Raw genomic sequence first — 72,089 nt, 5'->3', positions numbered from 1 at the left:
GATTATAGTTGATGAGTAGTTGGGCATGGATATTACTCCTCTACAAACCCAATATATGATCCCTCCTCTTAATGTCCCTCCAGATAAAATGCCTGAAAAGTGTCAAATGAACAAATGTCCTACCATTGATGAATATGATGTTGACAACTAAGAGGATGAACTTGATGTGGATAATCAATCACTCAATGACCTTGATGAGGATGATGAGACTAGTGAGTTACTGATTAGAGCTTTTAGTCCTCATTCGGACAAAGGTCTTGCAGATGATATTCAACAGGTGATTAATAATCCAGGATTATCTCCCATAGGAATATATCATGATAGATTCCAATTCAAAGTCCAAGACATCAACACTATCACTGCTGGCAGACCAAACACTAGGTTGTTTACTTCTGGATCAGCACAATGATTAGTACAATCATTTGGAATGTGAGGGGGATCAACACCCAATGTGTCCTTGAAAGACTCAAAATGCTCAAAGAGATGCACCAACTCTCTATCATTGCTATCCTTGAACCTTTCTCAGACACTACTCATATTCAAAGTTGTATGAACCAATTAGCTATGGAGTATGCTGTGAGTAAATGAAATGGTAAAATTTGGATTTTTTGGAACAATGACATTGATTTTGTAGTACTAGAGGCGGATGAGCAACAAATTACTTGTGACATTGGCCATAATGAACTTCAGACTCATTTTACCATCACCTTTGTGTATGCCAAGTGTAATGATCACCTCAGGAGACCACTATGGGATAGACTGTTGCATCATACTGCTAGCAACACCAATCCTTGGTGCTCAGTAAGTGACTACAATATCATTACTTCCATTGTGGAAAAGCTGGGAGGGCTACCTTATAACATAAGGACGAGTTTAGAATTCACTGATGTGATAGAAGCTTGTGGACTCCTAGACCTAGGCTTCAGTGGACAGAACTTTACTTGGTCCAGTAAAAGGGGTATAAGTCATAGAATCTAGAAAAGACTGGACAGGGCCTTTGTTAATGATACTTGGCTGGAAAAAATGCCAAAGACTACCATCACTCACTGACCTTCTGTAGGAACTGATCACTATCCCTTACTGATGGAAATGACTACTAGAGAAGAGGATCACATTAGGTATTTTAAATTTCTCAACTGTTGGACTAATCGACCTAATTTTATTAATACTGTTAAAACTTGTTGGGAAAGACCTATAGAGGGTAACAACATGTGGAGATTTCATCAGAAATTGAAAAGATTGTCCAACACTCTTAGTTCTTGGTCTATGGGGGGATTCGGTGATATTTTCATTAAACTCAAGGAGTATGAGGAAAGGGTCAGAGCTACTGAGGAGAATCTCATTCATGATCACAATGAGATTAACAGGACAACCATTCATGAACTTAATGCAGAGTACATCAGATTTCTGAAACTGGAGGACTCCATTTTAAAGCAGAAAACTCAATTGCACTAGTTTAAAGAGGGGATGCAAACACAAAATATTTCCATTCACTAATAAGAGGAAGGAGAAGAAGACTGCTTATCCATAAACTTATCAGGGAGGATGGGGAATAGATACAGGGGGATGATAACATTACAGAGGCTGCTTGTGCCTATTTCCAAAGTATTTTTACAGGAGTGGACAAGTTTATGAAAGAAAATGCTATCAGTTGTATTCCCAATATGGTCAACCAGGAACAAAATAATAACCTTACTGCCATGCCTGATCTGGAAGAGTTGAAAGAAGTGGTTTTCTCTATGAATTGTAATTCTGCAATTCGTCCGGATGAGATGAATGGCTATTTTATTCAGAAATGTTGGCATATTATCAGGCATGATCTTCTTGGTGTCATTCAAGCATTCTTTTGTGGCCAAATGATTCCTAAATATTTTTCTCATTCTTGCATTATTCTCCTGCCTAAAGTGAGCAATCCCAACAAACTTACGAATTTCATGCCCAGCCGTTTAAGCAATTTCACTTGTAAGATAATATCTAAATTGGTGAGCTCTAGACTTGGTCCTATTTTACCTAATTTGATTTCTCCCATTCAGTCTGGTTTTGTCAAAGGAAGAAGTATATCAGAAAATATTATGCTGGCGCAAGAGATCATTCATCCGATTAAGAAACAAAATATTGGGAGCAATGTCATTATTAAACTAGACATGGCTAAAGCATATGATAGGGTCTCTTGGTCCTATATATTTTTGGTGTTAAGAAGAATGGAGTTTGATGAGGTGTTTATTGATATGGTTTGGAGGATCATGGCTAACATCTCGTACTTTATTACTGTGAATGGCAAAAGACATGGTTTCTTTCACTCCACCAGAGGTCTCAAGCAAGGTTATCCATTATCCCTGGATAAAGCCTCCAAATCAATGGATCAAAATCAACACGGAAGACAGTGCTTTAAGTAACCCAGGCAGAAGGCATCCTAAGGGATCAAGATGGAGAAATGATACTAACTTTTGCTACCCCTTTGGGAGAAGGCACTAACAACCAAGGTGAAATAAGAGCAGCCGTATTTGGCATGACCTGGCTACTTCAACTCGGCTACATGAATGTCATTTTAGAGGTGGACTCACAACTCCTCGTGGATTGGATCATGGTTAAAGCTAAACCTCCATGGACCATTAAAACACAGCTACAACAAATTCAAGAACTCATTAGACAGACAAGCAACTTCAGGTGCAAACACATCCTTAGAGAAGCCAATTTTGTGGCTGATTCATTATCAAAACATAGTCACAAAATCAGAAGTCCCCAAATATATTGCAATACTCAACATTTACCAAAGGAAACAAGAGCATACTACCAACTAGATATGCTTGGAATGACAAGTTTCAGGAGAAGGAAAACTAAAAGGATCAAAGAGCCCCCTTGATTTCGGGTACAACCTTTTCAACCTAGCTATGGTTTAAAATTATAGCTCTTTTGAATAGGTCTAGTTTCTTATGTTTTGTTGTTGTAAAGGGAGAGTCTCCCTTATTTACGATTCCTAGATTCTTTGTATTCAGAGAAGTCCTCTCCTAGGTGCTTATTTTGTTGGTTTATCATTTTTGTAAGGTGATGAGTTGACTAACCCTTAGGTAAGTCGACTACTGAACCATCATAGGATCGGAGGCTAGGTTTATGTCCTACTCCTCGTATATTTTCTTTATTTATGCTAAGCCTGGGGGTGTTGCTAATCCCCTAACCCCTCAAGGGTCGTTAAAAAAAAACTTTAACCCTTAACATAAACCCCAAGCCCTACACCAAAAAACCAAGACACTATACCCTAAACCCTAAGCCCTAAATCATAAACCTTAAACCCTAAACCTTAAAATCTAAACTATAAAACCTAAACCCTAGCCCTAAATTCTAAACCCTAAATGCGAAACCCTAAACCTTCCCAACACCCTCAACCCTAAATCCTAAACACAAAACCTTAAGCCCTAAACCTTAAATCCAAACTGTGAACCCTAGCCTAAACCCTAAATCTTAAAATCTAAACCCTAAACCTTCAATCCTAAACTCTAACCCTAAACTCTAAACCCTAAACTCTAAACCCTAAACCTAAACCATAATTCATAAACCCTAACCCTAAACCTTAAATCCTAAACCCTAAACTCTAAATCCTAAACCCCAAATTCTAAACTCTAAACCCTAAATCCTAACCCTAAAACATAAACCCTAAACCATAGACTCTAAACCCTAGCCCTAAACCTTAAAACCTAAATTCTAAAATCAAAACCCTAACCCAAAACTTACAACTCTAAACCCTAAACCCTAAACCTTAAATCCAAAACCCTAAACCCTAAACCCTATGTGCTAAACCTTAAAACCTAAATCTAAATCAAAACACTAAACCTTATTACTAAACTCTAAACCTTAAACCCTGACCCTAACCCTAAACCATACACCCTAAACCCTAACCCTAACCCAACACCTAAACCTAAACCTAAATCCAAAACCCTACACCTTAAATCCTAAACTCTAATCTGTAAACCCTAAACCTAAACTCTACACCATAAATCCAAACTCTAAACCCTAACCTAAGAACTAAACCCTAAACCATAAACCCTAACCTCTAAACTCTAAACCCTAAACCCTAAACCCCAAATCCTAAACTATAAATCTTAAACCCTAACGTTAAACCCTACACCCTAAACCCTAAGCCCTAAACTATAAACCCTAAATCCTAAACTCCAATCCCTATACCCTAAACCCTAAACCATAAACCCTAAACCTTAATCCCTAAGCCCAAAATTTTAAACTCAAAGCCCTAAACAATAAAACCTAAACCCCAAACCCTAACCCCTAAACTCTAAACCTTCAAACCAAAACCATAAACCCAAAACCCTAAACCCTCAACCCTAAATCCTAAACCCTAAACCCTAAACCTGAAACCCAAAACCCTAAACCTTACATGCTAAACCCTAAACCATAAACCTTAAACCACAAACCCTAAACACTAAACTCTAAATCCTAAACGATAAACCCAAAACCCTAAACATTAAATACTAAACCTTAAATGCTAATATCTAAACCTAAACCCTAAAGCCTAAATCCTAAACTTTAAAGCCTAAACATTAAACCCTAAACCCTAAACACTAAACCATAAGCAATAAATGCTAAACCCTAAACCCTCAACCTAAACGCTAAACGCTAAATCCTAAACTCTATACCTTAAACCCTCAACCCTAAACACTAAACCCTAAACCCTAAATCCTAAACCCTAACCCTATGATCGTAATCCAAAACCCTAAAGCATAAATCCACACTCTAACTCCTAAAACCTAAACCCTAAACCCCAACCCCTAAACTCTAACCCTTAACATAAACCCTTAGCCCTAAACCCAAACACCTAGATCCTAAACCCTAAACCCTAAACCCTGAGCTATAAATCATAAATGCTAAACCCTACAACTTAAACTCTAAACCCTAAACCCTAAACCCTAAACCCTAAACCCTAAACCCTAGCCCTAAACTCTAAAACCTAAAACTTCCCTAAACCTAAACCCTAAATCCTAAACTCTATACCTTAAACCCTAAACCCTAAATACAAATTACAAAACACTAGCCTAAACCCTAAATCGTAAATCCCAATCTCTAAATCCTAAACCTTAACCTTAAACCTGAAACCCTAAAACCTAAACCATAATCCATAACCTTAACCCTTAACCCTAAATCCTAAACCCTAAACCCTTAACCCTAAATCCTAAACCCTAAACCCTAAACCCTAAACCCTAAACCCTAAACCCTAAACACTAAATTCTAAATTTTCAACCCTAAACCCTAAATCCAAAACCCTAAACTCTAAACCCCATCACACCTTCATTTCCCTAAATTTTTCTCTCTCTAGTTTCTCACTCAAAAAAGTGCTAAAAAAATAGCCCATAATGGCTATAACTACTGACGGTACGCGCACTACCGAAATGGCACGTGAGCTGCCGGCAGAGCTCCCCTGGCCACCAGATGAATATCAAATAGAGCGCCTGAATGCTAGAAACAAAACCCACCCAACTACTCTCTCTAACTCATCCCACATGTCCACGAATTCGCAAATTATTGAAGCGATCAACACTACAATTTTGGTTAAAGAGCTAGAAGCAACGCGAGAAATTATTTCCCCAGGAGCTATTGTTTTGACTCATGAGAAAGTGATTGGTAATATGGAATCCCCTAGTCTCGATCTACATCATAGAAAAAATCCAGTTGATTTCAACATCCCAATCGACAGGAATCGAGAGGTGACTTTTGCGAGAATTCCAATGAATTGCCAGAACTGCGCCTTCAATTTCTAGCAACTTCTAATCAAGTTCAAGAAGATTCAACCACTGGGGATTACTCCCCTCATGATGAGGTTCATCTCACAAAAATTTCAAACAAAATGGACGATGGAAACGCTGGCAGGGAGAATTCCGGCAGAAATCAAACTCCGATCACTGGAGTATATGGAAAATCTGGGAACGGAAATCATTCCCCCCACTGGATTCCCATCTTTCAGATATCTCAAGCAATTTGGATGGAGGAAACAACAACAACAACCAATTAATCCAACTTGCTGAACCTGTGATGAACTTGAACAGGAGAACAAGTCAAAATATTCAAGGCATTGATAAGAATGGTCCATTCTCAGCTTCATCTGTAGGATACAATAGCCAATTGGATGTAATTCATCCAGAAAGGGCAAGGGCAATGCATGAGGAAGCCAATTTAATGCAGAAAATGATGCTGAATGAACAACAAACCAATGATCAGATCACTAAGAGACAAGCTTCAGAAAACTTATCTGAAGAAGCCCAATCATTGAATTTTTACTTTGGAATTCATGGTAATTCAATGAGCATAACACCAATTCCTATTCCTTGTGTAATGCAGGATAAAAACCAGGACAAGGCAATGGAGAAATATGGGCATGATCAATAGCAAATGGATGAACAAACAAGTCAAAGTCACCAAAATAAAGGCAAAGAGGTGCATACAGGCAAGCCAACTAACAAAAATGTTATTCAAACTGAGGCTACTAACACTGAGGCTCATTTACACAATGTGGTAAATGAGCAAATCAGTAGAAATGCTGAACTTTTAAAATAAGTTAGCAACTAGTGTCACAAAGACAAGGAGGGGTAAAAAGATCAGAACAAGGATACAAACCAACAAGGAGGAACGAGCAGACTGCAACAGGACAACAATCGAGCTAACATGGATTATCAGAACAACTTCCCTAGTATCTCTAACAACTATGCTAGGTATGATCATAATCTTTAGAAGAATAAAAATGTGGAAAACTAGGTTAACTATAAGGTAGCTCAGGGCAATGTAAAACAGCCGATTAGTCAACAGCAGGGTCAAACTCAAAACAATGATAAACAGGACACAGTCCTTGAACTTGCTCCATTCACTATTGTCCAATCCTTTGCTACTCGTTTAAGATATAATCAATCCAAGAATGAAATTCCTATTGTTTTGGATAGTCATATACACACCACAAGACAGGGGCTGCCTACTGTGCTTTTAGAAGAGGATGATTATAATGTTAAATTGGCTGAAAGTTGTAAGCACACCTTAGTAGGAAAATTCAACAACACCATGCCTAAAATGAAGATTATTAGGAAAAGTTTCACTCTGCAAACCCAACTAACTGGAGGGGGGGTGAAAATAACTCATTATAATTCTAGGCATGTGTATATTGATCTTGATAATGAGTTTGATTATGTTACGGTTTGGACTAAACAAAGGATGAGTATTGAAGGTCAATTAATGAGAATTCAAGCATAGACTCCTGAATTTACACCTGAAGAAGAGACCCCTATAGTTCCTATATGGGTAGCGTTACCTGAACTCCCATGGCACTGCTACAATAAGGTCCTCTTGATGACTGTTTTGAGTTCCATTGGCATGGAATTGTACCTTGATTCACCAACCTCCAAAAAAGACTAGAGGCAACATGGCCAGGGTGAAGATCCAAATTGATCTTACCAAAGAAAGACCTCTTCATGTTTGGATGGGATTTAAGAATTTTGATCCCAACAAATGGAGGTGGCAAAAAATTCAATACGAAGGAATCCCTGACTATTGTATATACTGTAAATACCAATGGCATGTGGATAATGTCTATACTATCAAGAGAAGAGATGAAGATGTCAAAAGGAGGAAACAAATGGAATTTGAAAAAAAAAACAAAACTAAGGGTGAACAAGAGAAATAAGGCACTAAAACCATGCAGGTACAGGACAATGGGAAATCTGAGACAATTATAAGTTCACAAACTCAGCAACAACTGACTCTAAGGAGAGATTACAGACTTGACGAGACTAAAAGACAAGTTTAAGAAAAAAACCATCCTACAAGCCAACAACAACCATCAACTTCCCATTTACAAACTCAACAGGAACAAGAGATAGGTAACGAAGAAGAACACCGATAAACTCTCAAAGAAGCAAAATAGAAATCAAGAATAATCCCACCCCAAGACTGCTTGGAGACCTGTTTCACCCCAACACAAAAGCACTAAGGACAACAAACAACTGGAGCCAACAATATCAGGTATATCATCTACAATTTATACTCATAATAATTATACTAACTTAGAAATGTAGGAACAACAAGATACAAACAATGTTGAGGAAGGTAACAACAACACGACATCAGGTCAAGGAAAGCTTTCAATACAAGGGTCAAACAATAACTCATCCTTATTAAATTCTCATAATAAAATAATTCTGCAAAAAGATCATGCTACAGCCACAAAAAATAAAAAACCACAGGTATTGACTCTATAATCACATCCCCTAAACCCCTTGATAATGTTGTTATTAATGTTGTTGAGAAAGCTGTTGGAGGTATGAAAGGGAGGGTACAAGAGATACACAATAATCTGCAGGAAGGGGTGTCCAAAGGGGGGAGGGAATTGACTCATTTTCTGCACGAGGTTGTGGATAAAGACCATAAGATTGACTCTAGAGCCCATGCTACCCCTATATCAAATCAAGAGAAAGCTGGACAATAGGAAATTCAGGAGGAAAATGGTATGAATACTGAAACAGGAAAGCAGAAAGCCAGGCCCAATAATAAATCAGGAGAAAGGGTGAGCAAAAAGAAAATAGAGGCTATAAAAAAGAGGCAGCAAAAAGGTTAAGAGTAGGAACAAGGTCTACCAGATAAGGGCCAACAATCAGAGTAACATATTGTAAACAGGGTCAAGAAGGGTAGGCTAATACAGGATGATTATGGGACTCTAAATTAAGAAGATGAGCTGGATCCGGACAATAAGTCCATTGATGAATATGATGAAGAGGAATAAGAGACTAGTAATAATCTAATTTGAGCTTTTGGATCCACCTTTCATGATGAATGACCCGAAGAGGTTCAGGAACTCACAGAACACCAAGGTCTATCCCGAAGAGGTAGGAAACAAAGCAGACAAACCAAATAGCAGGCTACCATCAGTACTTCTACTACTTATAGCTGGCCCATCACAAGGTCCAAATCTAAAGGTTTTTAATGATTTAGGCCATTTGTTGGAATGCTAGGAGTGTCAACACCCAAAGTTCTTTGGAGAGAATTCAAACACTCAAGAATATGCATCAATTGTCTAGGATTGCTATCCTTGAACCCTTTGCAGACACTTCTCAACTCAATATTGTGAGAATTCAATTTCAAATGGACCATGCTATCAGTAATCCTAATGGGAAGATCTGGCTTTTTTGGTCTAATGAAATCACTGGTAATATTTATGAGAATAGTGAGCAGCATATCACAGAAGAATTCAAGCACTTTGATCTCGCTGAGAGGTTCATGGTGTCCTTTTTCTATGCTAAATATAAAGAACAGAAAGGAGGCCTCTGTGGGATAGGTTACTGCACTATGCTAGCAGGGATATCTCTTGTTGTACCATTGGAGACTTTAATGTTATAATAAATACATAGGAGAACCTTGGGGGAATGCCTTACAGCATCAACACGAGCTTTGAGTTTATAGGTGTGATAGAGGCTTACGGCCTGATTGATCTTCGGTATACAGGGAGTCCATTCACATGGTGTAATCAAAGGGCTGCACATGCTAGAGTATGGAAGAGGTTAGATAGCTCATTGGCTAAAGGTTATGTTTCAAACTAATATTGAACACCTTTCCTCTATTGGCTCTGATCACAGTCCCCTTCTACTGGAAATAGTTAGAAAAAATGAAAGTCATATCAAGTATTTCAAGTTCTTACATTGTTGGGTTGACAATGATAGCATTATGGAGACTGTTCAAAAGTGCTTGGATAGGGAGGTCACTCGTAACCCTATGTGGCAATTGCATCAGAAAATGAAGAGGTTAACCTCCACCCTCAGTAACTGGTCAAAGAGAGAGTATGGAAATATCTATGCTAAAGTGAAGGAGTTTGAAGAGACTATTAGGAAAGCTGGGGAGGAAATTCTTACCAATAACACAAAAGCTCTTAGACATCAGCTATACCTTATTAATGCCAATTATATTAGATATTTCAAGCTGGAGGAATCTATTCTTAAACAGAAGACTCAACTTCAATGGTTTAAGGAAGGGGATGCCAGCACCAAATATTTTCATGCTTTGATGAGGGGAAGAAGAAGAAGATTATTTCTGCATAAAATATGTACAAACAATTATGTCTGTATACAAGGTGATGATTAGATTGCACAAGCAGCTTGTGAATACTTTCAAAGGATGTTTACTGGTCAAAATTGCAGAATAGTTGAAAGAATTCTTCAACACTTGCCTACCTTAGTTACTCCTGAATAGAACCAGAAGCTGCAAGAAATGCCCACATTAAAGGAACTAAGATAGGTGGTGTTTGCTATGAACCCAAACTCAGCACCAGGTCCAGATGGTATAGGGGGCAAGTTCTACCAAGCAAGCTGGAACATCATTAAAGAAGATCTATTAGAAGTTGCACAATCCTTCTTTTGTGGTCACATTATGCCTAAGTTTATGTCACATGAATGCTTAGTTCTACTTCCCAAAACCGAACAGCCAAACAGATTCACTAATCTCTAGCATAGTAGTCTCAACAACTTCTCAAATAAGATCATCTCCAAACTCCTAAGCATGAGACTGGCAGATGTTATTCCACTCCTCATCTCAGATAATCAATCGAGGTTCGTAAAGGGGAGGAGCATTACAGAAAACATCATGCTTGCACAAGAAATCACCCATGGCATTAAGAGACCCAAAGTGGGAGACAATGTTGTGGTCAAACTGGACATGACCAAGGCATATGATAGAGTGTCTTGGTCATTTACTTGTTTGGTGTTGAGGAGATTTGGCTTTGGGGAGTTCTTCATTGACATGGTTTGGAGAATCCTGAGCAACAATTGGTATTTAGTCATTATTAATGGCCACAGACATGGTTTCTTTCATTCAACTAGAGGCCTTAAGCAAGGTGATCCTTTATCTCCGACCTTATTTAATTTAGGTGTGGAGGTTCTTTCAAGAATGCTTAACCTTATTCATCAGCATCCTATGTACAGAGGTTTTAGCATGGAGCCCAAAGGTCCCTAGATTAACCACTTAAGTTTTGCAGATGATGTGATTATTTTTACTTCAACTGATAAACACTCTATGAAGCTCATCATGAACACTTTGGAGGAATATGAACATACATCTGATCAGCTTATTAACAAAGAGAAGAGCCATTTTATGGTTCCAGTTAACACCTCCCAAGACATCATCAACAACATTCAGGAGGTCACTGGTTTTTCACAGAAGGACAGTCCAATCACCTACCTTGGATGTCCTCTCTATATTGGTACACAAAGGATCATATATTACTCAAAACTAGTTGAGAAAGTCTCCAAAATGATTTGTGGATGGCAGGCAAGACTTCTCAACTTTGGAGGCAAAATCACTCTGATAAAGCATGCTTTGCAGTCCATACCTATCCACACAATGGTTGCAGTCTCACCTCCCAGTACTACTATCAAATACATAGAGTCTATCATTGCAGATTTTTTCTGGGGCAGAGAACAGGACAAGAGGAAGAAGTATCATTGGGCATCACTGGAAATCATGAGCTTGCCTTGTGCAGAAGGAGGAGTGGGGATCAGAAGGCTCACAGATATATGCACTTCTCTACAATATAAACAATGGTGGAATTTCAGGGTTAAATTTTAACTATGGGGTCAGTTCCTTAAATCCAAGTATTGCCAGAGAGCCAACCCAATGGCAAAGAAGGTGGATACTGGTCAATCTCTAGTGTGGAGATATATGATAAAGAATAAGAACAAAGTGGAGGATCACATCACCTGGAAAATTAACTCTGGAAGTTGCTCTTATTGGTGGGATGATTGGCTAGGGATGGGTGCTCTAGCTAATTATACCACTAGTATTTCCAGCCTTAATAATGCCACTATTGCTCACTTTCTTATCAATGGAAAATGAAATGAAAGAAAGTTGATACATCAGGTTCCACCACTGCTCATTCCTCACGTTTTGAGCACTAATTTTTAATAGCAACAAGGAGTGAAAGACACAGTCGTTTGGAAGCCTACTACTTCTGGAATTTTCTCATGTGCTTCAGCACGGGAAAGTTCCAGACATAGGAAGAATACTGAAGTGATCAACTCCCAGATTTGGCCAAAGAATATACCCTTCAAGATGTCTTTTCTCTTATCGAGAGCATTAAGAAATAAATTACCAACGAATGAAAATCTTGCAACCTTTAGGGTGGAGCGTGTGAAGTGTTTATGCTGTATTAAACAAGGGTGGGATGATGTGGATCACATCTTCAACAAGGACATTTTGCAGCTCATATCTGGAAATTCTTTTCAAATACTATGGATGTTACTTTCCAACAGACCTCATTGAGCAGCAGGTTATTAAATTGGTGTGATATCAAAGCAAAAAACGAAGCTCACAAGACCCTTATTCAGACACTTCCCATAGTGGTTTGTTGGAACTTGTGGAAGAATAGATGCTCAGCTAAGTATGGGGATAAGAAATCCAGCATCAGCAGAGTAAAGTTCATGGTCCTTAAAGACATCCTTTATCTACTCAACTCTATTTTTCCATACATCCAGTGGCCTCTAAAATGGCCAGATGTGGTCGACATAATTGAAAGTTGTAAGCATGATGTTAAGTCAGTTTAGTAATATAAAAAACACTCCCTCCTAATAGATATAAACTAAATATTGATGGTAGTTCGTTGCACAATCCCGAGAAGATTGGAGAGGGGGGATTCTGAGAGATGAACAAGGAGATATTATTTATGCATTTGCTATACCTCTCGATGAAGAGACCAATAACCAGGCAGAAGTCCAGGTAGCCAGCTATGGTCTAAACCGGTGCATCCAACATGGGTACAACAACATTATTCTCGTAGTGGATTCATACTTCTTAACTAGGTGGTTATTGCAAATTTCTATTACCCCTTGGAGGATTCAAAGGTGTGTACAGTAGCTCCAAATCCTCGTTAATTAATGTGAATTCTTCCAATGTGTTCATACATAGAGAGACCAACAGTACAACAGATTTCCTCTCCAAACAAAGTCACAGACAGGATATCATTCAACATTATTACACTTACAACCAGTTGCCAAATGCAGCAAGAGGTAGTTATATTCTGGAAAAAATGGGAGTTCAAAGTTTCAGAAGGAAAAAGTTGAAAAGGATTAAGAAACCTCCGTGACTTTATTTTCTTCTGTTTTTTGTCAATATCTTTTTTAACTGGACTATGTCTTAGTTAGGTATAGCTGGTTTGAATAGGTTCTAATGTCTTTAAGTCTTTCCTTGTAAGGGGAGAGTCTCCCTTATTTATGTTTTCTAAGTATCTTTGTACTGAGAGGAGTCCTCTATTTAGGTGCTTAGTTCTAGGTTTACCTTCTTAGTATGGGGATGAGTTGACTAACCTTAGTAGGTAATTCAACTCCTGAAGCACCATATGATCGGAGGTTAGGTTTAAGTCCCCCTCCTTGTAATTTTTTGAATTTTATCTATGTTAAGGGTTGGGGGAGTTGCTAAACCCTTGAGCTCTCCAAGGGTCGTTAAAATAATAATAAAAAAAAACTCTAAACACTAAACAGTAAATTCTAAACACTAAATCCTAAACCCTAACCCTAAACCCTAAACCCTAAACCTAAGACTGTAAACCCTAACCCTAAACCTTAAAACCTAAATCCTCAACCCTAAACCCTAACCCCTAAACCTACAACCCTAAGCCTTAAACACAAAAACTAAACCATAAACCCTAAACTCTAAACCCTAATTCTAAATATAAACCCTAAACCATAATCCTAAACTCTAAAATCTAAACCCTAACCCTAAACCATAAACCCTAAACCCTCACCCTAAAACCTAAACCCTAAACCTTAACCTAAATCATAAACCCTAAAACTTAAATCCTAAACTCTTATCCTTAAATCCTAAACCCTAAACCTAAACCTAAACCCTACACCCTAAATCCAAACTCTAAACCCTAGCCTAAACACTAAATCCTAAACCCTAAATTATAAAATCTAAACCCTAAAACCTAAACCCTAAACCCTAAATCCAAAACTCTAAATCCTAAACCCTAATCCTAAACCCTATCCCAATACCCTAAACCCTAAACCCTAAACCATAAACCTGAAACCCTAACGCTAAACCATAAATCTTTAACCCTAAATCCTAAACAAGAATCCATATACCCTAAACCCTAAACCCTAAACACTAAACCCAAAGCCATAAACAATAAAAAATAAACCCTAAACTCTAAACCCTAAAACCTAACCCCTAAACTCTAAACCCAAAACCCAGAACCCTAAACAGTAAACCCGAAACCCTGAACCCAAAACCCCAAACCCTATACCCTAAACCCTAAACCATAAACCACAAACACTAAACTCTAAACTCTAAACCCTAAACCATAAAACCAAAACCCTAACCCTAAATGCTAAACATTAAACCCTTATCCCTAAACCGAAACCCGAAACCCTAAACCCTAAATCCTAAATCCTAAATCCTAAATCCTAAACTCTCAACCCTAAACCCTATACCCTAAACCCTAAACAGTAAATGCTAAACCCTAAATCCTCAACCCTATACCCTACACCAAAACCCTAAACCCTAAATTCTAATAACTAAACCTTAAACCCTAAACTCTAATCCCAAAACCCCAACCCTAAACCATAAACCCGAAACCCTAAATCCTAAACTCTATACTCATACACCCTAAACCGTAAACCTTAAACCTTAACCCTCAACCCTAAACCCTAAACACTAAACATGGAACCATAAATCCTATACCCTAAACCATAAACTTTGAACCCTAAACCTTAAACCTTAAACCCTAACCCTAAATCATTTAACCTAAACCATACACCCTAAACCCTAAATCATAAAGTCTAAAACATAAACCCTAAAACCTAACCCTAAACCATTAATCCTAAACCCTAAACCTAAACCCTAAACCATAAACCCAAACCCTAAACTCTTAACCCTAAATTCTAAACACTAAACCCTAATCACTAAACCTATACCCTAAACCCTAAACCCTAAATTTTAAACTCTAAACTCTAAATGGTAAACCCTAAACCATAAACACTAAACTCTAAACCCTAAAAAATAACCCTAAACCCTAAACTATTACTCTTGAACCCTAAACCCTAAACCCTAAACTCTAAACCCTAAGACCTAAATGCTGAACATGAAACCATAAACCTAAACCGTAAACCATAAACTTTGAAACATAAACCCTAAACCCTAAACCCTAAAGCATTCAACCATAACCCTATACCCTAAATCCTAAAATCTAAACCCTAAACCCTAAACCTTAAGCCCTATACCCTATACCCTAAACCCTAACCATAAACCATTAATCCCAAACCCTACACCTAAACTTAAACCATAAACCCAAACCCTAAACCCTCAATGATAAACCCTAAACCCTAATCCCTAAACCTATACCCTAAAGCCTAAAACCATGGCATCCTCATTTCAAGAATTTTTTCTCTCTCTAAATTCTCTATCTAAAAAAGGTGCTCCAAAATTCTGCCAATGACAACTATATTCTGACCTGATACGCGCACTGCCAAAATGGCGCGTGAGCCACCGGTAGTGTTCTCCTGGTCACCGGACAAAGACCAACCAGAGAACCATGGCAAGAGCAATAAAACCCAACAAACCACGCTCCATAATTCATCCCATAGCTCCTCAAATTCGCAAAATATTGAAGCGATCAACACTACGATTTTGGAGAGAGAGCTGGAAAGAAATCGTAAATTTAGTTCCCTAGAAGTCAATGTTTTTATTCATGGAAAATTGAGCACTGTTATGAAACCTCCTAATAACGATCTATCTTCGACCAAAAATCCAATTGATTCTACCGTCCCAATTGAGAGATCTCGCGAGGCAATTTTGGAGAGAATCGCAAGTAGATTGCCAGAAGTGCGCTCGCAAATTCCGAGCTCTTCTAGCCAAGTTCTTACAGATTCAACTACTGGGTATTACTCCCCACAACTAGAGGTTCATCTCACTGAAATTTCAAGTGAAATGGATGGTGGAATCATCGGCGGGGAGGATTTCAGCGAAACTCGAGGTCAACTCGCCGGAGTTCATGAAAATTAAGCTAAAGGAATTAATTCTCCTCTCATAGACATCCATCTTTCAGACATATCCAATAGTATCAATGAAGGACTCAACAGAAACATAAATTCAAGGCAATCAATGGATATCTTAACTGATGATCCAGTGACTTTGAACAGAAGGAAAGTCCAGGCAACTCAGCACATTGAGGAGGAAGATGCTACAATGGAGACACATAATTTGAGAAAACAACAAGACACAAATCAATCTAATGAGGCACATGCTTCCAACTTTTCCTTTGGTATTGCAGGTAATTCTAGGATTTTAACTTCACCTATTTCATCTGATGCAATGCAGGTTACAGCAACACATGACAATGGGGCTGAAGAACCTGATAAGGATCAACAAAAAAAAGGCTACAGAATCAGGTCAAGGGTAGCAGGAATAAAACATAGAGCTACAGGGCATTCCAGATCAGAACAAAATAGCAGAAAAGAACAATGATAAGCAACAACAAAGGAATGGACAACTCGACCAAGGGCAATAAACTCAAGGATCTATGCAAACAGGGCACACACATAGTGAAACGAATGGACAAATCAGTAGGAAGGGTGAATTGTCAAAACAGATTGATAACCAAGCTCATGAAGGAAAGGATAGTCAAAAATATCAAAGTAAGGCCATCACTAAACATGGTTCGACTGATGCAACTCAAAATATCAAGGAAAGGGCCAACATGCATTATCAACAAAATTTTCCTAGGATTTCCAACAATTATGCAAGGTATGATCCTAATCTTCAGAAAAATAAAAATGTTGCAAGTCAGGATCACTATACTTGTACTCAAGGTAGCGAGGGACAACAAAACAATCAACATCATCCTCAAGCTCATAATAAGACTAAGTTGGACAATACCCCTGAACGTAGTCCTTTTACTATAATTCAATCGTTTACTGCTAAACTTAGATATAATCAATCTAAGGCTGAAACCCCTATTAAATTGAATATTCATATTCACACCAATACACAAGGATTACTGGCTATGTTATTAAAGAATATGATTACAATATCAAGCTGGCTGAGAGCTGCAAGTACACTCTAGTGGGTAAATTTACCAATACCATTCCCAAAATAGAGGTGATTAGGAAAAGCTTCATACTTCAGACTCAGCTACATGGGGTGAAAATATCTCATTATAACTCTACATGTTTATATCCATTTGGATATTGAGTTTGATTATGTTATTGTCTAGACTAAACAAAGAATGAGCATAGATGGCCAACTAATGTGAATACAAACTTGGACTCCTGAATTTACCCCTGAGGAAGAAACACCTATAGTTCCTATATGGGTAGTAGTGCCTGAACTTCCATGGCACTGTTACAACAAAGTCCTCTTGACGACTGTTCTGAGTTCCATTGGTATAGTGTTATACCTTGATTTTCCCACTTGTCAAAAGACTAGAGGCAACATTGCCATAGTGAAGATCCAAATCGATCTCACCAAGCCAAGACCACCTCATGTTTGAGTGGGATTCAACAATTCAGACCCCAATAAAGGAAGATGGCAAAAGGTGCAATATGAGGGGATCCCAAATTACTCCATGTACTGTAAACATGAAGGACATCAGAAAGATGAGAGAAAATGAAGCTTAAAAATAAAACAAGATTAAGGGTGACCTAGAGAAAGGAGATACTACAGTTATACAAATACAAGACAAGGACAAAACAGAGACAAATACTAAGGCACAAGATCAACAACTGTTAGTGACCCATCATACAAGCCAACAACAGACAGTCGTTACCAAATTGCAGACACACCAGAGAAAGAAAAATTAGTTCAAGAAGAGCAATGTCATATTCAGAAAAGGAAGCAAAACAAAAATCAAGATCAGGCTCACCCCAAGACTACATGGAGACCTGTCTCACCTCCACACAAAAGCACCAAGGATATTATGCAAAAGGCACCAGCAACATCAAGTATAACTCCTACTATCTCTATTCATAATAACTATATTAATTTAGAAATGCAGGACCAGCAAGGCATAGGCAATGTTGTAGATTGCACCAATAACAAAATCTTAGACTAAGGGATACAAGCACCACAAGGGTCATAAAAAGACTCACCATCCTTAAACCTTAACAATAAAGCAAGTATGCACAAGGAACATGGTGCAACCAGTAAAGCGCATGTATCGATTCTGTTACCCCTATAACCCAGCACCTCACTTTAAGTTTGATGAACACTGTTATGTATGTTAATGAAGCTGAAGGAGGGATGGATATGGGGGTGTAAGGAGAAACCTATTAACTTGTAGGAATGAGTATCCAAAAGGGGGAATTCGACTCATGTTCTGCATGAGGTTGACTACACTGATAATAGGTTGGACTATAGAGCCCCTGCCACCATTATTTCAACACATAATAATGAGAATAATCAGAAACAGCACAACCCAATGAAAGGAGATGATACTAGGCAGTTACAGGAAGAACCAAGGTTGTTGACTACAGAAAATTTGGAACCTTAGCAAGATGATGATACTGGTCAGTTTCAAGTAGAACCAGGTTCGCATGTTGACAGGGATAATGGTCAGAAACAGCACGGCTCAAGAGGTAATGAGGGTAAGAATACTCTTGGTAACAAACAGAAAGATGAGTGTAATCAGACTAGTTTAGAGAAACAACACCAGCAGCACAACAAGAAATCTCCAAGGAAATTATCCAATAACAAATCCAGGGGTAAATTGAGCAAGAAAAAAAGAAAGGCTATCAAGAGAAAACAACATAAAGAGGTTGAAAACCAAGAAAAAAATAGGCAATAATCAGACTATGATGTGATAAATTCAGAGGATGAATTTCATGAGGACACTTAATCTCTCAATTAAACTGATGATGATGAGGAATGGGATGAAACCAGTGCTCATTTGATCAAGGCTTTTGGGTCCACTTTTCGAAGTGAATTCTAAGCAGAGATTCCAGAGGTGACAGATCTGCAAGGCTTATCTCCAAGGGGTAGAAAACAAGTCAGACAACTCATTAAATCAACATCTATTAGCACATCTGCTAACTCTAGCAGACTTTACACTAGTCCAAAAGCAAAGATTTATAATGATTAGTACAATATGTTGGAATGCTAGGAGCATCAACACCCAAGGTTCTTTGGAAAGACTCCAAAATCTCAAGAAAATGCTGAATCTTTCTATGACAGCTATTCTTGAACCTTTTGCACACAACTCTCGGATCAACTAATACAAACTTTTATTATCTATGGCAAAATTAGGCTTTTTTGGACCAATGACATTGAAGGTGAGGTAATGGAAGTGCATGATCAACATATCACTTGTTCTATGCAACATGTGGATCATAAAGAAATGTTTTTGGTTTCTTGCATTTATGTCAAATGCAAGGAGCATCTGAGAAGACCTCTATGGGACAGATTGTTCCATTTTTCTAACAGGGACAACCCTTGGTGTACCATAGGGGATTTCAATGTTATTACTTCTACTGAGGAAAAGTATGGGGGTATACCTTACAACATGAACAAAAGTCTAGATTTTATTAGTATTATTGAGGCAAGTGGGATAATTGATATTGGGTATAGTGATCAGCATTATACTTGGTGTAATCAGAGGGCAAAAGAGGCTAGAGTGTGGAAAAGGCTGGACAGACAAATGGTTAATGATAAGTAGCTGGAGATCATCCCCCAAACTACCATTACTCAGCTACCTTCTGTTGGGTATGATCACTGTCCATTATTCATGGAAATTGAAGTCAGACTGGAGCACACAATCAAGTATTTTAAATTCCTTTACTATTGGACTGATAATGAGAAGTTTTTAGATACAGTTAAAGGATGCTGGCAGAAGGAAATTTTTGGGAATCCTATGTGGAAAGTACATCAGAAGATGAAAATACTAACTTCCACTTTGAGTATTTGGTCCAAGAAGGAATATGGCAATATATTCTCTAGTGTTGTTAATTTTGAGGAGCAACTCAAAGTTGCAGAAGAAGATGTTATACAACACAACACCAAAGAAAACAGAACCAAACTTCATCTTATCCATGCTCAATACATCAAGTATCTTAAACTGGAAGCTTCCATCCGCAAGCAGAAAACTCAATTCCGATGGTTCAAGGAAGGAGATACTAATTCTAAGTATTTCCACTAAATAATGAGGGTTAGGGGGAGAAAGCTATTCAACCACAAAATTTGTACTGCTAAAGTTATCTGGGTACAAAGAGATGAAAACATTGCTATGTAAGCCTGTGATTACTTCCAAAACATGTTTTTAGGCCATGAAGATAGGATCAGGGAAGAAATTCTTAATTGCATCCCTAGAATGGTAACACCAGAACAAAATCAGACACTCCAACAAATGCCAAACCTGGAAGAAGTGACTCAAGTGTGTTTTCCATGAATCGCAATTCTGTAGCTGGTTCGAATGGTTTGGGAGGAAAATTCTATCAACATTGCTGGGAAATTATCAAAGAAGATGTATTGAGTGCTGTCCAGTATTTCTTCTGTGGATATACTATGCCTAAGTTCATTTTTCATGCTTGCCTGGTACTACTTCCTAAAGTTGAGCACCCCAACAAGTTCATTGAGTTCAGACCCATCAGCTTGAGTAATTTCTCCAGTAAAATTATTTCCAAGCTCTTACGTCTCAGATTAGCCCCTATTCTACCTCAGTTTATTTCAGAAAACCAATCTGGTTTTGTTAAGGGTCGGAGCATTTCTGAGAATATTATGCTTGGTTAGGAAATCACTCATGGTATTAAAAGACCCTATGAAGGTGACAATGTGGTAATTAAATTAGACATGACCAAGGCATAAGATATAGTTTCTTAGACTTATACTTGTGTAGTTCTAAGAAGAATGGGTTTTGGAGAGATGTTTATTTATCTAGTATGGAGAACTATGAGCAACAATTAATATTCTGTCATAATTAATGATGCTAGACATGGCTTCTTTCATTCCACCAGAGCGCTCAAATAGGGGAATCCTTTATCCCCATCCCTATTTATTATAGGAGCTGAGGTACTCTCTAGGATGCTCAACATGCTTCATCACCATCAGAGCTACATAAATTTTCAAATGGAGATCAGGGGACCTCAAATTAAACATCTAAGTTTTGCAGACGATATCATCATTTTCTCCTTCACTACCAGGGATACCCTCCAGATGATCATGAAGACTCTTTCCACTTATGAGACAGTGTCTGACCAACTAATAAACAAGGAAAAGAGTCACTTGATGGTTCCAGAGAATACTCCTCAAGATAACATTGCAATGATCAGAGAAGTCACTAGTTTTTTCAGAAAGCAAGTCTTATTAGTTTCCTCGGTTGTCCTTTATACATTGGAGGGCAGATAATCATTTATTACTCTGATTTAGTGGCTAAAATTACAAAGAAAATTTTTGGATGGCAATCTATAATGTTAAGCTTTGGGGGCAAAGTTACGATGGTAAAACATGTCCTCCAATCAATCCCCATTCATACAATGTCAGCTACTTCTCCTCCAAAAAGTACTATCAGATATATGAAGAGAGCTATAGCTGATTTCTTTTGGGGCTGTGATAAGGAAAAAAAGGACATATCATTGGGCTTCTTGGGATAAATTGAGTCTACCTTGTGATGAAGGAGGTATTGGAGTAAGAAAGGTTGAAGATGTATGCACCTCTCTTTAATTCAAGCAATGGTGGATTTTCAGAAGTAAACAAACCTTATGGGGGCAGTTTCTGAGGGCTAAATACTGCCAAAGGGCTCACCCGGTGGCCAAAAAGCTTGATACAGGGCAATCCTTGGTCTGGAATTTTATGGTGAAAAATAAAGGCATTTTTGAGGCTCAAATCAAATGGAAGATCAATTCAGGTAATAATTATTTTTGGTGGGATGATTGGTTAGGAGAGGGTCCCCTAGCCTCATATTGCACTCATATTACTAGTCTTAACACCACCACAATCTCTCAATTTCTGGTAGGTGGAAACTGGAATGATACTATGGTGAGACAATGGGTGCCCCCTCTATTGATTCCAAAAATCTTGAGTTTTCCCATTCATTATCAAGAACAAGTCCCAGATGAGGCAATCTAGAAACTCACTGTGGATGGCTTGTTTTCTTGCTCCTCAGCTTGGGAACTAATTAGATATAAAGGCATTAAGAACATCATCAACAAAGGCATCTGGCATAGACACCTTCCTTTCAAGACTTCATTTTTAGTTTGGAGGGCCTTAAGGAGCAAACTTCCCACTAATGAGAAACTTACCAGCTTTGGAAAGGAGGCTGCTCACTGCTCCTGCTGCTACAGACCTGGAGAAGACAATGTAGATCACATTTTTATAACTGGCCACTTTGCTAACAATATATGGAGTTCTTTCTATACAGTTGCAGGTATACAACATGATCACATCCCTATTAACATGCTGCTGCTGCGATGGTGGAGACAGGAACACAAAAGTGAAGTACAAAACTTATTGAATCAGCTACTTTATTTGATCATTATCTGGAACCTATGGAAAAATAGGTGTGCTGCAAAATATGGTTCAAAACAGTCCAATACAGCTAGAGTAAAGTATTTAATTTTTAAAGACACTACTCATCTTCTCAACACTGCATTTCCTTACATCCAATGGGCCAATAATTGGAATGATTTTTTCAGAATGGTGGAGAATTGCAGGCAAGAGACTATGCTACGAATTGTGAAATGGAAGAAACCTAGTCAACCTTTGCTTAAACTTAATACGGATGGTAGTGCACTTAGTAATCCTGGAAATATTGGTGGAGGGGGAATCTTGAGAGACCATCAGGGAGGATGATTTATGCATTTTCTATACCGTTAGGAACTGGTACCAACAACCAAACTGAGCTCCAAGATGCTAGCTATGTTATCTTCAGGTGCATCCAACATGGCTATAAAAAAATACACCTGGAAGTCGATTCTGAACTGGTCATTAAATGGATTTCAAAAAAGCTCACACTCCCCTGGAATCTACAACAATACATCATAGAATTACAAATACTAGTCTAGCAATTGGAGCAGTTCAAATGCACACACATGTATAGAGAGGCAAACAACACGGCTGATCATATTTCCAAATTCAGCCATACTTCAGATATCATCCAACATTTCTACATCAAGGAATAACTTCCTACACTAGAAAAAGGAAGTTCCATTCTAGAAAAACTTGACATGCCAACCTTCAGAAGAAAGAGACTAAAAATAATTAAGAGACATCCCTAATATTGACCCTATTCTGATAGGATTTCCTGGTTAGGTTTTTCTCTTCCAGGTTTTTCTTTGTAAGGGGAGAGTCTCCCTTTTTTTTATTCTTGTCTTACTTATCTAAGGGGAGAGTCTACCTAATTTATGTTACTTAGTTTCTTTGTATCGAGAGGAGTCCTCTCTTTTAGAAGCTTAGATATTAGGTTTCTTCTTTCTAGTATGAGGAAGAGTGGACCTTTCTTAATAGGAAGGACTACTCTGAACCACCATAGGACTAGAGGTAAGGTTTATGACCCCCTCTTTGTACTATTTTTGTTTTATTTATGATAATGCCTGGGGGTGTTGCTATGCCCCTGACCCTCCCCGCCCCCCACCCCCACAAGGGTTGTTAAAAAAAAAACCCTATAACCTAAACTCTAAACTATAAATTCTAAACCCAAAATGGTCCCTAAACCCTTAACACTAAACGCTAAACCCTAAAGCCTAAACCATACATTGTAAACCCTAAACCCTACACTTACACCCTGAACCCTAAAACCTATACACTAAACCTTAAACTCTAAACCCTACACTTATACCCTGAACCCTAAAACCTAAACACTAAACCCTAAACCCTAGACTAAACTTAGACCCTAATCCCTAAAGCCTAAACACTAAACACTTAACCCTAAACCCTAAACCTAGAACCCAAAATCTTAAACAATAAACTTCGAACCATACACCCTAAACTCTATACCCTAAACCATAAACTCTACACCCTAAACTCTAAACCATAAACCAAAACCCTCAAGCCTAAACCCTAAATACTAAACTCTAAACCCTAATCCCTAAATCCTAAACCCTAAAACTTAAAACTAGACCCTAAACCCTAAACCCTAAATCCTAAACCCTAAACCCTAAAACGTAAACCTCAAAGCCTAAGCCCTAAACCGTAGACCCTTAACCTTAACCCTGATTCCTAAAACCTAAATTCGGAACCCTAAAACCTAACCTCTAAATCCTAAACTCAAAACCATATACCTACAACATGAAGACCTAATACCTAAAACCTAAATCCTAAACACTTAACATTAAACCTTAAACTTTATACCCTAAGTCCTAAACGTTCAACACAAAACCCTAAATACTAAACTATAAACTTTGAACCCTAAACCCTAAACCCTAAACCCTAAACTCTAACCTCTAAAACCTAAACCTTAGCCCAAAACCATTAATCCTAAACCCTAAACCTAAACCCTAAATCCTAAACCCTAAATCCTAACCTCTAAACCCTAAAGCCTAAACCCTATGCCCTAAACCGTAAACCGTAAGCCCAAGACCCAAAACCCTAGACCCTTAACGTTAATCCCATAACCTTAAATCCTAAACCCTAAACTTGGAACCTAAAACCTTAAACGGTAAACCATAAAACCTAAATACTGAACCCTAAAACCCTAGACCAAAATCCCTTATATCAAAACCCTAAACCCTAAACCCCTTAAGCATAAGCCCTAAGCCCTAAAACCTAAACCATAAACCTTAAACCCTAAACCCTAAAACATAAACCCTAAAACCTTTCCCTAAGTTTTAACTCTAAACCCTAAACCCAAAACCCTAGACCTTAAACCCTAAACCCCTAATCTTAAAGCCCAAACCATAAATCATAAACCCTAAACATAGAACCCAAAACCTTAAACTGTAAACCACAGAACCTAAACTCTTAACCCTAAACCGCTACACCCTAAACCCTAAACTCTAAACCCTAAACCCTAAACCCGTTAACCAAAAAAAGATTAACCATAAACCCTAAGCCCTAAACTCTAAACCCTAAACCTTAAACCCTAAACCCTAAAACCTAAACTCTAATCCTAAACCCTAAACCTAATCCTAAAACCAAAAACTTAAACCCTAAACCCTAAACATAAACCTAAAACCAAACCTAAACCCTAAACTTCTCACCCTAAATCCTAAACACTAACCCTAAACCCTAACCCCAAATCAGAAACCCTAAACCCTAAACAATAAATCCTAAATTTTTAACCAAGAACCCTAAAATCTTAACCCTGAACCATACACCCTAAACCTTAACAACTAAACCCTAAACCCCTAAATCCAAAATCCTACACCTCAAACACTAAAACCTAAACCCTAAACCCTAAATCCTAAACCCTAAACTCTAAATCCTAAAACCTAAACTTGATAAAAAAAATCCCTAAAAACTAAGCCCTAAACCTTCAACCCTAAACCCTAAGCCCTTAACCCTAAACCCTAAACCCTAAAGCGTAAACTCCAATCCCTAATCCCTCAATCAAAACTTTAAACAGTTAACCCTAAATCCTAAACTGTAAACCCCAAACCCTACACCCTGTAACCCAAAATCATAAACCTAAACCCAAAACACATAACCCTAAACCATAAACCCTAAACCCTAACCCTAAACCCTAAATCCTAAACCTTGAAACCTAACACCTAAACACTAAACCCTAAACCCTAAACCCTAAACCCTAAATCCTAAACTCTAAATGCTAAAACCTAAACCCCAATCCCTAAACCCTAAACTCTAAACCTTAAACCCTATCCCTAAACCCTAAACCCTAAACCCAAAACTCTAAACTATAGCCGATAAACCCTAACCAGAAACCCTAAAACCTAAATCCTAGATCCTAAACCTAAACCTACAACCCTAAACCCTAATCCCTAAAACCTAAACCCTAAGCTCTATGCCCTAAACCCTAAACTCTATGCCCTGAAGCCTAAATTCAATATGCTAAACCCTAAACCCTAAACCCTAAATCATATATCCTAAAATCTAAACCCTAAACCCTAAACTCTAACCGTAAACCCTAAACCCTAACCTAAACCTCAAACCCTAAACCCTAAAGCTTAAACTCTAAACCTTAAATACCAATGCCTAAACTCTAAACCCTATACAGTAAACCCTAACCCAGAACCTAAACCCTAAACCCTAAAACAAAAAACCCCAGACTGTAAAACCATAAACCATAACCCTTAACCCTAAACCATTAATCCAAAATCTTAACCCCACACCCTAGAACCTATACTTGAACCCTAAACCTTAAACCCTAAACCCTAAACACTAAACCCTAAACCTTAAACCCTAAACCTAAACCGTAAACCCAAACCCTAAACCATTAATCCTTTACCCTAAACAAAAACCCTAAGTTTTAAACCCCAAACCGTAAACACTAAATCATAAACTCTAAATCCTAAACTCTAAACCCTAAACCCAAGACACAAAACCCTATACCCTTAACGCTAATCCCATAACCTTAAATCCTAAACCCTAAACTTGGAACCTAAAACCTTAAACATAAACCATAAAACCCAAATACTGAACCCTAAAACCCTAGACCAAAATCCCTTATATCAAAACCCTAAACCCTAAACCCCTTAAGCATAAGCCCTACGCCCTAAAACCTATACCATAAACCTTAAACCCTAAATCCTAAAACATAAACCCTAAAACCTAAACCTTATGTTTTAAGTCTAAATCCTAAACCCAAAACCCTAGACCTTAAACGCAAAACCCCTAATCTTAAAGCCCAAACCGTAAATCCTAAACCCTAAACATAGAACCTAAAACCTTAAACTGTAAACCATAAAACCTAAACTCTTAACCTTAAAATGCTACACCCTGAACCCTAAACTCTAAACCCTAAACCCTAAACACCTTAATAAAAAAAAAGATTAACCATAAACCCTAAGCCCTAAACTCTAAACCATAAACCTTAAACCCTAAACCCTAAACTCTAAACCTAAACCCTTAATCCTAAACTCTAAACCTAATCCTAAAACCAAAAACTTAAACCCTAAACCCTAAACCCAAACCTAAAACCAAACCTAAACCGTAAATATTAAACCCTAACTTCTCACCCAAAACCCTAACCCTAAATCAGAAACCCTAAACCCTAAACCATAAATACTAAATTCTTAACCCAGAAGCCTAAACTCTAAACCCTGAACCACACACCCTAAACCATAACAACTAAACCCTAAACCCCTAAATCCAAAATCCTACACCTCAAACACTAAAACCTAAACCCTAAACCCTAAATCCAAAACCCTAAACTCTAAATCTTCAACACTAAACCCTAAACTCTAAACCCTAAACCCTAAACCTTATTAAAAAATCCCTACAAACTAAACCCTTAAACACAAGCCCTAAACCCCATACCCTAAACCCTAAGCCCTTAACCCTAAACCCTAAACCCTGAACCCTAAAGCGTAAACACAAATCCCTAATCCCTCAATCAAAACACTAAACAGTTAACCCTAAACACAAAACCCTAAATCCAAAACTCTAAACCCCAACCCCTAAACCCTAAACCCTATACCCCAAAATCATAAACCTAAACCCAAAACACTTAACCCTAAACCATAAACCCTAAACCCTAACCCTAAACCCTAAATCCTAAACCTTGAACCCTAATACCTAAAAACTAAACCCTAAACCCTAAACCCAAAACCCTAAATCCTAAACTCTATATGCTAAAACCTAAACCCCAACCCCTAAATCCTAAACTCTAAACCCTAAACCCTAAACTCTATCCCTAAACCCTAAACCCTAAACTCTAAACAATAGACGATAAACCCTAACCTGAAACCCTAAAACCTAAATCCTAAATCCTAAGCCCTAAACCTACAACCCTAAACCCTAATCCCTAAAATCTAAACACTAAACTCTATGCCCTAAACCCTAAACTCTATGCCCTAAATCCTAAATTCAATATACTAAACCCTAAACCCTAAACCCTAAACCCTAAATCATAATTCCTAAACTCTAAACCCTAAACCCTAAACTCTAACCCTAAACCCTAAACCCTAAACCCTAACCTAAACCTTAAACACTAAACCCTAAATCTTAAACTCTAAACCTTAAATACCAAAGCCTAAACTCAAAACCCTAAACCCTAAACCCTAACAGAGAACCTAAACCCTAAACTCTAAAACCGAAAACCCTAGACTGTAAAAACCATAAACCATAAACCTTAACCCTAAACCATTAATCCTAAATCCTAAATCCTAACCCCACACCCTAACACCTATACTTGATCCCTAAACCTTAAACCCTAAACCCTAAACACTAAACACTAAATGCAAAACCCTAAACCTTAAACCCTAAACCTAAACCCTAAACCCAAACCATAAACCATTAATCCTTTACCCTAAACGAAAACCCTAAGTTTTAAACCCCATACCCTAAACCCTAAATCATAAACTCTAACTCCTAAACCCTAAACCCTAAACCGAAGAACCAAAACCCTAGACCCTTAATGCTAATCCCATAACATGAAATCCTAAGCCCTAAACTTGGAACCAAAAATATAAACCGTAAACAATAATACTTAAATATTGAACCCTAAAACCCTAGACGAAAATCCCTTATATCAAAACCCTAAACCCTAAACCCCTTAAGCATAAGACCTAAGCCATAAGACCTAAACCATAAACCTTAAACCCTAAACCCTAAAACATAAACCCTAAAATATAAACCCTAAACCCTAAAAAATAAACCCTAAAATATAAACCCTAAACCCTAAACCCTAAACCCCTTAAGCATAAGCCCTAAAACCTAAACCATAAACCTTAAACCCTAAACCCTAAAACATAAACCCTAAGACCTAAACCCTAAGTTTTAACTCTAACCCCTAAACCCAAAACCCTAGATCTTAAACCCTACACCCCTAATCTTAAAGCCCAAACCGTAAATCCTAAACCCTAAACATAGAACCCAAAACCTTAAGCTGTAAACCATAAAACCTAAACTGTTAACCTTAAAACGGTACATCGTACACCCTAAAATCTAAACCCTAAACCCTAAACCCCTTAACCAAAAAAAAAGATTAACCATAAACCCTAAGTCCTAAACTCTAAACCATAAACCTTAAACCCTAAACCCTAAACCCTAAACTCTAATCCTAAACCCTTAATCCTATACCCTAAACCTAATCCTAAAACCAAAAACTTAAACCCTAAACCCTAAACCTAAACCTAAAACCAAACCTGAACCCTAAACCATAAACTTCTCACCCTAAATCCTAAACACTAACCCTAAACCCCAACCCTATATCAGAAACCCTAAACCTTAAACCATAAATCCTAAATTCTTAACCCAAAACCCTAAACTCTAAACCCTGAACCGTACACCCTAAACCTTAACAACTAAACCCTAAACCCCTAAATCCAAAATCCTACACCTCAAACACTAAAACCTAAACCCTAAACCTTAAATCCTAAAATCCAAAATCTAAACCTTCAACACTAAACCCTAAACTCTAAACCCTAAATCCTAAACCTTATAAAAAAATCCCTAAAAACTAACCCTTAACCACAAGCCCTAAACCCTAAACCCTAAACCATAAGCTCTTAACCCTAAACCCTAAGCCCTTAACCCTAAACCCTAAACCCTAAACCCTAAACCCTAAAGCGTAAACTCCAATCCCTAATCCCTCAATCAAAACTCTAAATAGTTAACCCTAAACCCAAAAACCTAAATCCTACACTATAAACCCCAAACCCCAAACCCTAAACCCTATACCCTAAAATCATAAACCTAAACCCAAAACACTTAACACTAAACCATAAACCCTAAACCCTAACCCTAAACCCAAAATCCTAAACCTTGAACCCTAATACCTAAACACTAAACCCTAAACCCTAAACCCTAAATTCTAAACTCTAAATGCTAAAACCTAAACCCCAACCCCTAAATACTAAACTCTAAACCCTAAACCCTTTCCCTAAACCCTAAACCCTATATTGTAAACCATAGACGATAAACCCTAACCTGCAACCCTAACACCTAAATACTAAATCCTAAACCTACAACCCTAAACCCTAATCCCTAAAACCTAAACCCTAAACTCTATGCCCTAAAGCCTAAATTCAATATGCTAAACCCTAAACCCGAAACCCTAAATCATTATTCCTAAACCCTAAACCCTAAACTCTAACCGTAAACCCTAAACCCTAACCAAAACCTCAAACCCTAAACCCTAAATCTTAAACTATAAACCTTAAATATCGAAGCCTCAACTCTAAACCCTAAACCCTAAACCCTAACCCAGAACCTAAACCCTAAACCCTAAAACCAAAAACCCTAGACTGTAAAACCATAAAGCATAAACCTTAACCCTAAACCATTAATCCTAAATCCTAACCCCACACCCTAAAACCTAAATGCTAAACCATAAACCTTAAACCCTGAACCTAAACCCTAAACCCAAACCCTAAACCATTAATCCTTTACCCTAAACGAAAACCCTAAGTTTTAAACCCCAAACCCTAAACCCTAAATCATAAACTCTAAATGCTAAACCCTAAACCCTAAACCATAAACTTCTAAATCCTAAACCCTAAACCCTAAACTATAAACCATAAACCCTAAACTTTAAACCCGGAACATGGAAGCCTAAACCTTGGAACCTAAAATACTAAACCATAAACACTAGACACTAAACACTAATTTCTAAACCTTAAACCCGAAACCCAAAATGCCTTAACCATACATCGTAAACCCTAAACCCTAAACGATATACCTTAAACCCTAAGCTTTAAACCCTAGACCCTAAATCCTAAACCCAAAACTTGGAACCCTAATTCCTAAACCCTAAACCCTTAACCATAACCCTAACCCTAAATATAAACCCTAAACCATAAAATCTAAACCCTAAACCCTAAGCCCTAAACCTTAACCCTAAATCTAAACCCTAAACCTTAAATCCTAAACCCTAAACCCTAAACCTAAAAACTAAACCGTACACCCTAAACCCTAAACAGGCCTAAACCATAAACCCTAAGACACACTTAACTTAACGCCTCCCCATTTTTCAATTTGTTTCTCTATCTAATTTCCCTCTTTAGCGGAACTCTCTCAAAATTACATAGCAGCTACAGCTCCAACGGCTAGCTCTCCAGCCGAAATGGCGCATGATCCGTCGGTGAGCCTTTACAGGCCGCCGGACCAAAGCCATCGGAGGCGCCTAGAGAAGACAAACATAACCCACCAAGAATCAACACCTAATTCATCCTACAACTCCACAAATTTGCAAAACAATGAGGTGATGCAGATCGCGAATTCAGAAAGGGAGCTGGACGGGATTCAAAAAATTATTTCTCCAGGTCGCGATAGGTTGATTCATCCAAAGTTTTTTAGAGGGAATGATTCTACTATTCAAGGGCTACAATATACTGAAAAATCAAGTGATTCCATCTTGCCAATTGAGAGAACTGATGAGGCGATCTCTGGGACATTCGCCGAAAAATCATCTAAGATGCGCCGTCAAATTCGTCCACTGTCCCACCAATTTCATGGCGATTTGAACACTGGGGTTTATTCAACTGGTGAAGAGGTACATATCACTGCAATTTCAAGTAGAATGGACCGTCCAATCTCCGGCGACAAGAATTCCGGTGAGCAAGCAACCGAAAAGCTACAGGGTGAAGGCGGCGCTGCTAGGGGAATTTATTCTATGGATGAGGAGGTCCACCATGCCAATATAACCATCAATATAGCTCAAGAACATAACCAGGATGAAATTTAGGCGAGTTTACTGAATTTGGCAACCAGTAGACAAGTTGAGGTTGAAGAACTCAACTGCAGACCTGAAGAAGAACAACTGGGGACTTGTTCCCACGATTGTGCAGGTCCAAATGGTCAAAAATAGGACCAACACGCAATGGAACAACAAAAAATAGAGAATAATTCAAAGCATGGAGATACAAGAATAAGTCAGCACCTAAATGATAAACTTGGCAATACACAATCTATTTCTTTGGAAGTGATTGAAGTTGAGAGTTCATCTCAATTCACATTTGGAGTTAAACCAACGGATAGAAGAACTAGCATTGGTGGACACCAAAGAGCAGGTAAAGCAATTAATTATACTAATGAATTTGATAATGATCATATGCAGGAGCAGCAGACAATAAAAAACAACTCAGAAAGTAGAAATCAGAATGGAGATGACACACAAGCAGGTAAGTCTTCTCACTCTAATGCCTGCAGAGATGAGGTTAGTCTTAGTAGTAGTGATGATCATGTGAATGTCAATGCAAAAGGGCAAAAGAATGTTGTGGTGAATGTTCAGGAATAGGGCAGAGGAGATACTGAACCCCATCAGCAAATTGGTGTAAATAATAATAGTCAAACTCAACTCCCTGATAATGGAGGGAATTCTGAACCCAATAAATATCACAAGGAATTCCCTAAAAATTCCAGCAACTTCGATAGACATACCATCTCCAATAAGAAGGGTCAGCAAACAAATCACCCCAACCAACTGAAAGGTCCTAGCAATCTCAATGAGAACCAAAAAATCAAACAGGACCAGAGTACTGAACCTGATCCTTATACAGTGGTACAAACGTTGGCTTCGAGATTTAGGCAAATTCATGCTACACATGCAACTTCTATAGAACTGGTCCCTCCCAAACACACTACTAAACTGGGCCAACCTGTTGTGATTTATAATATGGATGACTTCATGAACAAATTAACGGTGGATTGTAAATATACCCTTATAGGTAAATTTAGTACCACCATGCCGAAAATTGAACTCATCACGAAAAGCTTCATCTTACAGACCCAACTGAATGGGGGTTTCAATATTGCTCATTATAATGCTAGGCATGTCAAAAGAACTAGAGCTAGTATGGCCAAGGTTAAAGTTCAAATGGATCTTACCAAGGATAGACCTAGACATATTTGGATTGGTTTGGATGAGGAATATCTCTCTATAGGGAGATGGCAATCTATTGAATACGAAAATATCTCCCCTTACTGTGTATACTGCAAACACCAAGGTCACATGATAGTTGATTGTAATTTCAAAATAAGGGATGAGGACTTCAAACGAAGGACATAGTTAGGAGCAGAAATGAAACACATGAATAAAGGTGAACAAGGGCAACAAAGAAGTGATCATAAGCAGAACAGGGCAATGGAGCAGGAGGAGCAACAACACCAAAATACCAAGGAAGGGAACACTTAGAAACAACATGAGCAGCAGAAGGAAGAAGAATGGCAAGTGTCAAGAAAAAGAAACAATAAATTACAGGAAGAAAAAATACAGAAGACTGTTTGGAGGCCAACATCACCACAGAACAGAATGTCAAAAGAGCAACCACAAATCACAACTCAACAAACATGTACACTTACTATTACTAATCATATTTCTTTTACTAACCTTAACGTGCAGGAAAAACAAACTGAAGATACCAAGGAGCATGATAGTAATGAAGGGACAATACCACATGGAGCACAAAGTAGGTCTAGAGTAGACGATAACCAGAAAGAACAGGTCAAGCAAACAGTTAACAAAGTACATAACAAGAGCACTGGTATTGACTCGATGCTCTGAATCCCCACAAACCCCAATAGTCCAAATCTTTATAGTGTTGTTGAAGCTGAAGGAGGGATGGATGGGGATGTCAGGAGAAACAAACTAACATGCAGGAAGGGGTGTCCAAAGAGGGGAATTTGCCTCATGTTATGCATCAGGGTACTCACACTGACCATAGTTCAGACTCTAGAACTTCTGCTACCACTACAAGCCAACAACAGAGTCCAGATCATCAGCAGGTGCAACAACAAAAGCAAACAAGGGCAAATAATCTGGATACCACAAAAAATAACAGGGACAAACAGCAAGAGGAGGTAAGAACATCAGATAAACAAAACAAAGGATCTATGGTGAAAGATTTCGGATCCAATGCAAGAACTAGCAAACAAGGAAACACTCCCAAAAGCAAGAACAAACCTAGAAAAAAAAAAGAGAAACCGCTAAAAAGAAATAGGCAACACAATAAGAGAAGGATCAGCAAGGGGAACAACAAACGACTGGGGAAGCTTGCAAGAGTTTTATCGTTGATGAACAGTTGGGCATGGATACTACTCCCGTACAGGCACAATACATGACCCCTCCTCATAATGTCCCTCCTGACAAAATGCATGAAAAGTGCCAGACTAATAAGAGCCCTATAATTGATGAATATGCTGTGGACTTGAAATGACCCAAAAGGTTCTTAAAAATGTGCTTCGGAAGTTACCAGAAACTTGTTTAGCTATATCAAAAAAAATCTGTTTCATTTTTTGAAAATCCGACTTCATATTCTTGTTTAGGGGGTCAAATTGAGTGGTAAATAGGTCTAACCCAAATTTTAGAGCAACCGTATCAAAATTCAAAATTTCCAAGTGAAACCTTTTTCGAGGTTCTACTTTGGAGGGACATATCTCCTAGCTCACAAATGATTGGGAGGCCTATAAAATATCCATGGAAAGCCCTTGGAGTTAGCTACCTAACACACTTCGTTTCACCTCATTCAGAGTTCGAACGAAGAAGTTATGCCCATTTTCGTAAAATCTGTCCGGCAGGAAATGCAATTTCCAGTGAGCGTTTTTAGTGTTCACCCGCCTAATTTTTTTTTCTAAGTGTTGGACCATTTTTCCAAAGGGCATATGCTATTTCCTATATACCATTAGTTCAATTTCCATCTCTAAAACATTTCCCAAAATACCTCTCCCATACTTAGACACATTTTCTCTCAAGATTCTCTCAAGAACCCTAATCCAAAACCTTCCTCAAGATTAAAGAGACTCTTGCTCCAAGTTCCAAGCTTCCATTGAAGACACTCTCAAGACCTTCATAAGAACTCAAGGTATGTGGTGTTGACCTCATGGGTCCTTCCACCCAGAGTGCCTAGACTCTATTCTACTCACTAATTCATGGTTTAAGTTAAGATTCATAAATTAGTCTTGTTCTTTGTAATAATTTCCTGCACATTGAATTTTAAACATGAAAAGTGATTGTTTTGAGCATGTTGTGACTCTAGAACTTGAATCTAAATTTGGAATGGATGTGGAGAATTTCATGTGGTATTGTGGGTGTTAAAAGGTGTTGTTGTAGTTGTTCACTGGTTTGACTGCATAATTACTACCCTATTTTCTATGCTCTTTGATTCCATTACATGCCTTCAAGGTGTTTGATAAAATGTCCAACTATGGAGAATTGATGAATCGATGCTTTAAAGCTTGAGTTATGAGATGTATGGCAATCCAGAGATGTGTTGATGACAAACTAAGCTTGTGTATATGTTCATTCCATATGTGAGATTGCATTAGAGCCTAATGAGAATTTCCTATATAAAGTGTTGCATGACCATGCCCGGTCCGGGGCAAAAGAATCAGACAACCATGTGAGAGGTTTATATCTCACCACCTAAGATGCTTGGGGTGTGACCAACATCAACCATGTGAGAGGTTTATATCTCAGCACCTAGGATGCTTGGGGTGTGACCAACATCAACCATGTGAGAGGTTTATATCTCACCACCTAGGATGCTTGGGGTGTGACCAACATCAACCATGTGAGAGGTTTATATCTCACCACCTAGGATGCTTGGGGTGTGACCAACATCAACCATGTGAGAGGTTTATACCTTGCCACCAGGGTGTCCGGGTGTGAACGACATCCCCCATCCTAAGTTGGGGTTATAGATTGGTTGGATCATGCATACACATATGATATCTACTATTAGTATAGATTTACTTAAACATGTTTTGACTTCACTTTGATCATGCCTCCTCACATTGTTATTCATAATGCCTATGAAACTATTTCTTGTATTTCGATTGTGTCCTTGTCTATTGTTGTGTTACACCCCGCATACTTAGTACATTCCAAGTACTAACGCATACTTTGCCTACATGATGTCACCATGTAGGGACCGGAGCTACTCTTGATCCTTCTCTCCATTCATGTGGCTAGTACGGTGCTTATCCGAGTTTGTTGGTGAGTCCTCAGTGATTCGAGGGCTATGTTATGTTTCCTACTCCTATGTTTTGAGACTTTAGCTTGCAATTGTATATTGACTATGAGGGGAGCTGGTAGTATGTCATGGCCCCCGTCCTATCTATGTATGTAGAGATATGCGTTGGACAAGTATTTTGTAAATGAGCTTGACTCTTGTTCTATGATGTCTTTTTGAAATGGTTTGCCCTTAGTCCCTATTTCCCGTTAATTAATGTTGAATGTGCTTCCGCGACCGATGAAGTGTGATGACAAGTTTGAGAGGCTTGTTTGGGGTTCCTTCGGGTTCCTCATTCACCGTGTCACGTCTAGGCCCTAGGCTTGGGTCGTGACAAGCTTGGTATCAGAGCACTAGGTTGTTAAATCCTCGGAGTCCAACACACCGCGTTGAGTAGAGTCCTAATCATGGTTGTGAAGCGCGCCAGGACTATGAATGGGAGGCTACAAAACGTTTTAGGAAAGGTTTCCCTTCTTCATGTTCTATGTCGTGCTTAGAGTGCGATAAGGTGATTCCTCCCTAATGCTTGTTCTTTGGATTGCTAGATCATCATGCCAAACATGAGGGGAAGACGGGCCCGATCACCGAAAGAGCCACCCACCAATGGTGAGCTCCGTGATGCACTCACCATGATTGCACAAGTGGTAGCTAACCAAGTGCAACAAGGAGCCCAAGATCCTCGAACTACCACCCCGGGGGAAAGGGTGAGAGATTTCATGAGGATGAACCCTCCCGTCTCCTATGGTTCAAAGGTGGATGAGGACCCGCAAGAGTTCATCGATGAGGTATGCAAAATCTTGACCATTATGGATGGTGGTGCTTGTGAGAAGGCGGAATTGGCGGCCTACCAACTCAAGGGGGTTGCTCAAATTTGGTTTGATCAATGGAAAGGTGATAAAGGTAATGGCTACGTGGTGTTGTGGGAGTAGTTTAAACTTGCTTTCCTGAATAGGTTCTTCCCTCTTGAGCTTAGGGAGGCAAAGTTGGTGCAGTTCATGAACTTGAAGCAAGGAGCTATGAGTGTGAGGGAGTATGCCCTCAAATTTGTCCAACTTTCCAAGTATGCACCTCACTTGGTGGCCGACTCTAGGTCGAGGATGAACAAATTTGTGATGGGTGTATCCGACTTGGTTAGTGAGGAGTGTCAGTCCCCTATGCTCATTGGACATATGAATTTGTCTCGGTTGATGACTTATGCCGAGCAAATGGAGGAGGAGAAATTGAGGAAGAGAAGGGGGCACGAGGCCAAGAGGGCTCGATTGGAGAATAGGTTCCCTAAGGGTGCTAGATTTCATCAAGGCCGAGGAAACACTCATGTCAACCGGGGATTTTCTATCAATGTTCCTAGACCTCAAGGGGGAGGTGAAGTGGGTTCTATGGATATATGCTGTGGACTTGAAATGACCCAAAAGGTTCTTAAAAATGTGCTTCGAAAGTTATCGGAAACTTGTTTAGCTGTATCAAAAAAAAATCCGTTTCGTTTTTTGAAAATCCAACTTCATATTCTTGTTTAGGGGGTCAAATTGAGTGGGAAATGGGTCTAACCCAAATTTTAGAGCAACCGTATCAAAATCCAAAATTTCCAAGTGAAGCCTTTTTCGAGGGTCTACTTTGGAGGGTCATATCTCCTAGCACACAAATGATTGGGAGGCCCATAACATATCCATGGAAATCACTTGGAGTTAGCTACCTAACGCACTTCGTTTCACCTCATTCGGAGTTCGGACGAAGAAGTTATGCCCATTTTCGCAAAATCTGTCCGGCAGGAAATGCATGTTTCCAGTGAGCGTTTTTACTGTTCACCCGCCTCATTTTTTTTTCTAAGTGTTGGACCATTTTTCCAAAGGGCATATGTTATTTCCTATATACTATTAGTTCAATTTCCATCTCTAAAACATTTCCCAAAACACCTCTCCCATACTTAGACACATTTTCTCTCAAGATTCTCTCAAGAACCCTAATCCAAAACCTTCCTCAAGATTGAAGAGACTCTTGCTCCAAGTTCCAAGCTTCCATTGAAGACACTCTCAAGACCTTCATAAGAACTCAAGGTATGTGGTGTTGAACTCATGGGTCCTTCCACCCATAGTGCCTAGACTCTATTCTACTCACTAATTCATGGTTTAAGTTAAGATTCATAAATTAGTCTTGCTCTTTGTAATAATTTCCTGCACATTGAATTTTAAACATGAAAAGTGATTGTTTTGAGCATGTTGTGACTCTAGAACTTGAATCTAAATTTGGAATGGATGTGGAGATTTTCATGTGGTATTGTGGGTGTTAAAAGGTGTTGTTGTAGTTGTTCACTGGTTTGGCTGCATAATTACTACCCTATTTTCCATGCTCTTTGATTCCATTACATGCCTTCAAGGTGTTTGACAAAATGTCCAACTATGGAGAATTGATGAATCGATGCTTTAAAACTTGAGTTATGAGATGTATGGCAATCCAGAGATGTGTTGATGACAAACTAAGCTTGTGTATATGTTCATTCCATACGTGAGATTGCATTAGAGCCTAATGAGAATTTCCTATATAAAGTGTTGCATGACCATGCCCGGTCCGGGGGAAAAGAACCGGACAACCATGTGAGAGGTTTATATCTCACCACCTAGGATGCTTGGGGTGTGACCAACATCAACCATGTGAGAGGTTTATATCTCACCACCTAGGATGCTTGGGGTGTGACCAACATCAACCATGTGAGAGGTTTATATCTCACCACCTAGGATGCTTGGAGTGTGACCAACATCAACCATGTGAGGGGTTTATACCTTGCCACAAGGGTGTCCGGGTGTGAACGGCATCCCCCATCCTAAGTTGGGGTTATAGATTGGTTGGATCATGCATACACATATGATATCTACTATTAGTATGGATTTACTTAAACATGTTTTGACTTCACTTTGATCATGCATCCTCATATTGTTATTCATAATGCCTATGAAACTATTTCTTGTATTTCGATTGTGTCCTTCTCTATTGTTGTGTTGCACCTCGCATAGTTAGTACATTCCAAGTACTAACGCATATTTTGCCTACATGATGTCACCATGTAGGGACCGGAGCTACTCTTGATCCTTCTCTCCATTCACGTGGCTAGTATGGTGCTTATCCGAGTTGTTGGTGAGTCCTCAATGATTCGAGGGCTATGTTATGTTTCCTACTCCTATGTTTTGAGACTTTAGCTTGCAATTGTATTTTGACTATGAGGGGAGCCGGTAGTATGTCATGGCCCCGTCCTATGTATGTATGTAGATGTGTGCGTTGGACAAGTATTTTGTAAATGAGCTTGACTCTTGTTCTATGATGTCATTTTGAAATGGTTTGCCCTTAGTCCCTATTTCCCGTTAAATAAATTTGAATGTACTTCCGCGACCGATGAAGTGTGATGACAAGTTTGAGAGGCTTGTTTGGGGTTTCTTCGGGTTCCTCATTCGCCATGTCATATCTAGGCCCTAGGCTTGGGTCGTGACAACCTTAATACCATCCCCTGACACCACATGACCTAGGAAGGCAACCTCCCTCAACCAAAATTCACACTTTTCATACTTGGCATACAACTTTTCCTCTCTCAATCTTTGCAACACAACCCTCAAGTGACCCATATGTTCTTCCTCGCTATGCGAATAGATTAAAATATCATCAATGAAGACCACAACAAAGGAATCAAGGTAGGGTTTAAAGACCCTATTCATTAGGTCCATGAAGATAGCCGGTGCATTGGTCAACCTAAAGGACATGACCACAAATTCATAATGCTCATACCTAGTCCAGAAGGCTGTCTTGGGAATGTCACACTCCCTCACCTTCACTTGATGATACCAGGACCGAAGATCAATCTTAGAGAAATGGCTAGCCCCTTGTTATTGGTCGAACAAGTCATCAATCCTAGGAAGAGGATATTTATTCTTGACGGTGACCCTATTGAGTTGCCGGTAATCAATACACATCCTAAGAGACCCATCTTTCTTCTTCACAAACAACACCGGTGCACCCCATGGTGATTGGCTAGGCCTAATAAAATCCTTCTCCAACAAGTCCCTCAATTGTTCCTTCAACTCCTTTAACTCCGCCGAGGCCATACGGTAAGGGGGAATAGAAATGGGCTGAGTATCGGGGAGGAGGTCTATACCAAAAATCTATTTCCCTTTCGGGAGGAACACCGGGAAGGTCATTAGGCTTTCTCAAGGAATTCATTTACGACCGGAACCGACTCTATAAGAAGGGTTTTGGACTCCACATCTCTAACCCTCACAAGGTGATAGAGACACCCCTTAGAGATCAACTTATGGGTTTTAATGCAAGAGATGAACCTACCCTTGACAACCACATTTTGGCTTTCCCACTCAAGAATGCGTTCACTTGGGAATTGGAACTTGACCCTACGGGTTCTACAATCAATGGAAGCATAGTATGCATGCAACCAATCCATCCCAAGAACAACATCAAAATCGACCATGTTCAACTCAACAAGATCACAAGGCAATATTTTATGCAAGATGCAAATAGGACAATTTGTATAGACCTTCCAAGCTACAATATATGCACCAATAGGAGTAGACACCTTATATGACTCACGCAACAAGTCGGGTTCAACATGAAACTTTTTGGCAACAAAGGGGGTGACAAAGGAAAGAGAGGCACCCGGATCAATTAACGCATATACATCGAAGTCAAAGATTTTCAACATACCGGTAACGACGTCGGGGACTTCATCGACCCCTTGCCTCCCATGCAAAGCATAAAATCGATTGTGCCTTGGGGCACCATCTTGTCGGCCCCCTCTCCCCAAAGGAACCGCATTGGCACCTTGTGGACGGACCTCCTAACCCTTGTTGCGATTTCGAGGACAATCCATTGCCTTGTGCCCCATTTCCCCACAACTGTAGCAAGCACCGGTATTTCTCAAGCACGGGCCACCATGGCCCTTACCACACTTCGGACATACATCAATAAGACCCATACCACCAACACCTTGGGCCCTTGGAACATCATTGGCAAACCCCTTATGGGTCGCATGAGAAGACCATTAGCCTTGATGAAACCGGCCTCCCCTTCAACTTTGGAACTTGCACTCAAAACGGGCCCTCTTGGCCTCATGACCCCTCCTCTTCCTCAACTTCTCCTCCTCCATTTGTTCGGCATAGACCATCAAGCGGGATAAGTCCATGTCACTAATCAACATTGCGGACCGGCATTCTTCACTCACTAGGTCGGACACACCCTTCACAATTTTTTTCATTCTAGATCGTGAGTCGGCAACCAAGTGTGGAGCATATCTTGAATGTTGGTTAAACTTGAGGGCATACTCCCTCACACTCATAGACCCTTGTTTTAAATTCATGAACTCTACCAATTTGGCTTCCCTAAGCTCAAGAGGAAAGAATCGATTAAGGAAAGCCGTTTTGAACTCTTCCCAAGGCACCACATAGTTTGCCCCCTTCTCTTCCTTCCATTGGTTGTACCATATTTGGGCCACCCCTTTTAGTTGGTAGGACGCCAACTCCGCCTTATCTTCCGACCTCATGCCCATGATAGCTAATATCTTGTGGACTTCATCAATGAACTCTTGAGGGTCTTCATCTAACTTAGACCCATAGAATTCCGGGGGATTCATCCGCAAGAAGTCTCTCACCCGAGATGCCGGGGTAGGAGCCTGAGGGGCTTGGGCCCCGTGGTTGGCTTGATTAGTCATAGCTTGTGCAAATAAAGTAAGGGCATCCCGAAGATCCCCATTGGTCGGTTGTTCCTCAGGTGCGCGGGCTCGTCTTCCTCTTGTATTTGGCATGATCTAGCATAGCAAAGAACAGCTGTTAGGGAAGAACTTAATTCAACTCTACAGCACGACTTAGAATATGGAGAAGGGAAACATTTCCTAAAACGTCTCATAGCCTCCTACTCATAGTTGTGGTGCACAACACAACCATGAATCAGACTCTAATCAACGCGGTGTGTTGGACTCCGAGGATCTATCAACCTAGTGCTGTGATACCAAGTTTGTCACGACCCAAGACTAGGGCCTAGACGTGACCGGCGAATGGGGAACCCGAAGGAACCCCAAACAAGCCTCATAGCGTATCATTACACATCCTTGGTCGCGGAAGCAATTAAAATGGCCATAAGCGATAAGCATAATCAAGGAGGAAATCGGGACTAAGGGAGCAAGAAAAAAAAAAGGAATGATACATAAATACCTTAGATGAGTCAAGCTCTAGCATAATACACAACTTGCCCAACACCACCTCTAAACATGGGTACTTAGTGGGGGCCAAGACAAACTACCGATCTCACCCTCATTGTAAAAATATAACTAAAAAGGAAAAGTCTTATACATAGCAAAAGATAATAAGCAACGTCCCCGGAATGGAGGACTCACCAATAACCTAGATAGAAAATCGTATTAGCCACGCGGAGGAGGATGGTCAAGCGGTGCTCCGGTCCCTACATGATGACATCATGTAGGCATAGAGTATGCATTAGTACGTTTGAATGTACTAAGTATATGGGATGCAATGCAATGTTACAATAGATGGAAATCATAGGAAAAATGCATAATCATACCCGATAGATAGCATATTAATGAAATGATATGTATAATGATGCTTACATAAAAATAATATTTAGTGGGACGTAGTACATGTGTGGCAAGTGACCATCAATATTGTATTTCCAAGGCCTACCACCCCCTTGGAGAGGCGAAAGAGGTACAAACCCCTCAATGTGGTTACCCGGGCCTACCACCCCCGAGCTAGGGACCAAGGTACAAACCCCTCGATGTGGTTATACGGGCCTACTACCCCCCGTACTAGGCAACCAAGGTACCAACCCCTCGATACGGTTACCCGGGCCTACAACCCCCCGAGCTACGCTTGGTCGACTCACATCACTTATATAGAGAAAATCATATACATGTATCCATTTCATCATCATTTCAATGATTATATGACCATCCGACTCATAGGACGTACATTGGACCTTCCATTTCCTAAGAATTCTATAAGTAGGCATTTTATCAAACACACGGTGGGTTATTGTTCATGTAAATAAAATCATGTATTTCAAGAGTACAAAGTCCAACCAATTCCAAAATCCATATAAATCAGCCCACCAACAACATACATATATATAAATCAACCTTCATAATTTGATCATAGAAGCATGAAAACCAGAAACATCACATCATAATTCCATTTCATGATAATATGCAAAATAGACCATAATAGGGTGTGTAGTAGTAATTCCATACTTCAAGAGTTCATAAATAACCATAAGGACCCATAAACTTGAAGTAGTAATAGAGGATAAATGGTTGGACTTGTGGAAAGGAAGGTTTCCACAATCAAACCCACATACCTCAACTTCGCAGAATCCTTGATGAAGATTGGAATGGAGAATTGAAGCTTGAGATTGAGTCTTGAATCCGGAATTAGAGCTTGAGATGTTTGAATTTGGTTGAGGATCTTGGTGGAATTTTGGAGAGGGCTGAGAGAGTGTTTTTGAAGTTAAAAAAATGACCAAGTATGGGACATTTATAAAAAACGTCCCCAACCCGCCTAAAAAAAAAAGCTCACTGGAAATTGCAAATCTACACAGACAGATTTTACGAAAATTGTCATAACTCCTTCATCCTAACTCGGAATGAGGTGAAACCAAGTGCGTTGGAAAGCTAACTCAAAGTGATTTAATTTAATAGGTGGTGGCCCTTCCAGTTCCTTGTGTGCTAAGAGATATGCCCCTTTAAAGTTGTCCCTCCAAATCGCATTTTTTGCGATTTTCAAATTTTGATACGGTTGCTCTAAAATTCGGGTTAGACCCATTTCCCACTCAATTTGACCCCCTGAATAAGAATATGAAGTCGAATTTCCGAAATCATGCACGGATTTTTAGATATATGGAAATTACAATTATAGGTGTTTTCGAAGCACATTTTCGAGCATTTTTGGGGTCGTTTCAGTTTCCAACCAAAATGTTTGTTTTAAACGCATGTTTTTGCATGGTCATCATACTTACTACTTATTGTGCTAATCCATATTTTCCTCTAATTTTCTACAGAGTGTAGGTGCGGGAAAGTGATTGAGTTGGCTTAGAGTTGCAGCTTGGGAGTAAAGTTCTCTCAAGATCTGTTGGTATGTCCTCATATGTTCGAGGACAAGGATTCTATATTTCTAGTTCTTTTATGTTCAAGACACTTTGTAATAGACTTTAGTATTTTCAATTGTGAAAAGGGTCGTGACCCTATCTTGTATATTTGTCTAAGGATGGCCATGTGAGACTAGTCTTCCACTTATGTATATGCACGAGTATGCCGTGTTACGACTAGGGGGTGCTCTCGGGTCGTGACAGAACCCTAATTCCTAAACCCTAGACCTGAAACCCTAAACACTGAACCCTCAAACTTAACCCCCAAGCCCTAACCCCTAAACCCTAAATTCCTAAGCCCAAAACTCTAAAACCTAAACTCGAAACCCTTCACCACAAACCCTAATCCCAAAACCTTAAACCCTAAACCCTAAACCTTAAATACAAACCCTAAACCGTAACCCTAAACCTAAACCCTATATCCTAAGCTAAACCTTAAACTCTAAACCATAAACCCTAAACCTAAACCCTAGACCCTAAACCTTAAACTCTACACCTTAAATCATAATACCTAAATACTAAACTTGGAACCCTAAACCCAAAATCCTAAACCCTAAAAAAAAAAAAAAAAAAAAAAATCCTAAACCCTACACCTTAAACCCTAACCCCTACACTCTAACCCTAAACATAAACCCTAAATCCTAAACGCAGAACCCTAGACCCTAAACCCTGTAACCTAAACCCCATACTTTAAACCCTAAACCCTAAACCATAAACCCTAAACCCTAAACCTTAAAATCTATCATCCGAGAGAAACAACAGAATGACATGATCAACACTTTCACTTGGCATAAAAAAATTCCTTTGGCATAAAAAAATTCCTTTTAAAGTGTCTTTCTTTATTTGGAAAGCTTTTAGAGGAAAGTTTCCCACTAATGAAAAACATGTCACATTTGGAATAGAACCAGCTAAATGTTATTATTACTACAGACCAGGGGGGGATGAAATTTCCCATATCCTAGTTTCTGGGGACTTTGCTAGCTACATATGGAGGTTTACTGTAGGTCTGATGGGAATTGTGCACTCTTACACTACTTTGAGAAGTCTCCTGATGAGTTGGAGTAGTGCACAACACAACAATGAGATCCACAAACTCTTGATTCAAGCGCTGCCTATTTTTGGTATGTTGGAATCTTTGGAAGAATAGGTGTGCAGCAAAACATAGGGGCAAATAGTCCAGCATTGGCAGAGTGAAGCACCTCATTTTCAAAGACATCTTTCAACTACTAACCACAGTTTTTCCCTACCTGCATTGTCTTCATAATTGGAAGGACCTGATCAAGATGATTGAGAAATGGAAACATGAGATTAAAGTTATTATTGTATGTTGGGAAAGACGTGCAACTGGAATTTACAAATTGAATATAGATGGTAGTGCCCTTAATAATCCAGGAAAAATTGAGGATAGAGGAATCCTAAGGGATGACCAAGGCAATATGATATATGCTTATGCTACTACTCTTGGCTATGCAACAAATGACAAGGCACAAATACAGGCAGCCATACATGGAGTGAACTGGTGTATGCAATATGGTTAAAGGAAAATTCTATTAAAAGTGGATTTTTAACTTCTACGGGAGTGGCTTAATCCTAATAGCAAACCACCTTGGAGGATCAAGAAGTTCACCCAAGAGCTTCAGGAGATTAGCAGTCAACTGGAATTCTTTCAATGCAACTACACCTATAGGGAAGCTAATTACACTGCAGATCACTTATCTAAATGGAGCCATAAACAAGCCATTGTCCAGCACTTTTATACGCACCACCAACTGCCAGGGGAAACCAAAGGAAGTTACTTATTACAGAAGCTTGGGATGTAGAATTTCAGAAGAATTAAAAAACCTCCTTGAGAATGCATTGTTGTTTAGGTGCTTCTTAACCATTGAATGCTAACCCTTTTCAACTTTGCTTGTTCTGTTTAGTCTTAGCCTTTTTGGATACGATTAGATTTTTATTCTTTTCTTACTTTGGTAAGGGGAGAGTCTCCCTCATTTATGCTTCCTAGTTTCTTTGTTCCGAGATGAGTCCTCTCGTTTAGATGCATAGTTAATAGGTTTCCTTTAGAGTATGGGGATGAATTGACTTTCCTTAGTAGGAAGGCAGACTTATAAACCACCATAGGATCGGAGGTAATGTTTATGTCCCTTTCCTTGTACTTTGTTTTATTTTATTTATGTTAAAGCCTAGGGTATTGCTAAGCCCCTTACCCCTACAAGGTTCGTTCAAATAAAACAAAAACCTTAAACTCTAAACCATAAACCCTAAACCATACACCCTAGCCCTAAACCCTAAACACTAAACCTAATCCCTAAACCCGAAACCTTAAATACCAAACTCTAAGCCTTAAACCCTAAAGCTTAAACCCTAACGCTAAACCTAGATCTTAAACCCTGAACCCAAACTCTAAACTCTAGCCTAAACCCTAAATCTTAAATTTTACACTCTAAGCCCTAAACCCTAAACCATAAACCTTAAACCATAAACCATAAACCCTAAACCCTAAATCCTAAACTCTAAACCCTAAATCCTAAACTCTAAACCCTAAACTTTAATCCCTATACTCTAAATCCTAACCCATAAACCCTAAACCATAGACTCTAAACCTACAACCTAAAACCCTAAACCCTAAACCCTAAAACGTAAACCATAAACCTTAAACCCTAAACCCTAAATCCTAAATCTTAAAATCTAAACTCTAAACCCTAAACCCTAAACCCTAGACCTTAAACCCTAAACCCTAAACTCTAAACCATATACCCTAAATGCTAAACCCTAAACCCTAAACCCTAACCATAAACCCTAAACCTTAAATCCTAAACTCTAAGCCTTAAACCCTAAACCCTAAATCCTAGCCTAAACCTAGACCATAAACCTGTCACGAACCAGGGGTACCCCTTAGATGTAACATGGCAAACTCGACCTCGAATGGGTCTAATACAACCCTTAGCATGATAACATAGGTAATAGAAAAGTATGGATAATTTTAAACTTCTTTAAGACCAAACAATCAAAAACATTTTCTCAAGCAAGCGGAAGTCTTTACTAAAACCTTTGTCTCAAACCATCTATTTAAACTCAAGAATAAAAGTCTTGGGACACAGCCCATACAAAGTGCAAAAACATAAAGAAATGACCTAAAGGGAAACATGGGTTTGTCCTCAAAGCTATGAGGATTCACAAATTCTTCAACTCTTCTTGATCCTTGGAAACCTAGCCTTTAAGCAACTCAATCTCCGTAACCCTACATTTTATTAGAATGTAGGAAATATGCATTAGTACAAAATGTACCAAGTATGATAGCTAGCACAACATCATAAGAGCATCTCTAAATGGTTAGTCACATAAGACATAAACATAAGAGATAATAACATATTAATAACATAATCATCATAATCATAGCATGGTCTCTAACATAAGCTTCATATGAACATAAGTCAACATAAGACATAGTTAATGAGCATAGGAGATAAATCATAATCATATAAGCATAATTGACATTTAATCATCTTTACCATAGTAGCACCATTCTCAAGTAACCTCAAAAGCATACAAGTGCAAAGCAAGAATAGCATCCCTTAGTACCACCCAAGCCAAGTATCCCTTTTTGGTCGTCTTAATCATAGTCTACATACATGGTAAACTCTTAAGCTTCTCTATGCCATAAGGTTACCATACTTCTAAGTTACCTCAAAGCACACTTGTGCATTTCATGAAAGGCATCCCATACTACCCTTCACACTAAGCATAACCTAGAAGTCATCCGAGTCATATTCACCCCACTTTAGCCTCATTATTAGCTTAACTCTCATAACTAAGGGAATATCTCACCTTTAGTCAACTATGACTAAGAAGGTAAACTATAGCACAAACCTATCTCAAGACCTCTCTTTAGTAACCCTAAGTCATACTTGTACAATGCATGCATAGCACCCCATAATACTATGCATACTAAGTACTACCTTAATGTCCTCATACTAAAACTTCTTCGTTTGGAACCTAGTTCCTCTCTTAACTTTAGAACACTATGAGGTACTCTCTTTAGGCACATCTTAGTTCATTATTAGGTTGAACCCTATGAGACACTTCCTTTAGTATGTCTATGTTCACTACTAACATGGATACCATGAGATACTAACTTACGCATGTCTAAACCCTTTTCTATTATGAACCCTATGAGATACTCTCTTAAGTATGTCCAAGTTCCTTCTACTCATGGACCCTATGAGATACTTCCTTATGCATGTCTAAGTCCACTCATACACTTGAACACTATGAGGTACTCCATTAAGTAAGTCATAGTTTAATTATGCTTTAGAACACTATGAGATTCTTCTCAAACATGTCATAGTTCATAGGATATGTAGATTTCTACTAAGAACCTTAACTGAAATATGTGAAGGTTCACATCTCATGACACCTAACTTTGGGAAAACCCACACTCTACTAGTAAGAGTTCCCCCTTTAACTTGGATAGTCCTCAAATCAACTAGGTGTGGTTCTACTTTCTACTTGGATCCCGGACCCTCTCTTTTGTGACAATCCATCTCATTGTCAATATCAACTTGGAACCAAGCAGACACCCCAAGATTTACTTGTTAAGCCTTGCTTAACACTCATAACTCATGGAAGGAGGTCCTTCACAACCAATCTATGTTCAAGTGATTCTATTAGTTTCATTTCATCTATCAAGAATTCATATGGTAGGTTAGGTGAGTATAGGCCTTTCACCACAATCCAACCTATTAGACTTCTATTCTCTTTTAGACTTTACTCTCAAAGCCTTAACATTAATATTTAATCACCTTAGCTTCACCCTAAAGCCCTAGCTATCATGATAAGAAACTTGCTCTCAAGGTTTCTTCCTTAATCTCTTCTTTATACTTAGATTTCAAGGTATTTTGATCACATCTTTCATTACTAGGTGATTCTAGTCTCAATTGATCATAAAGGTTCAATTCAAAATTTACAGGTCAAGACCAATCATATACAATAGATTCTAGTTCAATTCATGATTATATGATCCTAACTTTGATCAATTACTACACATAACATAGCATTATGAAGATCAACTACGAACCTTCAATTTTGCCTGTAATGGCATAAATCCACAAATAACACATTCATCAATTTAGATTCAGGATTACCGTAGAAATCACTTAAAATCATCATATTATCATTAAACAAAGCTAAATCAATGATATTTGGGTGATATCCACTAGATTGGAATCACACCCAAACTCTACCAAAAATGCAGGCACAACCCTAGCTAAAATTGGGTTTTTGATTTCACAAGTGGGGAAACTATGCGGGCTCCATGGGTGAAATAACCCATGGATGATTAAGCTTTACATACCTTAAATCAAAGCCCTAAACAAAGCTTGAATCAATGGTGAATTCGACCTAGTTGCTGCCCCTCTTCTTTTTCTTCTTCTTTCCTTCTAGAGAGAAAATATTTGGAGAGTGATTTGAGAGTTCTAAGATGAATGAATTAATGAGTTAATTTAATGGCCTATTAAGCTTATATAAGAGGTAAATTAATTAACTAACTGACCTCCCTAAACCCCTAATTAATAACTAAATTAATTCCAAAACACCTAACTAAAAACTAAAACTCCAAAAGTTGGCAGCATGCATGCCCACCCATCCACGGACCGTGGATGAGTCTACTGGCCGTCCTGTGGTCTCGTGTTTTGCACCTGAAGCTTGTCTTGGAATGCCTCAACAAGCATTGACCTACGCCCATAACCTAGAGGGCGTGGTCTGGTCTACTAGCCGTGGTTGGCCATCCGTAGGTCACCAAAATTGGACTGTTTTGGGGACTGTTTTGGGGTCCTCCTCAAGGACACCTTGGGTGGTCTTTGGGGAGTCGTACCCGGATGTTTAACCCCTAAAACCTCTATTCTATGTACGGAAATCAGTTTTACTAGTTTTAACCCTCATACGACACTCCAAAACTCTTTCCAAAGGCTCTAGAATGCACTAGTTCAACTCACTAAATCACAGGGTGTTACAATATCCCCCACTTGGGAACATTCGTCCTCGAATGAAACTTTAAACACTTTTTAAAGTCTAAAATCTAACTTAGCAGCCCATTACGAATGAACTACATCTAATGCACACAATCTAGTAAGAACTTCAATTGCATAAACTAGGCATGCTCATAATCAACTTATGAAGGCTATATGTAATTCTATTCAAAGCACTACCTCATGAGAAAAACAATGCATATAAATCAGTTCTATCAAAACCTAAGAACTTTCATGAACACGCATGTAAGGAAATCATGGAAACATACTATTCACACATGACTTCACATAAGAGCAAACCAAGAGGAACTTATCATCTTAAGCTTGAATATGAGTAGAAGGAAATGATGAGGACATTGGGACATATCATTGGCTCTTGGCCTCCCAAGTAGCACTCATAACCAAAATCCTTTCTAAAGAACACTCCACACTACCTCCTGAAATAACTTCTTTGTTCTTCTATTTCTTAACTTGCCGGTCTAAGACCTCTACCGGTACTTCTAAATTAGAGAGGTTCTCACTAAAAGACTGTAGCTCACAAGCAACCTTACTAATACTACTCAAGATCTCACATGAGCCTAACAAATCTGGACTAAACTTTTCATACGCACTACACCTAACAAGGTGAAAATTTGTAGTAAACCCTAATTAATAAAAATCCTACTCAAGATCTCACATGAGCCTAACAAATCAGGACTAAACTTTTCATGCGCACTACACCTCACAAGGTGAAAATTTGTAGTAAACCCTAATTAATAAACATCAAGGATAGTCAACGACCTTGCTATCTAAGCGCATTATCTCCCCCCTTCCCCCTTGGGAGCAAGCTTATACAAACTCTTTTAAGCATCAATTCTTTTAGTTCTAATGTCGGAGCAAGTCATCACTTAGATTTCACATCATTACACAAAATGATTTTAAACCACAGTGAATTACACTCACCCCTCTTAGAGGAGTCTTTTCACTCAACCCATCTAGGAATTGCTTAAACACCCTATTCAACCACTCTATCATTATACCTCTAAACTAATCATGACTAAGCCGGGTTCTACCAAAAACTACACATAATTTCACAATCACCTTGCTAGGTAGGCATAATATCTCCTTCTTGGGATTAAGCCTACACAAATTCCTGTAATAACCTATCATAGCATAAAGGCAACAATGTAGCATCATTCATACTAAAGACAACATCAAAGTCAATCACCTCAAATCTACGGAGTCACATAGCCATAATGGGTATCTCAACCAACCTTTCTCCCTCACTCCTTGTAGCATAACCCTTCTAATAGTCACATCCTAAAGACCATTGGATATGGGATAAGAGAGAGAGCATATAGATCTATGGCACGACTTAGAGAATGAATAAGTGAAGTTTCCTAAGAATCCAATAGCCTCCCACTACTACAAAAATGAACTTTAGCGATAATTCTTTTGCGGTAATCAGGTAATTGCCGTTGATGTATTTATGCGGGGATAACTATCAACGACTAATGTTTAATAGCCAACAATAAGTACATTTTTAGTAGCAATTTCAAAGAATAGCCGCAATAAAGCTTTTTTTTTTTCTAAAAATAAAACTCTCGGCAGCTTTCTCCAAAAAATTCCCCCCTCCCTTTTTTCTCCAAATCCTGGAGAAAAAAGTTTTCCTACACTTTACAACCCTAAAAAGCTCTCCTACACAAATAAGGAAAATATTACTTTTTTTTTTTTTTTTTTTTTACCGTGGTTTCCGGGCGTCGCTTTGCGAACCCGACTAGCTGTACCCACCGGGTCCCGCTGTTTCAAGGCGGGTCCACCACGGTTAGTTCCACGGGGCCCTGGAGACGCGGCCGGTTTGTAATGCCTCCAGTGGCCCTGCTGGGGCTAGAACCGGCGACCTGAAGGACTTTGTCCCAGGCCTTTACCAGCTGAGCTACCCCTCAGGGTTAGGAAAATATTACTAAAAACATCTCCCAGGCAAATAAGGATTCAGCAGCCTAAATCGTCATATTATGACTCACATACGACATATATCTCACTCAGAGAAACAACGTCCAACAACATGCGAAGTCCATCAACAAGCTTTTCAGAAAATTTTAGCTATGTAAATCACTCCACTCAACTCCTCTATTTCTATGATTTTCTATAATTTTTGTTGCTCTGTAGATCGTCATTTAATATTCACTGTGTAATTTTTTCCTATCATGTTCATTAATCAATACTTAAGCATTAACAGGAAAAAAATAGAAAATATACTTGACAAACTGATAAGTTTTTAGGTATTAATTGTGATTTCCAAGTGATTTGATTCGTAAATGTATATTTTCCAGTGTGTCTGATCTTTAGCCGTTTTGATTATGAGTAACGATCTCTTCTTTTAAATTTTCAAGTTTAGCGATTATATGGACCACTGTTTTGACTCCATAAACTCTTTGTTATTTATACTCATGTTAAATACTTGATATCGTGAATATCAAGTGTTGAAAACATCAGTCATAACAATCTTATTTTATGTAGATATGAACTGTTCAATTAGTTCTTTTTATTATATATCTTTAGGTTAATGATCTATTGTAAGGCCGAAACCAATATTTATATATCTTGAACTATCGCAAATTACTATTTAGAAATTAAATTTTATTTGATGTCTCTGAAGTATAAACACGTTATAACTGTAGGTAATGATTTATTATCACTACCTTAGACTTTGATGAATTTAGATGTTTTATAAGAATTATCGAATTTGTACATGCTTTGATTATGTTTGGTTTTTATTTTAGCCTTCATGTTTCACATTTAAGTTTGTTTCTTGTGAATTCCAAAGTGACTTTTGTACTTGAAGAACATTAAAACAACACATGTAGGCCGTCCATTGTTAGAAATTAGTTGGACCCCATTTATATCAACTCAAGCTTGAGCAAGATTTGTCATGACATATAGTTTCAACATTACTATTATCGTCCATTAGGTAGTAGATTAGTCATTAAAGCTTTTATTTATTTACCTAACTTGGATAATAAGTGTATATTTGAGATCAATCTATTTTAACGCTTGGGACCTTTCTTCGTCTGCCCATGGTTCCATTATTCAGATAATTGTTGTCCCTTTTTGTTCATCTCTTATTTATAACAGAGTAGCTACCAAAACATAGTATTGATAAATAGGAAACATGTTGAACACATCTAAGATCTAGTTAGAGCAATGGAATTCAGAGTCTAATAGCCTATGAGAATGATTGGGACCTTTATTTCTCTGCTAATGGTTCCATTATACAGATTATTGCTGGCGTTTTTTGTTCATCTCCTAATTACTATTAACTGGCCTTTATACCAGTGACTGAACATTATCTACCTGAAGGTTATTTATTACCTTTGAGGACTATTTTATTAAGGTGTGAAATAAATGTTACTTGATTCCTTTTCTTAATTACTAAAAGAACTAGTGATCTGACAATGCCATCAACAACTTCCACAATCCTTACAACTGGATAACAGTTCTTGGCACATAAGGTCCTCTAGAATTGTGATGGTGAAAAAATAGATAACTCACGCACATTTTATGGAACTGATAATTGGATGAAAAAGGCACCACTCCTTTCTAAGTTAGTAAATTTTCTTGAAAAGATAAAGGTGAGGGTATAAATTAGTCAACTCGAGTGCCATCTTTTAATCACTTGTAGCAAACTTAAGACAAATGACTATTATAGAGATCACAAGTACTTATGTTGGAATGAGCACATTGTAACATTCGTTACTTGTTAACTAAGAAATCCATCTACGGTCAATCATTAGGACCAACCTCAACTTTTGAAAGTCATCTATAATTCCCCCCCCCCCCCCCCCCCCCGCGCTCTGTCCTTCTTCACTCTATACCAGACTTAGTTCACATGTCACAGGGAAAGCTTGTGACCTAAGTCACAAGTCCCTCAACCTTTTCCACTTGAACTAAGCTCGGGATGCCACTCTGTAACATTCTTTCTACCACTACTACTGCACTACTAAGAGAAAAATAAGTTAAGTGCAACATCAACATCATTTTAGTGAACATCCAAACAGCTACCAACAAAAGTGTCATAAACAAGAAGTCCATGTTGCTAAAATTCCTTATGAAATGGGACTATGGAGAACTATTAGAAATAAATGGCCAAAAATGTGAGGTAATACTGTGATCAAAGTGGGTAATGGCAGAAAGACCATGTTCTAGAATGATGTATGGGTGGGGCAAACACCTCTGAGGCAACAGTTTTCGGACATTTATAATCTCAATCAATAGAAGCTAGCTACAATCTCACAGGTAAAAAATGCACAAGGTTGGAATCTGTCTTTCAGAAGATTCCTCAATGACTGGGAAGTGAAAAGAATGATCCAGTTCTACAATACTTTAGAACAGGCTAAGTGCCTTAACTTTGAGGAAGATAGATTGTTGTGGAAGATGGACAAACATGGCAAGTTCAAGGTTAAATCAGCCTACAAGCTACTGAATATCTCAATTGAAACCAAGGAAGGTTGGCCATGGAAGATAATCTGGAATGGGAAGATACATCATAAGGTGGCTTGTTTCACCTACCTAGTTGCACCTCAAGCAGTTCTAACTCAGGACAACCTTATGAAAAGGGGAAGGCAGTTATGCTGCACATGTTTTTTTTTGTGAAGCTGAAATAGAGACAGTAAACCATTTTTTTACACTGTAAAGTGACTGAAAAATTATGTCAATGGTTCATTAATCTGAGGGGTATTAGATGGGCCATGCCATGACATATTGTAAAAGCTCTAGCATGTTAGAATTGGGATGGAAATCAGTCAGGAAACATAGAGAGATGGAAGATTGTCCCTGCATGTATCTGGTGGACAATTTGGAAGGAAAGAAATCAGAGATGTTTTGAGAACAAGAGCATTTCCTTCCAAAGTATGAAGATGAACTGTTTAGCAACATTCTACTTTTAATGTATTCAATCTATACCTAAGGATATAGGGGATATTACTCTATTTTTAGATAGTGTATAAAGGATATAGGTGATCGATTTTGTTTTGGATGTCCCTTCATACTTTTGACGTAACTACTTAGGAGCACACTATTGGTATACTTTCTTTTGTTGATAATACCAGTTAACTTTCTCAAAAAACAAGTCTCGTATTCTTTATAGAGTGGGGAAGGAATGTAGAAGTGAAAATATGGATAGGCTCAAGCAATCATTCCAGGTATATGGAGTCTAAATATTCTCTTTGTTTTTCCTTCAGAAGAAGAAGAATGGGATTAGTGTCATGTTATAAGATTTAGCCCGAGAAAGTAATTCAGATGAATCATGGTAAGTTCTGTGTGAATAAGTAAAGTCCTTCAGTCTTCCTGTCAGCAAGTATTTCTCATCTACTTCTCAGTGCAGATAGCTTTAATAATTGGAGTCTGTGTAATCCCCTCACGTTCTGTTAGAGGAAATGATCTACAGGAGAATCTATTTACTTCTTGGTAGAGTGAATTATGAAATCTGAGTGGACTGCTACAGGCGTGATTTAAAGTTCCTCTTGTTTATAAGTTAACTCAATTGTTAGCTGAATGTTGCTGGTTGTGTTTGTTGTATGGCATGCATAGTTCCTATTTCTCTAGTAATTATAGAAACTTCATGACAACGTATCATAAACAACATCATTAATTTAAATCTGAGGAGATGGTGGAGGTTTTGTTGGAAGGGGTGAACAAACCAGCAATCTTAAGTACTAGCTTAAAAGTAGTTTCAACTCTGTTTTGCATTGTGTGATATTCGTTTGCTACTTATATGATGTGCAGTTGATTGAGCTGATTACATTGTTTTCTCTTGATATTGGTTACTCATTTCTTGTATATAATAGTTGCAATTCCTTTCATATTCGTTCTAAAACTCGGACAAAGCTGACTGCTCGTCGATTTTGTTAACCTTCATATGTTACCTCTATTTTTGTTGAACTTTATCAGAAACTAGGATCCATAGTAGTTATTGTGTTGGATTTTGTGTCATGTCTTCTAGGCTCAACCAAAATATGAGCTAAGGATTTACTTTGTACAAAATGGTTTTTTAGATATCTGTCCCTTTGCATTTGTTGTCCCTGTTCCTGCATCTTTTCTTCTGTAATAGAGGCATTGAAGCCCGTTCATGCACTCCTCGACTATTCAACCAAGTAATAAAAGGTAAACGACAAAGATAAACACCTAGTTGCTGCTTTCAACAAGCTTTACAACAGTGCTATAATATTATACCTGCAACATGTAATCCACCAGTATCCTCTTCAAACGTGTGTTATTCTAGTCTTATAAATTTTTTGGACCACCAGTATCTGCTATACATATTGGCACTTGCAGGTTGTTCGACTCCCCTCTTCCGACTGATTGTTCTAGACCAAAAGATAGCAGTAAATCGACACTTAAAAAAAAGGTGCTCAATTGTGCGAAGTTGCTGCTACATAGCATGACACAAAATTAGGGCACAATCGGATCAGTTTGTTCGCCTCATTTCAGTCGTCTACATAAACCATAGGTTTATTGCGATTAGAAGCTCTGAATACTTGAACTGTCAAAAGCTTAAATATATAAATAAGAGCTACAAAATCACATGCAGTTTCCTTAAGTATTCCTCAAACATAAATATGTCAAGTAACCCTTCTTAGAACTTTGTTAACTGTGTAAGGTTTACCTAAATGGTTCCTTTCTAACCATAAAGAGTAGATAGAATCTGCTTGAAATATAATGAAGATGTCATCTTAACTATAAATTCTTTTATCCTTTAATATAGCCCAACTAACCTTAGCATACAACCCATAGATATTTGACACACCCTTAGGCATCATAGAACTTGATACCAAACAATAGCAGTAAATCCACACTTAATGAAAAGGTGCTTAACCATCTCAGGTTCCTTCTACATAACACACGATCTAGTCAGTTTATACACTCAATTTCTGCTGCCTACGTAAGTCTTAAGTGTATTATAATTTTAAGCTTTGAATACTGGTACATTCAAAAGCTTAAATCTATAAGTAGGAGCTACAAAATCATGTTGTTTCTGTAATTTCTCCTTGTATATGAATATCTTGAATAACCTTTCTTAGAATATCATAAACTATGCAACTTAAACTTCATGGTTCCTTTCTAATCATAAATGGAGATCTAATCTATTAGTAATATAATTAATATTTCAACTTAACTAGAACTGATTCTAGCATTTTTTAAAGCACAACTAACCTCAGCAGATCAATCCATAGACATTTGGTATACCCTTAGGAATTATAGAAGTCGAGACCAAATGGAGAAGGTAAATTGGGACTTAAAGAGAAGGTGCTCGATTGTCTCAGTTCCTGCTAAATAACATACAATCATGTCACAATCTGTTCAGATTGTAGCCCCACATCAACCATCTATGTAATCCTTAACTGTATTACAATCAGAAACTCTGAATACTTAAACTATAAAAGGCTTAAATCTGAAAGTAGGAGCTACAAAATCGCATGTAGGTTATGTAATTTCGTCTCTAAAATGAATATCTTGAGCAACCCTTCTTAAAATAATCTTTATTTTGCAAGTTTTAACTTGATGGTTCCTTTATAACAATAAATGGTAGGGACAATCTGTTAGTATAATATAATTAAGATGTCACCTTATGTAAAACTTCTTCTAGCATTTTGTTTAGCCAAGCTAACCTAATCAAACCAGCCCATACACATTTGGGAAACCCTTAGGCATCTTATAAAACTTGAGACTAAATGATACTATTAAATCGTCACATAGAGAAAAGGTGCTTCAACGTTCTCAAGTTCATGCTACATAACAAATAATCTAGTCAGTTTGTCCACCCCATTTTAGTTGTCTATGCAAATCGTAACTTTATTGCAAACCATGACATATAAGGCAGTTAGGACATCTTTTGAGATATGCAATTACGTATTTATTAATTCCACCTCTTTTTGCTAACGTGTTTTTAGTTGTCTGATTACTCGAACTAGTCCTCTAATCATCCAATAAATATATTTACTTCTTGAGAACAAAAGCCTTCTTCAACGAAACAGCTTTTTTATGTTCAGTTTTTCAATAAGAATACTTTAAATAAAAAGATAACTACCATTAACGAAACGATTGAAAAGGTTTGCTTTCTGAACAATTTCTGACTTGAAAGATTTGGATCAAATTACCAGCTCATTTTGTTCTCCAGTAAAGTATAAAGTAGCATGCACAAGGATGAGGGACTCACATAACAACATTGTATCCTCTGCTTCAGCAGTTTGCTCTAGTTCCTTCACTGCCCAATCGTTAGTCTTACCCGATAGAAACAATCGGACTCAATGAGACTTATCTACAAGTGAGAAGGAATGTTCTTAACTTCATATGATGAAACCACTTCCTTGTTGGTTGAATAGAAATAGAGACAAGTCTCCTGTACTTCTCATTTTTGGATCCGTTTCTGCTTCTTTCGCTGCTAGAGTATCCAAACCACAATTCCTGTCATATGTTTCCTTTGATCCATCACAACCTCTTTTGTTTTGTATTGCAAAACCAATCACACCATTAATAAATGTTATAGGACATATTATTATCCTTCTCATTTGAGGTTCACAGAGAGTACTAGTGACCCTAAGAATACTGGTCTAAGGAAGACAACAGCACATGTTGAATTTGCAATTTGTTATCCTGGTCATATAGGTACACAATCTGAGGTTCTGATTTATCTGGTGTTTCTAATCTCCCAGTCACTATTTCTAGTCTTACTAAAGATCACTACTTCCACATACTATCCCACTTGCAACACTCTCATCTTTCACCACTCACTATTCGAGTCCAAATTCATCTTGATTGTTGGTCGTCTGTGATGTGTAGTTAGTTTTATCTACAGGTTTTGTTTTTATAGCTGAGTGTTAATGATCTGATTACTTGAACTAATCCATATATACCTAATCCCCTATTCTATATGTTTATTATTATGTACATATCATTGATTTTGCATTTTCCAATTGAGATAGCTCTTATCGATGCTTTGCTAGCCCTTGAATTGTATCTTGGAGTCATATACATTGTTCTTAGTCCCTAAAATGTAGTTAGTGTTATCCATAACTTCAGTTGGTATAGCTAATATTAGTTGTCTGTTTACCCGAACTAGTTCTATAACCATCCAATGAATATATTTACTTTTTGAGAACCAAATTCTTGTTCAACTAAACAACTTTTTTACGTTCTGTTTTTCAATAAGAATACTTTGAATAAAAATATAACTACCATTAACAAAAAAGTTGAAAAGGTCTACTTTTTGATCAATTTCTGAACTTGAAAGATCTGGATCAAATTAACAGCTCATTTTTGTTCTCCGATAAAGTATAAAGTAGCATGCACAAGGATGAGGGAATCACATAACAACACTGTATCCTCTACTTCAATAGTTTGCTCTAGTTCCTTCATTGTTCAATCGTTAGTCTTACCTGATAAAAATAATGGGACTCAATGAGACTTATCTACATTGTATCCTCTGACAATGTTTTGTTCAAAACTTATTTTCTTACTAAAATTAATGATACCATTTGGATTATAGATTCTGGAGCATCAGATCATGATATCTGACCATTCTTTACTCTTCAATGTTAAAACATTACATATTCCTTGTCTGGTTTCACTTCTAAATGGTTACAAAGTTAATGTCTCTAACATTGGCTCCTTAACACTGTTTCCTGGTCTTACTTTGTACAGTGTATTCTTTCACCTAGAAGATCTACTAAGACCTCTCATCAAATTGTTACCTCCAGCAGTATCTTTGTAATGCTTTTCAGTTGTTGATTGCTCCCATTTTGAATCATCTAGTCTAAAACCCTTAATCCGCATCATGTTCTTGAACCCTGCACTCACACTCAAGCTGCTTATGTGCTTGAGTGTTAGGTTATGAGTAATGACTTTAAGGAATTAGTTGCAAATGACACTTGGTCTATTATGGGGTTACCCAGTGGTAAGAAACTTTAAATAGGTTTTAAGTGTTCAATACTGATGTAAATTTGATCGGTTTTTATCCCCTATTAAACATGATTTTGAGACATAAATTAATGTATGTGTGTGCATGTATATGTATTATATATTTAGCAGGCCTGCATTACTGTGGTTTATTTTGTATCTTTCCAGTCTGGTAAGTTGTTACCTCTTTTTCTTGATTGATATGGGGCAGATTGTTTCAGGTGGAATTCCTTTCATAGTTTTTGTCCTCTGAACTATTTTTCTTACTTTGCTACTCAGGCTGTTAATAAGCTTCTGTTCTTTCATTGTTTTTGCTCAGGCTATAAATGTGCTTTTGCGTTTTCTTTGTTTGTTGTCTAGGTTGTGAATGTCTTCATACTAAATGTCTTCACTCTTTCTTACATTATATGGGTTTGAACTGGAACTTTGTTACTGCTAAATGTATATGTATTAGGAAGGGAAAAAACTAAGGTCATTGGTATTTGTTCCTAGCTTATTTTATGTAGCATGTGGTCTAGTAAATATTTCGTTCATGTATGAGAACTTGTCCTATCTCATGATGTTTTCATCAATTGAATTTCATCTTTTGATACATTTAATTTATTATTTCAGGTCATGTGGTATGATGTTAAAATTTTTGCCTATTAAATACTTCAATATGGCGAACCATTGTGGAAATTCTTTGAAGACACTATTTTATTGGATTGGTTGTATAATGATACTAGATATTTCGTTAACATAAGTTTAGTTTTAAAGTTATGATACTATAGTTTGGATTAATACTTCATTTTGATTAGATTTGATGAGATATATTACATTTTATGAATTATTTATTATATATTTTTTAGCATTTGACAAACATCATCACATCTAATAGGCTCTCTTTTTATTATAGTTTTGTTGGATTTACGAGTTATAAACTTATCAGTGCAACTTCGAACTAGATAATTTTATGAATGGATGGAGTCAATATTTATTCTGGCTAACCAATTGGTCGTTAATGTTTGTGACTTTTAGCGTCAAACTAAGTGAATTTTCAAGCCAAAAATATTGGACAATAAATGGAAGAAATTAAGATGTTTTCAGAAGGATATTCTAACGTTTATAATTGCCACCAAACTATTGTCCTCAAATATATGAGCTTTTAGTGGCAATTTTATCGAATTTACCAGCTATAAAGATGTACTCTACATGAACATGATTGTCGTTTTATATTTGATTTAACAAATATTTTAATTGCCACTAGAACTAATGCGTTTTAGCGGCAATTTAGTAGGATTTAACTGATATAAAAATTGAAACTACACAAGTATAACCAACTATTTTTATTGGATTTAACAGCCATCTACATTATCGCTAGAACAAATGTGTTTTAGCAGCAATTTAGTTGATTTTACTGGCTATAAAAATGGACGCTACATGAGAATAACTAATCAGTTTGGATTGGATTTAGCAGCCTTATTAATTGCCACTAAATCAAATGAGTTTTAGTGGCAAAAGAGCTTTCCTTTACCAACTTTTGTCGAAATGGCCGTAAACGTCTCTGCCGACACTTGATACAGCGGCCAAACGATATTGGCTGGTAATGGCTATAGTGGCCATACTTATGGCCATTAATGCCGTTTTAAATACAATTGAAAACATTTTCGTAAGCAAGCAGAAGTCTCTACTAAAACCGTTGTCTCAAACCATCTATATAAACTCAAGGATAGAAGTCTTGGGACACAGCCTATACAAAGTCTAAACACATAAAGAAATAACATAAAGGGAAACATGGGTTTGTCCTTGAAACTATGAGGACTCACCAATTCTTCATTTCTTCTTGATCCTTCGAAACCTAGCCTTCCAGCAACTCAGTCTCTGAAACCCTACATTTGATTAGAATGTAGGCAATATGCGTTAGTACAAAATGTACCAAGTATGAAAGTGTAACACCCCTCAAAAGGAAGTAGGATAAAGTAGAGCCTCACATGTGTTTTATGCATTAATAACTTGTTAAAATAATGAAACATATTATTTTTAGTCAGTTTAAAGAGTTTGGAAGTCAAACATCAAGGGGCGACCAAGACGTCCGGAAACTAGAGAAGAATGTCTTCTAGTATGTCCTTAGGTTTTGGGCAGGTTTGGGAGTGTTGTATGATGGTATAATCTGGTGAAAAGGTTTAAAGGTGGTAAATATATGTCTCTAGGGTCAAACCTTTCGAATACGACGCCCCTGGGCAACCCTAAGGGGCCTCGAGGAGGACCCCAACCTTAGACAAGCAACCCGCCAAGGCAGCTTGCAAAATGCACTTGGAGGGAATAGAGGCACGTCGTGTACTTGCTCCACCAAGGAGCAAACAGTCAGTTCGCGACGCGGTCGTATCGCGGACTCTATTGTCTCGAAATTTAATTCCAAATATCTTTAGGGAACAGCTCTGCGTCGCGGACTTGTTCCGCGACGAAAATGCAGAAATTCAGAAATCTATTTTTACTTCATTAAAGGGTCCAACTATGTGAGGGATAGTTTGGGTACCTTGGGGTATTGTTTTAAGAGTTTTTAAGAATATTTAAACATTTAAAGTCTATTTTCTAAAGCCATTCTCCTAAATTCCAAACCCTCCCTCTCTCAAACTCTCTCAAGAACCCCATGGAAGCTCAAGGTGAAAGATGGAGCTAGGGTTGATGGTGGCTACTCACTTCTTCTTCAATTTCATTTAGTTCTTGATGATTAAGGTATAGGGATCCTTTATCCTTGATTATTCTTAATTTCAAGGAGCCCAATCAAAAGGTTTTCAAGGTTTTTCAAATACACAAAACCCTATTTCAAATTCTAAGCATGGGTTCTTGCATTAAATAATTTTAAATGATGTTTCATTTTGTTATTAATGATTATTTATGGTTTTAAGAAAGAAATCTTTCAAACCCATGTCTTCTAAAATTCTTTACATTTGGCCTAAAGTGGGTTTATTGATTTTGAGTAATTGATGAAGGATTATTGAGTGGTTTGCTGTGGGCTGTTCTTATATGATCTTAGCTATGTTAAATTGCTGGAAATTGGTATTGAATTGTATAATGTGAGGTAGTAGCCATGAATGGTTATACGTTGGGATTTAGCATTTATGTTGGTTATTGGATATTGTATAGCTTAGCTTGTATAGTCGAATGTTGTTATTATCATTGTTGTTGTATTGTTAATTGTTGGAATATGAGGATGATCAAGATAGCTATGGAAAGAGGGTAAGTTGACCTAACTTGATGAATATTGTATAATTGGCATGGAATTGAGTATTGTGGCTTATGGCCTTTGAAAGGTGGTAAGGTGGCTTGATCTATTAATATTGCTATAATTGTTTCTTAAGTTGGATCCACCTTTGGTGGAAGTGTTGATTGTTGCTCTAGAATTATGATTGTGGCCATGAAGGGCATTATATGAGTATTGTTGTGTTATTATATATAAATGAGGCTATATGTAAAGTCCTATATGAAGCTATATGTAATGTTTTATGTGAAGCTATATGTGAAAATATGATGTGAATGAGTTTATGTGATCTTGTGATGATCCCATGTAAAGTGGATAGAATTGTGATTTAAAGTATGATTTCTCATGATGTATATATGTGATGATGTTGGATTATGAAGTGTCCTCTAATGATAATGTTGTGACTTGATTAGTAGACATAAGTGTCACTTCTTTTTACATAAAATCTTGAATACATGAATGTGTGAAGTGGGATACAACTAAGAAATGGTGCCCTTTCTATAAATGCTAAAACAGGAACTTTAGGCCAAGACTTGAATCGACAGAACTAACAAATGGTGCCATTTCATAAGTCTAGCTTTCCTAAGTAAATGTATAACCTTCAAGGATGGGACTTAGGGCGATGTTCCCTTCTTGAGTGAAATGATAGACTTAGAGATGGATGGAGCCGGAAAGGCATGAGAATCCACGTCTAACAAAGTTAAATAAGCTATCCTTATGAACCTTAATTGGCTATGACGAAGAAATGGGGCCTTTTTTGGGAAGAGGGACTATGAGTTGGTTGAATTGAAATGGAACCCTCTCTAGTACATACGTGATTGAATATTCTATGGGAAACAAGGCTAGCACTGGGTGGATGTGGTTAGGAAGGTGGCCTAGTTGAGTATGAGATTAGGTATAATGAAATTCCTTGGACATCCCCCAGACCACGTGCCTACATGGGTTGCTTACTAGTTCTACCCTTGGCAAGTAGAACAACCTCCACGAAGTAGGATAGACTCCGGATTCCATGCCTAACTGGTATGGTTTATTTCGGCTATGCCTATTCCCATCATGTGGGATGTGCACTATAGTTATTTGATAGGCTCTACAACGTGTAGGTAGTAGTATGAAATTCTATCTACTCATGGCACGAGTAGGCTTTAAAGATACTAATGTGAGTTCCCTAAGTGTAACGACTATTATGTGAAAGTTTGCTTATGTGCTTGAAGGTCTCCTAAGTGGTTTCTTAAAGAATGTTGGTCTATTGATGTTATGTTGGAAAGGAATGTCCTTATCTAAGGTAATCTTGAGGAACACTTAAGTGTGCTTGAAGAGGTTGAATGGGCGGTCACTTCTTGTCTCACTCAAGCATGTCTTAAGGTTATATTAGGTAGAGGTCCGATGGTAATGAAATGGCATGTGTTCTTCTAAAGTTAAGCATGGGTTGGATATGGATATGTTGAGTATGTTTATAGTTTGCTATGGTCTTATATGCGAATGTTGACTTGTATTATATCGTTTATACTTGTGAAGTGAAGGTTTTATCAACAATGAGATGAAATCATATATTCTTTTTAAATGTCTGTTGAAGCATGTTTTTTCATGGTCTCCATACTTAGTGCTTAATTGTGCTAACCTCTTTCTTTCCCTTTTTGACTAAAGTGTAGGGATTGAGAGATGAGACATGTCATGGCTACTTGATAGGTTTCTAAGTGTTGACGATGAAGACTTGGTGAGTCCTCATAGATTTGAGGACAATACCGTACATGTTCCTTTTGATGTATTTATAGTATTGTGTTTAAGTCTTGTATGGGCTTAGTCCCATTGTTATATTCAAGTATTAGATGGTTTTGATACATCATGTTTAAAGTCTAGAGAGTCTTGTGCTTGCTATTTTTAATGAAATGTTTTCTTTGAAAGAAAAGTTTTTAAATTCTTAGTGACTTTTATGATCTATGCTGTGATTAAATGCTAAGGCTTGTATGAGACCTCCGAGAGGTCAAATACGCGTGTAACAGCTAGGGGTGGTCTCGGGTCGTTACAATCTTGGTAGCAGAGCCTAAGGTTCCCGATATGGTGTTAGGTCATCTCATAACAATATCTAGTAGAGTCTTGTTCATAATGTGAAGCGCGCCACATTAGGAAGAAGAGGCTATTGGGTGCTAAGAAAGTTTCACTTTTTCATTCTTTTAGTCGTGCCGTGGAGTTTCTCTCTATAATGTCTTTCCTTGTTTCTTATGTGATGGTCCTTACAGTGTGACCTTTGAGACGTTGTGGTTGCAAGGGTTAAGTGAGAGGAATAGGTTGGTTGTGAGGCCAACTATGGCTTTCTGACTTGATGAAGGTGGTGTGGAAGGTTGTGATGATGACTTCAGGTTGGATGGGTTGCTTTATGGTTTTTTGTGTTATTGGTAGATTCCGACTTAGATATGTAAGTTGAGATATGTTGAAAAATGGATGATGGAGTGTGGTCTTTTAAAGGGCATAGGTGTGATGAGTATGGAAGTTTAGTGTTATGGTGATCGATAAGGTGGAAGGAGGTGAAATTGAAAGAGTTAGTATGAGTTCCTTCTAAGTGGGGATGTTGTGTCATTATGGCAAGGCTTTTTGAGAATCTTTGCAGTCATAGTTAGGCTTGAAAGATGGTTTTATTCCAAGAGGTTTAGGGAATTGAAAAGCTGTGAGAATGGTTTTTGGTAAGATTGATGGTCTTTCCCTTGAGATTCTTATGGAATGTCCATGTTGACCTTAGCTTGATTTACCCTTAAGTGGGGGATGGTAAGTTGAGTAGTGAGGGGGTTGAGGAGTGTTGACATCCTTACCTTTTCTTTATGTGACTATTAAAGCCTAAAAGAAAGAGTTCTTAGAAGCTTGCAGCATGTCTTGGAGTCTTAGATGGGAAAGATTTTTTCATGGTCTCCTTATATTAGGCATGTTTTAAATGAATTCTTGTTAAAGTAAGAAAATGGGTTTTCATAAAGTTATGTTCCTCATGTTGATGTGCATCTATAATGATTTGCCTCAATGTTGCACGAGTTGACTTTCTTAGCATGACTTATGTGTTATTGAGAAATTGCATATTGAGCCTTTATGAGAGAATTGCTTAAATGTGCCTTATGGTAAATGTTGCTTAATTGTGCTTTTATGACCAAATTGCATAATGTGCTTCATAATGTCGGAATGAGCATGATGTGAATTGGAGAAGGAAGTTCATCCAATAGCATGAGAAAAGGTAAAGATGATGAATAAGGAGTTTGTATATGTTGTGTCTACTTCCTTGAATTGCATGAAGTTATTGTGGGACTTTGATGTGGAGTAATGTTCCTCCTTATTATGTGTATGGTTTATATTATGGTATGCATGAGTATGGACTGTTTGCTTTGGTCGTTTTCCTTGAAAAGTGCTTAAGCGTCATTCGAGGACGAATGTTCCCAAGTGGGGGATATTGTAACATCCCTCAAAATGAAGTAGGATAAAGTAGAGCCTCACATGGGTTTTCTGCATTAATAACGTGTTAATATAATGAAGAATAGCCTTTTTAGTCAGTTTAAATAGTTTGGAAGTCAAACGTCAAGGGGCGACCAAGACGTTCGGAAACTAGAGAAGAATGTGTTCTAGTGTGCTCTTCGGTTTTGTGCAGGTTTGGGAGTGTCGGATGATAGTATAATCTGGTGAAAAGGTTTAAAATAGGTAAATATAAGTTTCTAGGGTCAAACTGTTGGAATACGACGCCCTGGAGCCACCCTAAGGGGCCACGACGAGTACCCCAACCTTAGACAAGCAAGTTGCCAAGGTAGCTTGCAAATTGCATTTGGAGGGCATAGAGGTGCGTCGCGCACTTGCTCCCCCAAGGTGAAAAAAGTCAGTTCGCGATGCGGTCGTGTCTCGGACTCTACTGTGTCAAAATTTAATTCCAAATATCTTCAGGGAACAGCTCCGCGTCGCTAACTTGTTCCGTGATGAAAATGCAGAAATTTAGAAATCTATTTTTACTTCCTTAAAGGGTCCAACTAAGTGAGGGGTAGTTTGGGTACCTTGGGGTATTATTTTAAGTGTTTTTAAGTATATTTAAACATTTAAAGTCATTCTCCTAAATTCAAAACCCTCCCTCTCTCAAACTCTCTCAAAAACCCCATGGATGCCAAGGAGAAAGATGGAGCTAGGGTTCATGGTGGCTACTGATTTCTTCTTCAATTTCATTTGGTTCTTGATGATTAAGGTATGGGGATCCTTTATCCTTGATTATTCTTTCCTTCTAGGAGCCCAATCAAAAGGTTTTCAAGGTTTTCCAAATACATAAAACCCTATTTCGAATTCTAACCATGGGTTGTTGCATTAAATAATTTTAAATGATGTTTCATGTTGTTATTAATGATTATTTATGGTTTTAAGAAAGAAATATTTGTGAACCCATGTCTTCTCAATTTCGTTAATTGATGAAGGATTATTGAGTTGTTTGATGTGGGTTGTTCTTATATGATCTTAGCTATGTTGAATTGCTTGAAATTGTTATTGAATTCTATAATGTAAGGTAGTAGCCTTGAAAAGTCATAAGTTGGGATTTAGCATTTATGTTGGTTATTGGATATTGTATAGCTTAGCTTGTATAGTTGAATGTTGTTATTATCATTGTTATAGTATTGTTAATTGTTGGAATAAGAGGATGATGAAGATAGCTATGGAAAGAGGGTAAGTTGACCTAACTTGATGAATATTGTATAATTGGCATGAAATTGAGTATTGTGGCTTATGGCTTTTGCAAGGTGGTAAGATTGCTTGATCTATTAATATTGGTATAATTGTTTCTTAGGTTGGATCCACCTTTGGAGGAAGTGTTGATTGGTGCTCTAGAATTATGATTGTGGCCATGAAGGGCATTATATGAGTATTGTCGTGTTATTGTATATAAATGAGGCTATATGTAAAGTCCTACATGAAGCTATATGTAAAGTTTTTTGTGAAGCTATATGTGAAGATATGATGTGAATTAGTTTATGTGATCTTGTGATGATCCCATGTAAAGTGGATAGCATTGTGATTTAAAGTATGATTTCTCATGATGTATATATGTGATGATGTTGGATTATGAAGTGTCCTTAAATGATAATGTTGTGACTTGATTAGTAGACTAAAGTGTCTCTTCTTTTTACTTAAAATCTTGAATGCATGAATGTGTGAAGTGGGCTAGAACTAAGAAATGGTCCCCTTTCTATAAATGCTAAAAGAGGAACTCTAGGCCAAGACTTGAATCGACAGAACTATGAAATTGTGCCATTTCATAAGTCTAGCTTTCCTAAGTAAATGTATAACCTTGAAGGATGGGCCTTAGGGCGATGTTCCCTTCTTAAGTGAAATGATAGACTTAGAGATGGATGTAGCCGGAACGGTTTGAGAATCCACATCTATGAAAGTTAAATGAGCTATCCTTATGAACCTTGATTGGCTATGACGAAGAAATGGGGCCTTTTTTGGAAAGAGGTACTATGAGTTGATTGAACTGAAAAGGAACCCTCTCTAGTACATACGTGATTGAATATTCTATGAGAAACAAGGCTAGCACTGGGTGGATGTGGTTAGGAAGGTGGCCTAGTTGAGTATGAGATTAGGTACAATGAACTTCCTTGGACATCCCCCAAACCATGTGCCTACATGGGTTGCTTACTACTTCTACCCTTGGCAAGTAGAGCAACCTCCACGGAGTAGGATAGACTCCAGATTCTATGCCTAGCTAGTATGGTCTATGTCGGTTATGCCTATTCCCATCATGTGGGATGTGCACTATAGATATTGGATAGGTTCTACAACGTGTAGGTAGTAGTATAAGATGCTATGAACAAATGGCACGAGTAGGCTTTGAAAATGCTAATATGAGTTCCCTAAGTCGAATCACTATTATGTGAAAGTCCCTTTATGTGCTTGAAGGTCTCCTAAGTGGTTTCTTAAAGAATGTTGGTCTATTGATGTTATGTTGTAAAGGAATGTACTTATCTAAGGTAATCTTGAAGAACACTTAACTATGCTTGAAGAGGTTGTATGGGTGATCACTTCCTGTCTCACTCAAGCATGTCTTATGTTTATATTAGGTAGAGATCCTATGGTAATGAAATGGGATGTGTTCTTCTAAAGTTAAGCATGGGTTGGATATGGATATGTGGAGTATGTGTATGGTTGGCTATGGTTTTATATGGGAATGTTGACTTGTATTATATCTCTTATATTTGTGAAGTGAAGGTTTTATCAAAAATGATATGAAAGCATATATTACTTATAAATGTCTATTGAAGCATGTTTTTTCATGGTCTCCATACTTAGTACTTAATTGTGCTAACCCCTTTCTTTCCGTTTTTCACTAAAGTGTAAGGATTGGGAGATGGTGACATGTCATGACTACTTGATAGGTTTCTAAGTGTTGACGATGAAGACTTGGTGAGTCCTCATATATTCGAGGACAATACCCTATATGTTCCTTTTGATGTATTTCTAGTATTGTGTTTAAGTCTTGTATGGGCTTAGTCCCATTGTTGTATTCAAGTATTAGATGGTTTTGAGACATCATGTATAAAGTATAGAAAGTCTTCCGCTTGCTATTTTTAATGAAATGACTTCTTTAAAAGGAAAGTTTTTAAATTCTTAGTGACTTTTATGATCTATACGATGAATGAATTTTAAGGCTTGTATGAGACCTCTGAGAGGTTGAATACGCATGTAATGGCTAGGGGGTGCTCTCGGGTCTTTTCAAACTTGGTAGAAGAGTCTAAGGTTCCCGGAATGGTCTTAGGTTATCTCATAGAAATATCTAGTAGAGTCTTGTTCACAATCTGAAGCGTGCCACATTATGAATAGGAGGCTATTGGGTGCTAAGAAAGTTTCACTTTTTCATTCTTTTAGTCGTGCCATGGAGTTTCTCTCTATAATGTCATTCTTTGTTCCTTATGTGATGGTCCTTACAGTGTGACCTTTGAGACGTTGTGGTTGCAAGGGTTAAGGGAGAGGAATAGGTTGGTTGTGAGGCCAACTATGGCTTTCTGACATGATGAAGGTGGTGTGAAAGGTTGTGATGATGACTTTAGGTTGAATGGGTTGCTTTATGGTTTGTGTGTTTTATTGGTAGAATCTGACTTAGATATGTGAGTTGAGATATGTTGAAAAATGGATGATGGAGTGTGGCCTTTTAAAGGGCATAGGTGTGATAAGTATGGAAGTTTAGTGTTATGGTGATCCATAAGGTGAAAGGAGGTGAAATTGAAACAGTTAGTATGAGTTCCTTCTAAGTGGGGATGTTGTGTCATTATGGCAAGCCTTTTGAGAATCTCTGCAGTCATGAATTAGGCTTTAAAGATGTTCTCATTACAAGAGGTTTATGGAATTAAAGAGCTGGGTGAGAATGGTTTTTGGTAAGATTGATGGTCTTTCCCTTGAGATTCTTATGGCATGTCCATGTTGACCTTAGCTTGGTTTATCCTTAAGTTGGGGATGGTAAGTTGAGTAGTGAGGGGGTTGAGGAGTGTTGACATCCTTACCTTTTCTTTATGTGACTATTCAAGCCTAAAACAAAGAGTTCTTAGAAGCTTGGAGCATGTCTTGGAGTCTTAGGTTAAAAAGAGTTTTCCATGGTCTCCTTATATTAGGCATGTTTTAAATGAATTCTTGTTAAAGTAAGAAAATGGGTTTTCATAAAGTTATGTTCCTCATGTTGATATGCATCTATAATGATTTGCTTAAATGTTGCATGAGTTGACTTTCTTAGCATGCCTGATGTGTTATTGAGAAATTGCATATTGAGCCTTTATGAGAGAATTGCTTAAATGTGCCTTATGGTAAATGTTGCTTTTATGAGAAAATTGCATAATATGCTTAATAATGTCAGAATATGCATGGTGTGAATTGGAGAAGGAAGTTCCTTCAATAGCATAAGAAAAGGTAAATATGATGCATAAAGAGTTAGTAGATGTTGTGGCTACTTCCTTGCATTGCATTCAGTTATTGTGGGACTTTGATGTGGAGTGATGTTCCTCCTTATTATGTGTATAGTTTATATTATGGTATGCATGAGTATGGACTGTTTGCTTTGGTCGTTTTCCTTGAAAAGTGCTTAAGTGTCATTCGAGGACGAATGTTCCCAAGTGAGGGATATTGTAACACCCTTCAAAATGAAGTAGGATAAAGTAGAGCCTCACATGGGTTTTATGCATTAATAACTTGTTAAAATAATGAAGAATAGCCTTTTTAGTCAGTTTAAAGAATTTTGAAGTCAAACGTCAAGGGGCGACCAAGACGTTCGGAAACTAGAGAAGAAGTGTTGTAGTGTGCCCTTGGGTTTTGGGCAGGTTTGGGAGTGTCATAAGATAATATAATCTGGTGAAAAGGTTTAAAATAGGTAAATATATGTTCCTAGGGTCAAAAAGTTTGAATACGACGCCCCGGAGCCACCCTAAGGGGCCTCGAGGAGTACCCCAACCTTAGCACTGGGTAGATGTGGTTAGGAATGTGGCCTAGTGGAGTATGAGATTAGGTACAATGAACTTCCTTTGACATCCCCCAAACCATGTGCCTACATGGGTTGCTTACTAGTTCTACCCTTGGCAAGTAGAACAACCTCCACGGAGTAGGATAGACTCCGGCTTCCATGCCTAGCTAGTATGGTCTATGTCGGTTATGATTATTCCCATCATGTGAAATGTGCAGTATAGTTATTGGATAGGTTCTACAAGGTGTAGGTAGTAGTGTGGGATGCTATCTACACATAAACCC

The sequence above is a fragment of the Solanum verrucosum genome, unplaced genomic scaffold (genome assembly GCF_900185275.1).
Source record: "Solanum verrucosum unplaced genomic scaffold, falcon-dt-bn FXZP01000623.1, whole genome shotgun sequence".
NCBI lineage: Eukaryota > Viridiplantae > Streptophyta > Magnoliopsida > Solanales > Solanaceae > Solanum > Solanum verrucosum.
Note: the sequence above shows the minus strand (reverse complement) of the source record.